The 72,089-nt window shown below is 35.8% G+C and overlaps 1 protein-coding gene and 4 long non-coding RNA genes across 7 annotated transcripts; 1 reads left to right on the forward strand and 4 right to left on the reverse strand.

Annotated features, from left to right (window-relative positions):
• Positions 1 to 5,458: 5,458 nt before the first annotated feature.
• Positions 5,459 to 11,026, reverse strand: LOC145802609 (uncharacterized). The gene is made up of 6 exons (XM_082895368.1): positions 10,573 to 11,026; positions 8,225 to 8,497; positions 7,924 to 8,107; positions 6,762 to 6,910; positions 5,770 to 6,392; positions 5,459 to 5,473 (listed from the first exon to the last, which is right to left on the reverse strand). The coding sequence occupies exons 1-6, from the start codon at positions 11,024 to 11,026 to the stop codon at positions 5,459 to 5,461; spliced, it is 1,698 nt and encodes a 565-aa protein (XP_082751494.1).
• An 895-nt stretch (positions 11,027 to 11,921) lies between these two features.
• On the reverse strand, positions 11,922 to 12,344 carry LOC145802120 (uncharacterized). The gene is made up of 2 exons (XR_014344483.1): positions 12,263 to 12,344; positions 11,922 to 12,174 (listed from the first exon to the last, which is right to left on the reverse strand). It is a non-coding gene; the product is annotated as an uncharacterized LOC145802120 (long non-coding RNA).
• A 1,111-nt stretch (positions 12,345 to 13,455) lies between these two features.
• Positions 13,456 to 47,054, reverse strand: LOC145802121 (uncharacterized). The gene is made up of 6 exons (XR_014344484.1): positions 46,900 to 47,054; positions 34,912 to 34,962; positions 13,942 to 13,985; positions 13,797 to 13,820; positions 13,638 to 13,715; positions 13,456 to 13,548 (listed from the first exon to the last, which is right to left on the reverse strand). It is a non-coding gene; the product is annotated as an uncharacterized LOC145802121 (long non-coding RNA).
• Positions 40,626 to 43,288, forward strand: LOC145803240 (uncharacterized). The gene is made up of 4 exons (XR_014345366.1): positions 40,626 to 40,996; positions 41,510 to 41,606; positions 41,774 to 41,855; positions 42,992 to 43,288. It is a non-coding gene; the product is annotated as an uncharacterized LOC145803240 (long non-coding RNA).
• Positions 47,055 to 52,127: 5,073 nt separating the features above from the next.
• LOC114322053 (uncharacterized) lies at positions 52,128 to 59,982 on the reverse strand. 3 transcript variants are annotated; one of them, XR_003650533.2, is made up of 4 exons: positions 59,203 to 59,342; positions 58,970 to 59,058; positions 58,715 to 58,853; positions 52,128 to 52,407 (listed from the first exon to the last, which is right to left on the reverse strand). It is a non-coding gene; the product is annotated as an uncharacterized LOC114322053 (long non-coding RNA). The 3 variants fall into 3 exon arrangements; XR_003650532.2 differs by having other exon boundaries at positions 58,650 to 58,853; XR_003650531.2 differs by lacking the exon at positions 52,128 to 52,407 and having other exon boundaries at positions 57,561 to 58,853; positions 59,203 to 59,982.
• Positions 59,983 to 72,089: the final 12,107 nt, after the last annotated feature.

Raw genomic sequence — 72,089 nt, forward strand, 5'->3', positions numbered from 1 at the left:
AAAATTCGTTAAATTTTTAAACGAAATATAAACAACTAAATACTCAGTTCAATAAGGACAACAACAAAACCAAGCTACACGAGGTTGGTATTGTTAAAACTCGTTTGAAATCACAAGTCAAATTTAAAATACATTTTAAAACTCATTAAGTTTTCGAGCCAAACTTGAATAATATGTTATTTAACTGAACTTAGGTTATTTACGGCTTAGTTAACTCACTATATATGTTCATTTTCCTTAATTAGACCCCTTGGGGTGAGCTAAATAAGCCAATTTGTTGGGTTATTTTTACACATTTTTTTTTACTTACAAAAAAAGTTTCTATACGCAACAGTTTTCTTAGATTAAAAAAAAAAAACCACTAAAAAAGTCAATACTAAACTCCATTATAAATGTAACAGCACAATAAGTAAAAATTAATTAATTTATTGATTAATTAATTAAGATCACCCTTGTTAATTAAGATATTTGTCAACAGTCGAGATTACCCTTGTCAATTAGTAATTATTTTCAACATTCACATGAGTAATTTTAATGTACTTCCGAGAAGAATAGACAAGAGAGGGTATACTAGGTTTTGTATTTTTGTGTTTTCGTCTTCACACATTGACCTGACGGAATTTTTCATGTGCAGGGTTTGAAGTGGACAACAGCAAAAGACATGTATGTATAATTCTATCAACTATTATACGAGGGAGCTGATGATCATTCTTTTGTTGCACATGAATACTTTTCTCCATAGTCTCCACCTAGACATTGAATAATTAATATTAGTTCCCAATTTTTATTTTTATTTTTATTTGCTCAACAACAAATGACCTAGCAAGAATAATTTTTCCATACCCTTTTTGGCAGAGTAATTATTTAGGTGCCGTTTGATAATACTTACGTTTTCAGTTTTCTGTTTATAGTTATAAAAATTTTAAAAATTCAAATAAAAACTTGTTTGATAAATTTTTGATTTATAAATCAGTGTCCTCAGTTTATAAATTTGGCCAAAAAATGTGAACTCAAAAAATGTGCTTCCGTTTTGAGTTTTTTTTTTTTACCCCCAACACTAGTCACCACCCGCCATCATTTTCCACCACCGTCTTCCGCCACCACCACCCACCCTCCACTACCACCTACCACCACTGCTCACCACCCACCTGCAACCACCACCCACCACCCACCCACTCGCCACCACCACCCATCCCTCGCCACCACCACCGCCACCACCCACCAGCCATCCAGCCGCCACCACCAACCACCAGCCACTACCATCCACTGCCCGCCACCTACCCGCCGCCACCACTCATCACCCACCTACCACCACCATCCACCACCCACCACCACCAGCCACTCGCCACCACCCGCCACCGTCACCCACCCACCCACCACCTACCTGCCACCACCCACCACCCACCACCACTCACCATTTGCCACCCACCCGCTACCACCACCCACCACCCGCCACCGTCACCCACCCACCATCACCACCCGCCACCTACCCGCCACCACCACCACCACCACCCATTCACTACCACCCACCACCCACCACCCGCCACCGTCACCCACCCACCCACCACTCGCCACCATCACCCACCCGCCACCACTCACCACCACCCGCCATCCGCCGCCCACCTGCCACCGCCACCCGCCACCACCACCCATTCGCTACCACCCGCCACCGTCACCCACCCACCCACCACCACCACCACCCACCACCGGCCATTCGCCACCCACCTACTACCACCACCTACCACCCGCCACCACCACCACCAATACCACCACCCACTCGCTACCACCCGCCACCGTTACCCATCCACCCACCACCCACCGCCCACCACCACCACCATCCGCCACCTACTTGCCACCACCACCCACCCGCCACCACCCACCACCACCAGCCATCCGCCACCCACCTGCCACCACCACCCGCTACCACAACCACCACCACCACCCGCCCCCTACCACTCCCGACCCGCCACCGTCACCACTGTCACCCACCCACCCACCCACCACCACCACTCGCCACCACCCACCACCACCAGCCATCCGCCACCCACTTGCCACCACCACCCGCTACCACAACCACCACCACCCGCCCGCTACCACTCTCGACCCGCCACCGTCACTACTGTCACCCACCCACCCGCCACCACCCGCCATCCGCCACCCACCTGCCACCTGCCACCTGCCACCATCACCACCCGCTGCCACCACCACCACCACCACCCACTCGCTACCACCCACCATCCGCCACCGTCACCGTCACTGTCACCCACCCATCCACCACCACCCGCTACCCACCACCCACCGTCACCACTTTCCACCACCGTCTTTCGCCGCCACTTTCCACCATTTGTCATTTCTCACTCTTTTTTATGTTTTTAAATTTTTTTAAACATTTTGTCAATTACCAAATGCGTTTGTAGTTTATGTTTTTCTAAAAATAAACAAAAATCAGTTTATAAAATTTTTGTAAATATAAACTGAAAACGTAAACGTTACCAAACAGACCCTAACATTCTGAAATTTTTTTACTATGGTGATGTTGTCCGTTCAACATCAAGGAGAAATGATAGTATGGGAAAATGACAAAATACCATTAGTTAGACATACAATCACGTGATATTCTCAAAACACCAGATAATTTCTGCAGCTTGATGAGTTTAGATTATGTTTAGTTCGTGAATTTTGGTAGGAATTTAAAAATAAAAAGAGAAAAATTAGGTAAAATGTGAATGAAATATAGCTATAATTCATCCACCTCTTTCATTTTTCTTTTCAAATTCTTACTTAAATTTATAAGCCGAACACAATCTTAGTGTGTTTGGGTGGGAGGTTGGTTTGATTAGGTGTTTTTTTGCCGAATAATGCTAGGTATTATAAAATGCATCAAGATTTTTCATCCTTTGATTAGTGCATGGTGTTTTGTTGTGTGTGTAATCCAAAAATAGAGAATTTTTCATGATCATTTTCATGATATTTTTTTCATGACCAAGTCTTTGTATAGGATTAGTTGGGAGTCATATTCCATCTTAGCTGAAATGTGTTTCCTTTTGCTTTGATGTTTTGTTCTTGGTATTTTTTATGTAATTTTGTTGTTGGTATATTGTACTCTTTTCTTTTTTTTTCATTTGCATCAATATATTCTTCTTTTGTTGATGAAAAAAAAAATTCAAGTCAATGACTATTCATTTTCCAATAACCCTTGCCTAAATTTAAGGGTAATTACAGTTTATTCTCTTAAACTATCCGTTAATATCACTTTCCTCACTCAAAAAAAAAAAAAAAAAAAAAAAAAAAAAAAAAAAAAAAAAAAAAAAAAAGCTATACTTTGTCATCTTAAACTATCAATTTATATCAGAACCGTACAGTAAAAATTTGTATATAAATTGATTAAAAAAAATAACATGTGATTTGCACATGACATCTCAAATATTGTATATTGTGAAATGCCTAAAATTTTCTGTTTCTTTATTTTTCTTTTCTTTTCTTTTTTTTTCCCCTTTTTTTGCCATAGTAGTCATAGCTGCTAACGTGGATCAAAAAAAGAATGGAAAAAGAAGTGAAAAAAAATGAGAAAGAGAATAATGACATTTTAAATATTTCTTTAAAAAATTTCATTCAATGGGATTAAATAAGGAATTTTATCAACTATGCTCGTCTATTGAATTTCATCAACAAAAAATATTTCGTTGAGAAAAGGATAAAAAAATCCAACACCTTTTTTAAGTGGAAATTGGAAATGCATTTAAAAGATATTTTCCTTTCCTGGAAAATATATAGTGCACACCTCTCTAAAAATAAATAAATAAATAAACAAAAAAGTACACAGTAAGAAATGTATATACACTGCACACCTCTTCTCTTCTCTCCTCTCCTCTCCTCTCTCTATCTCTCTCTCTCTTTGTTCTCTTATCATATATATATATATATATAGTAGCGTATGTCCGTGCCTAAAGGCACGGTATAAATAATTTTAAGATTAAAATGTAGTTATAATTTATACGTATTATGTTGAGATTTATAAAGTTTGTGTCATTTTTTGTTAAAGATACTGAAAAAATATATTGAAATATTTTTCTTCTTAAAGAACTTATAACAATTTTGCTTGTATTACACGCTTTACAAAACTCAAATAAAATAACAACTCTCCCTAATCTTAATGCAAATTAAGAAACTCACATATAAGATTTAAAGTTATATTGCATATCAAAATATAAAAGGCAGTAAAAAAAAGTGTAAACACTGAATAAAAAATAGAAATAAAGTTATACTGTCATACACCAAAAAGGTAGGTTAAAACTTTACAAAAAGTGGGTTAAAGCTTTACAAAAGATGTATGCTTTACAAAAGATGTGTCACTAACATGTCATACACCAAAAATATGTATGCTTTACAAAAGATGTGTCAATAACATGTCTTCAAATATGCGTTTGCCCAAACTTCCTCCACATTACTTTCCAAAAAGTCTTTATATCAACTTTTATGTATCCCCAATGAGGAATATGCACAACAATCTGGTAATTTGTGGAAACAAAAAAAAATATAAATTAGTACGTTTGTTGGAAATATACATGTAAAAATACTTTCAGATTGAAATTACCTTATTACATCCCCATCGAAGCAAGGTAGTCGTATTTCTCCTTTTAAGCTCCATGGATTTTTCGGTCCAATCCTACAAAAGTCCAAATTTCAAATTATTATTAAATTGAAATTTTTTAAAAAGTTATATAATTAACAGAAATAAATCTACGTGGTTACCTTCTAAAAAAACGTCATTTAATCTGCATAGAATACTACAGCAATACTTCAGGATAAACAATATTTGTAGTAGAATCCAAATTATCTTTAGGGAGGAGAATACTTATACGATCAAAGGATGTATATCTAGACAATGCCACATATAATTGCCCATGGCTAAACACTGGTATACGCAAATCAACCCCAACAAATTTCACAGATTGTCCTTGAGATTTATTAATGGTCAAGGCATATGCCAATCGGACTGGAAATTGACGTCTTGTCATTTGGAAAGACATTTCTGAAGAAGATGGTGTCAAAGATATCCTTGGTATAAATGCCAAATTGCCAAACTTTTCTCCAGTTAAAATTTGAGCTTCAATTATGCGAGTGCCGCACCTAGTAACCATCAATCTTGTACCATTACATAGTCCATCTTTCAGTGCAATGTTTCTCAACAATATTATAGGACAACCCACTTTCAACTCTAACTTAAAAGTTGGCAACCCAGGAGGATCCAATGAATTTAAATATTCATTAGGATATCTATTTGTAATGGTAGGATCAATTTCATTATCTTCGGACATTTTATCTGCTGCAAGATAAGTATATAATCTCCCTGGAAAGATATTCAACGCAGTAGTATTAATGTCACTAACATCATCGTTACGCGCAGACAGAATTGTGCGTTCAGTTAAAAATATTGGGGTTGAAGTCTCTATTATATTCAATTGTGGATAAACTGTAGAGAGTAATTCATTCAAATCTTGACATTTGTGTATTGTTGATGGAAGGTTAACGATTTCTTGAGGATTGGTCCCAATCTAAAAAAAAATGAAATCAATAAAAAAGTAAGTGTAAACACAATTTATTAATTTAAAATAATCTATATAATACAAGTTAAAGTAGTGTTACCTCCATCAAGAAATTTGCAAAATTAGCATTTTTATGGCCTTCATGATTCAAGCGCATATTCAAATCCAAAGTCAAGATATATATATGCTTCCATAGAACAGAGTGTCTTAATGATGCATTCACAATTTGCTCACGAACTCCTTTGGGTATAACTGGTAAGATTTGTCGAAAGTCTCCTCCAAGAACAACAGTAATACCCCTAAATGGCTTTTCACTATCACAAATATCCCTCAATGTACAATCAACTGCCTGAACACAATGTCTATGTTGCATAGGAACTTCATCCCAAATTATGAGTTTTGTTTCTCTAAATAACTCAGCTTGTAATGATTGTTTGCTAAACCCACAAAGTGAATTTTCCAATACATCTAACGGAATGGAAAATGTTGAATATGCAGTGCGACCTCCTACCAGTAACAGTGATGCAATTCCAGACAAAGCCACAGTAACAACGATATGCCCAAGTCTACGACATTTTAATGCAATCGTATTGTATAGAAATGTTTTCCCTGTTCCTGCACCCCCATTCAGAAAGAAAACAGTTCCTTTATTTTGGAAAACTGAAGAAGTGATTGTATTATAAGCATTCCGCTGTCCATTATTGAGACAATCAATAGTAATTTGTGGATCTTTATGTTGTGCCTTACTCTGCAGTTGTTGATGTTCAACTATCAATCGATTACCAACTACTGTACTCCAATTTGCGGTAGGTTGTGGCATGGGTGGGAAGTCAATTAAACTTTTGCCTGATTCATGAAGCATTTGATTCAAAAGATGGAGACCATAATCTTCAATTTGAGCCTCAGTTGGTTTAGAAATGACAAACAATGTACAAATCTTATGTGCAAGATCATCACATATATGCGTTGAAAATTGATTCCATAATGCACATGGATTTAGTGGAGAACACTGGGTGAGAATAATACTAAACAATCTCCTCAATTGATATCCAGTTTTTATGACTGTAGCCTCTTTCAAGCATTGTATCCATTCTTCATCATCTTCTAAAAGCCCCCTTGCAACACATGCTAATTTAAATGTATCATGCACAACATTATTGACCGTGCGTAAAGACTGAAACGACTTTGGTCCTTTGACAACGGTTAGTAACAAACGTAGATAAAATCTTTCGCCACAATTAGGGCTTGCAAAGTACATTCTACCAATTGCATATCCCCTTTCTCTTGATTTCCATCTCTTTTCTGACTTGAGCCAAACAAAATGTTGTGGAAATTCTTGATAAGTGAATGGACATTCATCTTCACTGGCAGCACAATATGCAAAGAAGCCAGTAAAAGTTGACATTTGTTGACCAGCTCTAGATTGAATCGTTTGTAATGACTCTTCTGGGTTAAAAACAACACAATGCATTCCAAGTAAATGAAGTGCCAATCGTACAACTGTTGGCATCTCTACATGCAAAGGATGACCAAATATTCGCCAAGCAGCTTCTGGAGGTCCAATATACCTTGCATTGAGATATTGTTGAATCTCATTTATCATTCCTAACACCATCGTTGTACGATCATAACCCTTATAAATGTACTTATGTATGTACTTGACACATCTCATTCCGGCACAAACTTCCACATTTATATGACAGTTGAAAAGTTTTGAAAGATATGCATTGTATGGTACGACATCCCTGTTATCAACTTCTTGCCCTCTCACCCTCTCACAATATGTACTTGACCATTATTGCGACGACGATAGATAGGGTATCCATCTTGATCCATAGTTGTTGTTTCTGTGAAAGCTCGAGCGTATCTCTTAGTGCATCTACCATTTTCCATACATGGTGCTTGCGGATTTCAAGCACCACATGGTCCATGTACCATACAACATTTGATAGTTTCAAAAAGCATAGGATCATCTTTTGGGTCTGGAAATTCTGCACAGACCAATTTGTCTACTTGAGCACATGTCCGAATTTTGTCTGGACTCTTAAGAAATAAAAGTGCATGCATATGAGGGAGGCCTCGTTTTTTAAATTCAATTGTAAAAACATGTGCAACTTTATTTCCAAACACTTTATTTGTTTCTATCTCCTTCATCAAACATTTTCTCTTCAACTCAAAAACACGGGCAATTAAATCAGGACGATCAATAGGTTTTTGATATGGTAATAATGCTGAAGTAATTTCTGGCCAATTGGGATTTGCAGTCATGGTAAGAAAAATATCTGGGTGTTGGTTGTATCTTGTGATAGCCATTGAATCTTGAAAGATTTCAAACATATGTCTAGGACTACCAGTAAATGAAGATGGCAAAACAAACCTTTGACCAATTTGTCCAGGTCGCACATAATCTGGATCCATATCTGACAACTCTTGGTAAAGCTCAGCTCGAAGTTTCTCTTGATTAAGCTTGTAGTATGTCAATCGATTTTGCTCAGTTGCAGCCCAAGCATCTACCAAAAACTCTTGAAATAGTTTCCCACCTCGCAAAATTGTTGAATACTCTGTGGGTCGTTCAAACAAACGATAACTATAAAAATTCATTTGAGTAAGTCGATCAGTTGAAGGTCGATCATACTGAACATTCCACAATTTCAACTCAGGTTCCCATCCAAGCTCACCATATGGAAATAATAGAACATAATGTAATGGCAAGTATGCTGGGTGACATTCATTAATTTGCATCAACTCATTATTTCCTCGGAAATGTAAAATAATATCTCTCATTCCATTTACCTCTGTTCCATCACCTCGTATTACAATTGCAATCTCATCTGTAGTTGGTAGGTTATACCGATGTCGATCAGTTGTTGAACTGTAATGAAGATGAGCAGGTAGATTGTGTCCTGCCGAGTCTAATTGATGTAAAATGGCATGAGCCTGGCGATATTTATCTACAAATGTAACGCCCTCAAAATTAACCCATTATATAACATTGACATGCATTATTTAAAGAAGACAATTTATTAATTCATTCATCAGAGTATTACTAAATAAATCATTACATGTAACATCGAATAAAATGCCCTACAGGCTTACATCTTTCCAAGCCAACACTTGGACTCAAAAAATATGAGTTCTAACCTCAATACAAGAAAAGCCCTAGGCTTGAATGTTTACATGTACTAATAAATAAAAACTATTAACTAAAGGTAGTCTTCTTCAATCCAGAAGCTAAACCCTCCCCAGCTAAGTCCTTGGAGGTAGCTTATCACCTGAACCTGAAAATGATGTTCCCATAAAGGGTGAGCCACAGCCCAGTAGAAACATACTAAACCATATATAAGCAATGAATAAAGCAATAGCATTCAACAGATGGTTAACCAAAATAATCAATTACTTCATTTTACAGTCTCATGACACTATTGCCAAAGATACGTTTTACTTTCCAATTTTATCAATATGGCTCAAAACCTGGCCAAACTTATAACAGTGAATCACATATATCATATTCACATCCTTCCAATATCAACAAACAAATGAGACTCAAGCTCAAATCAAACACTTCATACTTCCAAATTGATACACATTTTAGTGCTGTATCAATAAAACACTTCTATATAAATAAGCACACATAAAAGTGATGCTAATGGAGTCCATCCCCTATCTCCTCCCAAACAAAATCCGGTTTAGAGGTCCATCCCCTATCTTCCCCTAAACCGTGGAGTACATCCCCTATCTCCTCCCACACACAAAACAATGTATGCAAATGCAATGCTCAATCAATACACGTATTTTCTGTATCAATTCAATAGTCAAAATTAATGACTTAACCAATGTGATTAGTTTCAGTTATTCCTAATCCACATGCAATGTCTACAACAATCACGACTATCCTCCACCGATAGCCCAAAACAGTTATTTCTAAACTGAAAATAACTATGTCATCAATTCAATAAACAAATGATTCCAATTACCCAATTATGCTAATTAACCAATGAATTCCCCAATTCCATGAATTTAACCATCTTTTCCCAATTCCATGAATTACTTATACAAATTAATTCGATAATACAACTAGGGTCTTTCCCAAAATTACCAAAGTATCCCCAACATATCAAATTACCAAAGCTTAGAACAAAACCTATAAAATGGAGTAGGAAAATCCCTACCTCAAAGAAAATAACCCGAATGGAGAAGATAGAGATAAATGCCCAAATTCCAATGTGCTCCAAATCACCAAATGTTTAGATTAGAATGAAGCCCAATCCGTCCTCTATCTTTCTAATGAAGGATCTAGGGTAGAAACACACCCTAAGTGGATCAAATCTAAGAGAGAAGGTGAATAGGGAGAGAGAGAAGTCGGACCTAGGGTTTGGAATCAAAAAGAATATGAAAAAGACTGATCAAAACCCGCTGTTGCGTATATAAACTGGACAGGCTCGCTCGAGCGAAGACTTGGTCGCTCGAGCTACCAGACACAGAGAAACTACGCTCGAGCCAAGGAAGCCTTGCTCGAGCCAACAAGCCAAAAGCTCGCTCGAGCGAAAGAAAGCTCGATCGAGCGAAAGAAAGCTCGATCGAGCGAAGAACTCAAACCCTCAGGTCTGTAACCAGACACACGCTCGAGCGAAGGAACAATTGCTCGAGCGAAGAACGAACTAACTCGCTCGAGCGAAGAAAATCTCGCTCGAGCCAAGAATGCAAACCTACAGGTCCAAACCAGAAACAAACTCTCGCTCGAGCTACCAAACCCCGGCTCGAGCGAAGAACCAAAAACAACAGCTCGCTCGAGCGACAAACGCCTCGCTCGAGCGAAGATCCAAAATACTGGACAGCAACACTTGATTTCTAAACCCAACCAACCTGAAACAAACCTACCCAACACATCCTATAATTCCAAATGAGAAATAAGGGACAACAACAACCGTTATACAATGACAGAATCTACGGAACCTAAGTCCGGATACAATAATCAAATGGGAGAAGACCGGGGTCGCTATAACAAATGCATTGACTTGCAACAAACTATCCTGAATAGTTTTGAGAACATCCCTTCTCAAGTTAGGATTTCTACGATTACGAATTTCTAAAGCTGAATAAGGGTCATAGATATACAGCTGAGCATAACTCGCATCCTGCCCTGGTTGTGGTTGTAGTGATCCTGTTCGATGTCGCAATTCCCCATGAATTGTGAATGATGTAGGGCCCCTTCCACGGAGTACTCTAGGATCCAATGTAGCACCAAGACTCGTAAAAGCATTGGCTGCATTGTACACTCGAGTATAACTTTGAAAGGATTTTGATTGATCATTATTCCCATCATACAATGCCTGAAGTGGTGGAGGGGGTGTAATAAGTAAAGGTAGCCTAATCTTTCCTTCCAAACAGCAAGTTCCGAATAAGGGATGCTTTATAGATGATTTTGTCAATTTTTCATCCATCAAATGTAAGGCTGAACAATAAGGACATAATACATCCATCTTGCCAAGATATTGGCGGCAAGAATCTTTGTGTGCCCGGGCCTCAATTGATATACTCGTAGGCAAATCTTCTAATTCATCATCAGTATATAGATCTTGTTGAAAAAATCGATTTATAGGAGTAGACCTACGAATATTTGTGTATAAATAAGATTTTGTAAAACAAAACGGTATGAGTAAAAGTATGTATTTCAAGATTAGACATAGTAGTTTACCGATTCCTTTGTGAATTTGAAGATGTGCTTGGCATAGAAAACGAACATGTAGAATGATGGGTAACCATTGATCGTTTTTGTGCCGACTGAGAATCTTCAGTTATTGTTTCCCACTCCAAGTGAGTGCGATCGTGACGAATTGGTGTTAAAGAATGTTGTCTTAGTTGAACGCATTCTTCTAATCCCTCTTGCTCTCGTTGCAAGCATTGAAATTCAATTTTTTCACGCTTTCGCCGTGCCCGTTGGGCCAATGCAGCTTTTGATATTACATTATCATTTTGTGCCTAAAAAGAAAATATTTTATCATTGAAGCAAAAGATGTGAATATTTTGTGCTTAAAATGAAATTATCTTCTTATTTCTTCCCTTTCTCTTAATTTTGTTTTCTATTTTATTTGTTTTATACCTTTAATAGTGTTATCTTTATTTCTTTTTTTCTTATTTCTTCCCTTTCTATCTTCTTATTTCTCCCCTTTCCATTTTCCTTTTCCTTTCCCTTTCTTTGTTTTCTATTTTATATATTAAATAAGAATTAAAAACCTATCTTATTTAGTTTCTCCTTTCTTTATATATTTTTTCTTTATTTCTTCGTTTCTTTTTTCCTATTTTCTTTATATAAGTAGCAACTTATGGACGGTACATTATAAATGCACATGTATCCATGAAAAATAAGAATAAATAAATTTGAAAGACACATACAAATAATAGCAAGTTACGGGAAAACATATTACAATCATTCTACAAAAACAACATAATACAATAAATTCATTTTATACACTCATATATTTTAACTATTCAAAATTTTGATTAGTTTTGCATCATATTTTTAAAAAAGAATATATACCACGTGACATGCATTTGTCATTCTCTTGCCGGAAGGAGCCATCTTTTCTTTTCCTTTAGACATTGGGTTGACATTTTCTTTATCTTTTGCCTAACAAATATAAATAAAAAATTGAAAAGATTAAAAAAATCTTATATAAATAAAATACATATAATGTTTGACTTGATTTTGTACTTACCACACGAACACGGATAACATTAAGGTCGTGCTCATCACTGATGACCACACCAACATTTCTACATGGAGTTGTAGGAGGAGGCCTACAGAAATAGATTGTGAACAAATTAAAATCTATATAATAAAGTGGTAATAGTAAGAGTAAAAAATTCAAGATTGTCTTGGGTAAAAAATTCTTTTTATTTTTACCAATTTGGTGTTAAAGAAGGTTGTCTTGGGTTAATACATTCCTTCAATCTTTCTCTTTCTCGTTCTCGTCGCAGGCGTTGTCCCAATTGGTATGCAGAACATGGCTTTTGATTTTTTTCACGTTCTCGCCGTGCACGTTGGGCCAATGCAGCTTTTGATAACACATTATCATTGTGTACCTAAAATAAGAATATTATATAAGAAGGTGCATAAAATGTGAATATTAACTAACTTGCTTCCCTTTCATCATGTATTTTTTCTTCCTTTTAACTAACTTTTTCTCTTCACTCGGTTAAGTTGTTAGTCATATAAGAACCAATGCATGTATTTATGAAATTTAAAAAGGAAGGGAAAAATAATTTGAAAACACATTAAGCACACAAAACTGCAAACTCACTATGCACGCACTTATTGGTTTTAAGACACTACCCATCTCTTTACAAAATGTACGTTGAAAAGGTAAATATTAGATTATTGGGTACATAAAATGTGAATATTAGTGTGTAATGTCTTGTACTTTCCTTTTCTCTCTTCTTGTTGTTTCTGTTATATTAAAATACATTTTTGTCTTTTTCTTCTTTCCTTAAGAACTTCTTATAAGAAAAATAAAAATTAAAAAAATATATATATTATGTAGTTTCCTTTTCATCACATATTTGTTCTTTCTTCTTATTTTCCTTTTTCGTTTTCTTCTATTATATTTTTATTATGCTATGTTGTAGATGCAACATATTGTACAAATGCAACATATTTTTATCATACAAATAGACAAACATATTAAAAATTCAAATTAATGTTCATACAAATGCATTAGCATGTTGTACAAATGCTTACTTTAACATGCTTCAGAAAAACATTTCACATTCAATAAAAAGAATTGAATAAATTTTTGAAAAAGAAACTTTTGAAAAATGTACATAAAAAATAGTATATGACACTACGCAATTCCTAAAAAAATCTATATAATATTCGAAAAAGAAACTTTTAAAAATTGTTGAGAAACCATACCATGGGATGTGCATTTTCTTTTCCTTTGCCATACGGAATAGCTTTTTTTGTTTCCTTTAATATTGCTTTGTCTTTTTCCTTTGCCTTTGCCTGTAAAAAATAAGTAGAATATATTTATAAATTATTTTTAAAATGATAAAAAAATACATGTCCAATGTTCAACTGACTTTTATGCTTACCTCATGAATGCGAATAGTATTAAGGTCACGCTCATCGCGAATAACAACATTAACATTTCTTTCTTGAAGAAATCGAACCTATACATACAAAAACTTTAGAGTAATAAATAAAACTTCATACACATAAATAAGAAAATTAGTAAAGGGAGGAGATATTACGGTTCGGTGTAAGTCCCCATCCACCTATAAAGCATGAGGAAAAAAAATAATTAGAATAGTGATGTTGTCCATAACTGTTGTACTTAAATTTATTAGAGAGGTACTTAAATTTATATTAAGAGAAAAAAGAAGAAAAAAAACTTACTTGACCAAAAATAGTGATATTGTTCATAACTGTTGTACTTCAACCTAAAAATTTTAGACACAAAGAAACAAAAAATTAGCAATAATAAAAGTTAACATGGATTTCATTGGCAATGAAATGTTATTTCCAAATATGTTGCTACCAAATCGAATAATAAAATTCAAAATTTTATTTAAATAAATAACTGCCATGAATAGAAAATATTTAACGGGTTACAATCAAGAGGAAAAAAAAAATAAAAATAAGAGCAAAATTAGAAGGGTACAATTTAGAAAAAGGTACGTGCCTTCTCTATTTAGAAAAATAAAAATACTCGGTGAATTTAGAAGGGTACAATAAGAGCAAAAATAAAAATAAACTTCTAAGAAAAAGAAAAAGGTCAACAGATACCAGAGGCACGTGCCTTCTCTATTTAGAAGGGTACAATTTTTTTTAAAATTTTTTTTATAACAAAATGTTAATACATTTGTTTGGGTTAAGTTAAATACTCGGTGAATTTGATTCAAAACAAAAATCCTTATGATAAATACTTGCGTTAAGTTAAATACTTGTAAGTTTAATACATTTTTTTTTTATGAAGACAACTAAAGTAATACGCACACACATAAGGATTGACCAAAATTATATTCCCTTAAAAAGGTGCAAAAAAAAAAACATAGAATGTTAAATGAAAAATAGAATATTACACATAGAATATTCTATGTTGTGTTCATGAAGAATATTATGTTGAGTTTATACCAACATAGAATACTATACTCCCATAAAACGGTGCCAAAAAAAAAAAAAAAAAAAAACATAAACTCTCTCGCCATATTACACATAAATGTTAAAATGCCAAGTCTTTCAAATTTTTCTTTTAATTAGGAACTCTAGATATTCACAAAAAAATTAAATGAAAAATATTTATTATCTATACATTAGAATCACACAGCAAATAAATATTACATTTGAATGGTATAACTAAATAAATATATTACACAGCAAATAAAATGTTAAATAAAATTTTCTGAGTGTCAGTTTAATTTTTTTGTTGCAGGAAGATCAACTAAACAAATCACCCTTACTTTCTTTTTAAATAGCTCCAAACAAACAGTCCCTTCCCCCTCCCCCTCTCTCTCTCTACATTCTTTGCGAAACCCATAATCAAACTCACATTTTCTGAGTCAAACCAGCATTTAGAATAGATGTTTTTTAACAGTCACATTAAAATGATAAATTAAAAATGGAGCACAATAAAATGGTCTAAATTTGAACTTTTCTCTTTGTTAACTGACTTCAATTTTATAAAGATGAAATTAAAACCAAAATCACACAACAAATATATTACATTTGAATGGTATAACCAAATAAATATATTATACAGCAAATAAAATGTTAAATAATTTTTTTTGAGTGTGAGTTTAATTTTTTTGTTGCAGGAAGATCAACTAAATAAATCACCCTTAATTTTTTTTTAAATAGCTCCAAACAAATAGTTCCTTGCCGTAATAACCTATCTCTATATCTATCTCTCTCCCCCCCTCTCTCTCTCTCTCTCTCTCTCTCTCTCTCTCTCTCTCTCTCTCTCTCTCTCTCCCTACATTCTTTGAGAAACCCATAATCAAACTCACATTTTCTGAGTCAACCTAGAATTTAGAATAGATGTTTTTTAACAATCACATTAAAATGATAAATTAAAACTCGAGCACAATAATTGTCCGAATTTGAACTTTTATCTTTCTTAACTGACTTTAATTTTATAGAGATGAAATTAAAACCAAACTTAAAACCCATTATAATCATAATTATTTTGAAGTTCACCATTTATGACTTGGAAACTCCAAACATAAATTTATGCCAAAAAAAAAAAAAAAATCACCACATAAGAAAGCCATTTTATAAGCAATAAAGTAATACACACATATGCATTGACTAGAATTTTTGAAATGCAACATATTCAATTATACTCCCTTAAAAAGGTGGGAAAAAAAAAGAAAAAGGAACATCTACTCTCTTGCCATATTACACATAAATGCTAAAATGCCAAGTCTTTTTAGAATGGTACAATTTTTTTTTTTTTTTACATTTGAATGGTACAATTTTTTTTTATAACAAAATATTAAATGCTTGTGTTAAGTTAAATACTTGTAAGTTTAATACATTTTTCTTTTCATGAACACAACTAAAGTAATACACACATATATACATTTACCAAAATTTTTTGAAATACAACATAGAATACTATACTAAACATAAACTCTCTTGCCATATTACACATAAATATTAAAATGCCAAGTCTTTCAAATTTTTCTTTTAATTAGGAACTCTAGATATTAAAAAAAAATATATATGCAAAAAACAGTCTCTTTCTTTTTATAATCACACAACAAATATACTACATTTGAATGGTACAAATTTCTGCTTAATAGTTCAAATAATTGACAGTAATTCTTTGATGAAAAAATAATTTCTTCTTAATGTTTTTTTTTATTAAAAAAATTGGCAATAATTCTGATTAAAAATTGACAGAAATTTGGAGATGAGAGACATTTCCTCAATGTTTCATAGGTCTAAGAGAAATTTGGTTCACAATAATTATGCTCAATGTTTAATCAAAATTGACAGAAGGCACGATGTAAATAATTTTAAGATTAAAATGCAGTTATATAAAATATATTTATTTATTTTTTCTTAAAAAACTTGTAACATTTTTGCTTGTATTACATGCTGTACAAAACTCAAATAAAATAACAACTCTCCCTAATGTTAATGCAAATTAAGAAATAAACATATAAGATTTATAATGTTCACCAATATTGCAAATCAAAATATAAGAGCAAGTAAAAAAAAATTGTAAACACTGACAGAAACTAAAGTTATTGTATACTAAATCTATATACTAAAGCACATCAGTATAATGTAGGCATTCAACTCATCTTGGTAATGAAAAAAAGAAAAGAAGCAGAAATATGTGATATTCTACCAAATTGCTATCAAAATGCTAGCACATATTATGTCTATGATACCAAGAACCCTTTTATTTACTCTCCATTTGATACTGTCAAGTGTATTAAGGGCCTGAAATGCAGAAAAATTTGTAGAGTAATTCCAATTTCAAGTGTAAACATAACAAATTGGTTAGACCAACTCCCCGAAGCTATTTGAAATGAAAATCATCCAAAAGCACACAACACCTCAGAACTAAATACTGTCAAGAAAATGTAAATAAATTAAAATCCATTTAAAAAATAAAACCCATCAAGTATTAATTCAAATTCAAAACCTTTTAAAAAATTAAATCCATTTAAGAAACATAATGTTAAGATTAAATTGGATAAATTACGTTTTAATCTAGATTATAAATTACATTAAACTGGATAAATCTATTATTGCAGATTAATCTATTATTGCAGATTAATCTATCAATTATTGTAAAACATTTACAAATGATAATATTAAATTTTTTTAAAATAAATCGTAAACTAAAAGCAAATTGAATAATTTAATTGTAATAACCCACATTCATGTCTTAGTCATGTTCATGTACATTTGCATGATTTTGTCTTGTTAAGCTTGCATTTGTAGACTTGGACTTGTTTTGCCTAGGTAAAGGTTCTTGTCTTGTCTTGATGCTATCCTGTTTTCCCTAAGTGTTGTATGCATGCTTTGTTCCTTCCTTGTTATGCCAAGCCTAGGTTGTGTTAAGCCTAGATCATTCCAAGCCGAGGTCATCCTCAGTATAGAAGTATCTTGGAACCCCTTCGTTTGACCTCCACCTTTGCCTTGACATATTGGCCGGGATGTCATTATCTGGGCCGAGGTGTGAATCACCAAGGCCGAGATGTGTATCATCTAGGCCGAGATGTTACCCTTGCACCTGAGCGACCTTGTCCTGGAGTGGTATGACCTAGACCGAGGTGTGGCACATCTAGGCCAAGGTGTGGCACAGCTTAGTCAAGTGTTGTCCTTCCTAGCCGAGGTCATTGTCACCCTAGTTGCCGAAGTCTTGTGGTTAGCCGATGTCACCCCTTGCCGGAGTGCCATTCCGAGTAGCTTGCTAAATACGCCTTGTCAGGGCCTTGTCTTGTCAATCTATCACCTTTTTGAAGAGAACCAACCAACCGTTGCCACGTGTCCGAGCTGAGAGTTAAGTCAGCCGGCAGAGAGAGAAACCCATCATTTGTTGTATATTGTTTTGAAGAGTAGAGAGAGAAGCTCTAGAAGAGGGAGAAGAGTTCTTGAGAGAGAGTAGATTTCCAAGCTTGATTCCTAGAGATCCAACCGTTAGATCCGCGTTCTAAGGTTAGATTCTTGATCAGCTCATGATGTTCTTTATGTTTATGTTATTGCATTGCATGATTGAAAATGATTTGTAAGCCATGCATTGTTTTGAAGTTCGGTTTTAGAAAGAGAAAATAGCATTCATGTGTTCTTCAAGAAAAGTCATGTTTTGATCCGAAGACTCATGCCTAGATCCATGTTTTTGTGTTTGTTCTTGCATGATTTTCAAGTATGGGTACCCAGGTCCATGTTTTCGAACTCATGTCATGAAATCCCAGATCTCGTAATGACAAGTTATGATTTTAGCATTCATGTTCTTCATGATCTTCATGTTCATGTCCTTCCTGTTCTTCACGGGTGGAAACCCAGGTCTCCAGACTTCACTTTCCGGGGTGTAGTCGCCGAGACCACTCTCATCTAGACCTCACACTTAGGCCAAGCATCGTATCTCACCTTGGCCTATCTTGCATAATCACTTACACCTTTGGTTGTCTTGTGCGCACCTCGGCGTGCAGCCGCATGCCGAAGCCTAGGTAGCCGCACCTCGGCCAGGAGGTGTAGGGCCTCGGCTTAGACCTGGTTGGTACCCAGCATGTCTTCCTGACATGAAAAACAGTGTTTTGACTTCTAGCATGTGTTCCCGAGAATCATTGCATGCATGTGAGGCTTGTTTTGAGAAGTATGTTCAGTATGCTTTGCCATGTGTTTGTAGGACTTGGACCTTTGCCTTGACCCGACGTCCCAAGAACTAAGTGAGTGGTATTTTTAATAAAGTTATGTTATAAAGTTTTGACAAAGCCTTGCTTCGTTTTAGAAAAGTATTTGATCAAGCATGAATGATTATCTCTATTTTGTGTATCAAGTATAAGCTTTGTTTTGATGACATTCTTGGAAAGTCCTCCCATGCTAGGGGACTCTAAGCCCATGTAGCACCATGTTTGAGAGATCTCTGTCATCGACGGTCTATGAACGGATGGCCCCACCGACGGTCTATGAACGGGTGGATATGTCTAATCGATTCCGGGTCGATTATTCCCTTGTCTTGTCCGAAATGTCATCACCCCATGTATTATGTTGATGTTATTAACATCCCAAGCAAGATTTGAAAGACCAAGATTTGATTGATGAACTTGATTCATCCCATGTTTTGAACAAGCTATGATATATGTATTGTTTTGACAAGGACCTTGGAAATCATTCATTTACCCCTTTATTACTTATATCATTCACTGAGTATCCAAGCTCACCCTCCCTATGTATATATGTAGGTAACAAGTTAGAAGTCGGCTACGCCGAGATGTGTGTTTTGTATGCATGTTATGTCGGCAGTGAGGACGTCGGCAATCTTGAAGCTTTTGTATTTGAACATGTCGGCTTGAGAAGCTCTTTTGCTAAGATGTGATGTGTATTTTTGTACTTCATTTCTTTATCTATTCAAGTTGTAAAGCTATATAAAGATGTATGTCATTTCATTTGACTTATGCACTGCTCTTATGGACCACTTGTATTTTAGATTATTGCTTCCGCACTTGTGAGCCCCTATATCTATACTCTGATTGTGTGTGAATTTTGTAAGTTGGCCTTCGGTAATCACGGATTACTGGCCATCACGGCACCAAACTACTAGGGGCGGTTTGGGGGCGTGACAGAATGGTATCAGAGCACAAGATCCTTATAGTACGTTATTCACACACTTTGAGTCCTAAAGAGCATAGGATGTCCCTTAGAAGAATGTTAAGATTGCATCATGTTGCTTGCTACTTGACAAGGTGTGCATTATCTCGGCATGAGCATTTTGTTACATCGGCATGATCATGTTCACTTGCACACACGTTCATCTGTTCATTTTATTCTAAGAGTCACATCCTACATACCCCCAGCATCATGAGGAGAGGGAGGCCCCCAGTTAGCCGAGATCAATCCGAGGACAGAATAAACAGATTGGAAAGATTGGTTGAAAGTTTGGCCGATGAATTAAGGCAGGCAAGGCAGCAGAACACCGGTACTACCTCCACCCAGGCCGAGCAGACAGATGGCCGACATGTAGTTCCACCACCGCCAGTACCACAAGTGCCTCCACAGCCAGCTTTGTATGGAGATGACACATTGACCCTGATCAGAGAATTTAAGAAGATGAAACCGCCAAAGTTCCATGGAGGTATAGTGCCGATGAAGGCAGAAGCATGGATTCTTGAGATGGAGAAGTTGTTCGAGGTTTTTCCTAGCACCGACACTCAGAAAGTGTCATTAGCAGCATTCACTTTGGAAGACGACGCTCGAAGATGGTGGATGATGATCCGAGAAGGTAACCCAGACTTGACTTGGGCCAGATTTTTGGAGCTGTTCTATGACAAGCATTTCCCGCTCAGTGTCCGAGATCGCAAAACCACAGAATTTCAGATGTTGACCCAGGGTAGCAAAACAGTGGCGGAGTATGATCGTGCTTTCACCGAGTTGGCAAGGTATGCACCTCATATGGTCGACAACGAATACAGGAAAGCTCGCAAGTTTGAGAGTGGACTTCGAGGGCCAATTCAAGACCGGGTTAATTTGCTTAACATGCCGACGTATGCTGGAGTGTTAGATAAAGCCATCCTTGCAGAAGCCAACTTGAACAGAAGTCAGAGTTTAGGGGAGAATCAGAAAAAGAGGCAGACCTATGACAATCGCCAAGACCAGCATGATGCCAAGAAGAAGACAAATGTGGACAGTTCCAACAATACGAACCAGGAAGGTGGCACCAGGCCGACATGTACAAGTTGCGGGAGGCGACATTTTGGAGTTTGTCATCGGACATCTGGAGCATGTTTTGAATGCGGTGAGATGGGTCATCATATTAAGGATTGTCCCAAGGTAAAGGCTAGAGATGATAAGAAGAGCTGAGAATCCGACTTTCGGAATTATTTTGGGGACAAGGTAAGTTAAGTTTGGGGACCAAACTTCTTTAAGGAGGGTAGACTGTAATAACCCACATTCATGTCTTAGTCATGTTCATGTACATTTGCATGATTTTGTCTTGTTAAGCTTGCATTTGTAGACTTGGACTTGTTTTGCCTAGGTAAAGGTTCTTGTCTTGTCTTGATGCTATCCTGTTTTCCCTAAGTGTTGTATGCATGCTTTGTTCCTTCCTTGTTATGCCAAGCCTAGGTTGTGTTAAGCCTAGATCATTCCAAGCCGAGGTCATCCTCAGTATAGAAGTATCTTGGAACCCCTTCGTTTGACCTCCACCTTTGCTTTGACATATTGGCCGGGATGTCATTATCTGGGCCGAGGTGTGAATCACCAAGGCCGAGATGTGTATCATCTAGGCCGAGATGTTACCCTTGCACCTGAGCGACCTTGTCCTGGAGTGGTATGACCTAGACCGAGGTGTGGCACATCTAGGCCAAGGTGTGGCACAGCTTAGTCAAGTGTTGTCCTTCCTAGCCGAGGTCATTGTCACCCTAGTTGCCGAAGTCTTGTGGTTAGCCGATGTCACCCCTTGCCGGAGTGCCATTCCGAGTAGCTTGCTAAATACGCCTTGTCAGGGCCTTGTCTTGTCAATCTATCACCTTTTTGAAGAGAACCAACCAACCGTTGCCACGTGTCCGAGCTGAGAGTTAAGTCAGCCGGCAGAGAGAGAAACCCATCATTTGTTGTATATTGTTTTGAAGAGTAGAGAGAGAAGCTCTAGAAGAGGGAGAAGAGTTCTTGAGAGAGAGTAGATTTCCAAGCTTGATTCCTAGAGATCCAACCGTTAGATCCGCGTTCTAAGGTTAGATTCTTGATCAGCTCATGATGTTCTTTATGTTTATGTTATTGCATTGCATGATTGAAAATGATTTGTAAGCCATGCATTGTTTTGAAGTTCGGTTTTAGAAAGAGAAAATAGCATTCATGTGTTCTTCAAGAAAAGTCATGTTTTGATCCGAAGACTCATGCCTAGATCCATGTTTTTGTGTTTGTTCTTGCATGATTTTCAAGTATGGGTACCCAGGTCCATGTTTTCGAACTCATGTCATGAAATCCCAGATCTCGTAATGACAAGTTATGATTTTAGCATTCATGTTCTTCATGATCTTCATGTTCATGTCCTTCCTGTTCTTCACGGGTGGAAACCCAGGTCTCCAGACTTCACTTTCCGGGGTGTAGTCGCCGAGACCACTCTCATCTAGACCTCACACTTAGGCCAAGCATCGTATCTCACCTTGGCCTATCTTGCATAATCACTTACACCTTTGGTTGTCTTGTGCGCACCTCGGCGTGCAGCCGCATGCCGAAGCCTAGGTAGCCGCACCTCGGCCAGGAGGTGTAGGGCCTCGGCTTAGACCTGGTTGGTACCCAGCATGTCTTCCTGACATGAAAAACAGTGTTTTGACTTCTAGCATGTGTTCCCGAGAATCATTGCATGCATGTGAGGCTTGTTTTGAGAAGTATGTTCAGTATGCTTTGCCATGTGTTTGTAGGACTTGGACCTTTGCCTTGACCCGACGTCCCAAGAACTAAGTGAGTGGTATTTTTAATAAAGTTATGTTATAAAGTTTTGACAAAGCCTTGCTTCGTTTTAGAAAAGTATTTGATCAAGCATGAATGATTATCTCTATTTTGTGTATCAAGTATAAGCTTTGTTTTGATGACATTCTTGGAAAGTCCTCCCATGCTAGGGGACTCTAAGCCCATGTAGCACCATGTTTGAGAGATCTCTGTCATCGACGGTCTATGAACGGATGGCCCCACCGACGGTCTATGAACGGGTGGATATGTCTAATCGATTCCGGGTCGATTATTCCCTTGTCTTGTCCGAAATGTCATCACCCCATGTATTATGTTGATGTTATTAACATCCCAAGCAAGATTTGAAAGACCAAGATTTGATTGATGAACTTGATTCATCCCATGTTTTGAACAAGCTATGATATATGTATTGTTTTGACAAGGACCTTGGAAATCATTCATTTACCCCTTTATTACTTATATCATTCACTGAGTATCCAAGCTCACCCTCCCTATGTATATATGTAGGTAACAAGTTAGAAGTCGGCTACGCCGAGATGTGTGTTTTGTATGCATGTTATGTCGGCAGTGAGGACGTCGGCAATCTTGAAGCTTTTGTATTTGAACATGTCGGCTTGAGAAGCTCTTTTGCTAAGATGTGATGTGTATTTTTGTACTTCATTTCTTTATCTATTCAAGTTGTAAAGCTATATAAAGATGTATGCCATTTCATTTGACTTATGCACTGCTCTTATGGACCACTTGTATTTTAGATTATTGCTTCCGCACTTGTGAGCCCCTATATCTATACTCTGATTGTGTGTGAATTTTGTAAGTTGGCCTTCGGTAATCACGGATTACTGGCCATCACGGCACCAAACTACTAGGGGCGGTTTGGGGGCGTGACATTAATTCCCAATGGAAGCCAAACAACATATTAAAGAAGTAGGATACCTTTAAAGGTTTAGCCAATTTTCTATGAACAACAGCTGATTAAAAAAAAATAAATCAAATAGATCTTTGTGTAAGATCTATGTGTAAAATCAAATAGAGAGAGGAGCACTAAAGATCTTTGCAATTTTCTTATTTGTATAATCAATTTTACTCCCCAAAATTACTATATGTGAGAGAAAGATTTCAGTCAACACTATTACAATGAGCACACAACAGGTTCTAATTTCTTATTTGAAGTCCTTTGCTGTTCCAATTCTACGTGCACTGAACATATAAAGCTGATCAAGAAGGCTTATTCTTTCCAATTTTGGCTACTTGTATTTCAAGCATCTCCTTAAATATAGCTAGCTATGAGACCTAGGATGGTTTTGAGTGGATACTATCATGAGCTAAATTTATATTAAAGAACTGGTAGTTTTGGGTCCAAAATATAAAAATACCATATGGAGGTGGAGTGTGATCATAGAAAGGGAAAACATTATGGAGTAAACAAACAAATCAAATTAAGTAAACAAACAAATCAAATTTTTTAAAACTGAATTTATGCACAATTTGTATACAGATTCTTTTTATATAATACACCTAATATTTTCTTAGTTGATGATTCAAATTATTATAATTATTATTAGTGAATAAAGATCAAATACTATAGCGGTCCCGGGTTTACCCTTGTTGTACAGTGATCCGGACATGTGTCCGTGGATGATAGTAGTTGATTATTACCTGGTGTACATCCTTTCTTACTTTGTATTTGAGTTATAGGATGTGTTAGGCAGATTTGTTACAGGTCGGTTGAGATTAGAAACCAAAACTAGTTGCCCAGATTTTTGACCTGTCCGCTCGAGCGAGGGTTTTGGCGCTCGAGCGGGAGTTTCACCCATCCAGTATTTCCTGTGCTGTGTTCGATGCTCGAGCGTGGGATTGGCCGCTCGAGCGGGATTGTGTGAGTGCCGCTCGAGCGGGGAGTTGGAAGCTCGAGCGGGAGACCTGTCTGTAAAAGTTCAGAGAGTGTGTATCCGCCGTTCGAGCGGGATTGTTGACGCTCGAGCAGGAGTCTGTGAGTTACGCTCGAGCGGGGAGTTTGATGCTCGAGCGGGGCGACTTTTATATAAACCCGAGATCCGACTTTTGGATCACTTTTTCAAGATCTTTTCTCTCTCTTACTTTTCCAAAAAGCCATTTTCAGAGCTTCTCACTCTAAAATCGGCCCTTCTCTCTTAGATTTGATCTAGTAGGAATTGTTTGCTCACTTTTGGTCTTTACGAAAGTTGTGTTGATCATCGAGGGCTACATTTTAATCTGAAAATTTCGGAATTGGAAGCATTTTTGCTTTTGTCTTCATCTCCATTGGAACTCAAACTTTGAGGTAGGGATATCCTACTCCTCTTTATGAACTTTGTCTTTAAATTTTAGTATTTTGAGATGTTGGGGTTGGTTTAGTAATATGTGAAAGTTTGGGGGCTTTTGTGTAAATTTACAAGAGTTGGGGTTTTAACTATATCAAACCTAGATGCATGTTTGGCATGGAAAATGTGAAATTAATGTTAAGACATTAATGAAAATGGAACCTAAGGGTTGTAATGTAAATTATGGAAAATGCCTTAATTACATTGGTTAATTAATTTGCATAATTAATTATGAGAAATACGGAATTGATTTGGGAAGTCATGGGATAAAAAGGGTGTAGTTGGATTATTTATCACTCACCTAGTTGGAATGTTGATTTAATATCCATTTGTGCATTTATTTTCTGCTTAGAAATAACTGCTTTGGGCTATCGGTGGAGGATAGTCGTGATTGTTGTAGACAATGCATGATGATTAGACAAACTAAAACTAATCAATTGAATGTGTCATAGAGTATGACGATGGATGGAATACATTAATTTTATGTATTGATTGATTGTGTATAGAACCTTTGTGTTTATATGCATTGTGTATAGAGAAGAAGATGGGGGATGTACTCCGCAGTTTAGGGGAAGATGGGGGATGTACCTCTAAACCGGATAGGATTGGAGGAGATGGGGGATGAACTCCGTAGACACAGCTCATATGCTTGTCTAGAGAAGTGAAGATACAGCTCATAGGCTTATCTTTGAGAAGTGTAGATACAGCTCATATGCTTGTCTAGTGAAGTGTAGATACAGCTCATATGCTTGTCTAGTGAAGTGTGGATACAGCTTATATGCTTATCTGTTGATGCGTAAGATGTTTATCTGTTGATGTGTTGATATAGCTAGTATGCTTATCTATTAAATAAGGATGGAAAATGGAAAGTGACATAGACTCGTATGTTATGAAATTGTGACGTGATATATGCGGATGTATCGGTGTTGGCCATCTATCAATTGCTAATCTTTTAGTCATTGCTTATAGTTGGTTTAGTATATCTCTGCTGGGCTGTGGCTCACCCTATATGGGAACATCATTTTCAGGTACAGGTAGCATGCCACCTCCAAGGACGTAGCTTGGGAGGCTAGAGGCGGGCAGACTTTTGTTGTCTTTTCCCTTTTGATGTATTACATGTATATTCAAGCCAAGGGCTTAATATGTAAATGAGTTAGTACTCTTTTATTGTAATCAAGTGTTAGCTTGGAAAGCTGTAAGCCTTTAGGGCATTTGCTTTTGTTGTTAACATGTAATACTTTTTGTAATGAAACTCTGTTGAATAGAAGAATGTGGAGCTTTTATATATATCAATGTATGTCTATATTGATGGGTTTAATGTTATTTTTTTGAGGGCGTTTTAACTTGGTATCAGAGCGTACAGGGTTCGAATACTTTGGGTACGTGGGGAGTGATTAGTATCACAATGGGTTTGTCTCGCTTGATAGAGACTCGGAATAGTGTTGCATGGTATGTGTTTAATTGATAACATGCTTATATGACTATGTGGGTATGGGATTTAGTTTCTAGGATGTTGATTGGATCCTTGGGTTTCTGTGAGTCTTGTTGGAAAAGCACTTGATCAATGCTGTTTCTAACCGGAACTCTAGTAACGCCTCGGGACTATCATTATCCGGAAATGAAATTCGTAAGTGCTTATGTGTTTATGTGCTTACGTGGAGTGAATTACTGTTGTCCATGCATTAGGACGTGAGTGTTTAGTTTTGGCACATTGTGAATGTGCTAATGTTCTGTATTACCTTTATTAGGATGTCAGGACAAGGAAGAGGTGCTAGGCGTGGTAGGCCTACGAGGCAGGAAGTACCTCTACCGGATGATATTCCGGCAGTGCAGGAGGGAGTTGGCCAGGCCAATGTGGCCGAGCCAGCAGGTCAACATGCTATGAGTGCCTTGGCACGAGAGATAGCAGGGGCTTTGGGTATTCTCAGAGCAGGAAATCAGGCAGCTGAGGCAGGGCCTTCTTTCTTGAAGAGGGAGTTCTTCCGGTCTAACCGGATGAGTTTGTTGGGGATCCAAAGGAACCACTGAAGGCTGACGAGTGGTTAGAACAGATGAGTAAGACGTTCGAGATGCTGGGCATCGAGGACGGGGCTCTTAAGGTGACCTTGGCATCCTTCCAACTGAAGGGAGATGCGGGTCAATGGTGGAAGTTCGAGAAGGGCAGTGTTGGTGGTACATGGGAGGTGTTTGTAAATGTTTTCCGGAAAAGTTTTTATCTTCAGCTGCAAGGGAGAAGCTGAGGGAGCAGTTTTGCCAGCTTAAGCAGCAGAGCCTGTCAGTGGCCGAATTTGAGGCTACTTTTACTAGTCTATCCAGGTTTGCACCTGAACTAGTGGCGTCCGAGGAACGCCGTTGCTTTGAGTTTGAGCGGAAGCTGAGGCGAGGCCTCAAGATGAGGGTTGGTGGATCTTTCATCCGAGAGTATAGACGGTTGGTGGATGCTGCAGCTCATATGGAGCTCTTGATGCAGGAGGAGGATGAGGGGCAGAGAGGCTCCAAGAGGAGCCAAGATGGTCAGGGTGATGGCAGGAGACAGAGGGGTCCTAATCCTCAGCAGTCTCAAGGTGGTTTGGCTAGGTCGACCTTTCCAGTGCTAAGTGCAGGCTCCGGGAGAGGTAGTCAGGGGGATTTCACCTGTTACAAGTGTGGCCAGCTGGGTCACAAGGTTTCGGTTTGCCCGCAGAAGGGAGGGCGTCAGCGATCTGCTTCTTCTTCAGCTAGACCTCAGGGCCAGAGTCAGGGCAGGGGCCAGTCCTTGTCTTGTTATCAGTGTGGTCAGCCTGGGCACCTGAAGAGGTTTTGCCCGCAGTTGAGTGCCACTTCGGGAGCGTCTGGTTCCAGGCAGACGTAGAGTTTTCAGCCGACTCAGTCTGTGCAGGCCTCGAGGGCCAACCCGGGAACTTCGTCATCCCAGTCTGTGCAGCAGTCGTTTGCTCCTGGAGGTGAGCAGGTGGATCTAGGGCCTTCAGGGCGCGTGTATGCTGTTACCGCGCAGGATTTAGTACCGGCTCCATCGGTAGTGAGAGGTACTTTTCTGTTTTGCAACTCGGTTGCTAGTGTGTTGATTGACACGGGAGCATCTCATTCTTTTGTATCTGCTGCATTTGCATCTATTTTAGAATTGGAGTTGGCACAGTTAGCATCTCCTATTTGTATGGTATCGGCTTTGGGTGGTGAGTTGATCTTGAAACAAGGTGTTAGAGGTTGTGATATAGAGGTCGCCGACCATAGGCTTCCTTTTCCGTTTGTTATCATGCCCATGAAGGGCTTTGATGTCATTTTGGGTATGGACTGGCTATCGTCATACCAGGCTGTTATCGATTGCTACCGCCAGAGGGTCACATTATGCACCTTGAGCGGGGAGTGGTTCCATTTCTTGGGAGACCGGGTTGGTAGTGTTTTGCCACCGGGGTATGATTCGCGAGGGCGAAGTGAGCTTAGTGGTCTACTTGCTAGCTTTGAGAGTGGTGAGAGTGGTGAGACCCAGCTTGTATTGCCAAGGGTGGTTTGTGAGTATTCAGATGTCTTTCCCGAAGACCTTGTTAGTTTGCCACCTCATCGAGAGATAGAGTTCTCTATTGATCTAGTACCCGGCACGACGCCGATTTCTATGGCACCTTACCGTTTTGCTCCAGCAGAGTTGATTGAGTTGAAAGTTCAGCTCCAGGAATTGCTAGATAAGGGTTTTGTTCGCCCTAGTGTTTCACCGTGGGGAGCACCGGCCCTCTTTGCTAAAAAGAAAGATGGTGCCTTAAGATTGTGTATAGACTACCGGAAGTTGAATCGGGCTACGGTCAAGAATAAGTACCCTATGCCCCGTATAGATGATTTGTTTGACCAGTTGAAGGGTTCCCGTTGTTTCTCTAAGATAGACTTGAGATCGGGTTACCACCAGTTGAGGGTCAGGGAGGAGGATATTCGTAAGACGGCATTCCGTACGCGGTATGGCCATTATGAGTTTCTGGTGATGCCATTTGGGCTTACCAATGCACCGGCAGTCTTTATGGACTTGATGAACCGGATTTTCCGGGAATTCTTGGATCGATTTGTAGTCGTTTTCATGGACGACATCCTTATCTATTCGTCTTCAGAGGAGGGGCACGAGGGACACTTGAGAGTGGTGCTTGAGTTGCTTAGAGCCCATAGGCTGTATGCCAAGTTTGGGAAGTGTGAGTTCTGGCTAGGAGAGGTGAAATTCTTAGGCCACGTGGTATCCGGGGAAGGAGTGTCTGTTGATACATCCAAGGTAGAGGCAGTGCAAAATTGGGCACAGCCTAAGAGTGTGTTTGAGATCCGCAGTTTTCTAGGATTAGCTGGGTATTACCGTCAGTTTGTGAAGGATTTCTCCAGACTAGCTACACCTTTGACTAGATTGACGCGGAAAGGGGTCAAGTTTGTGTGGAGTGAGACTTGTGAAAAGTTGTTCCAAGAGTTGAAGGTTAGGCTAACCACCGCTCCGGTTTTGATTATTCCAAAGAGAGGGTTGGGTTATGCGGTTTATTGTGATGCCTCGCGAGAGGGTTTGGGTTGTGTGTTGATGCAAGGGGAAAAGTGGTAGCTTATGGCTCGCGTCAGTTAAAAATTCACGAGAAGAATTACCCTACACACGACCTAGAGTTAGCAGCAGTGATCTTTGCCTTGAAGATTTGGAGGCACTACCTTTATGGTGAGAAGTTCGAGGTGTTCTCGGACCACAAGAGTTTGAAGTATCTGTTTACACAGAGAGACTTGAATTTGAGGCAGAGGAGATGGATGGAGTTCATTGAGGACTACGACTTTGAGTTGCATTATCACCCGGGAAAGGCCAATGTTGTGGCCGATGCCCTTAGTAGGAAATCCATTAGTGATGTAGCTTGTATTGCCATCCGAGAATGGGAGATGTTGGGAGCACTTGGCGAGTTTGATTTGCTACTGGGCGAATCTGTTGAGGCTGCGGCCTTGTTTTCCGTTGTCGCGCAGCCTACACTTGTGACTAGGGTGTTGGAGGCACAGAGAGGTGACCTTGAGGTAGAATCCCTCCGAGAGAAGATCTCAGGTGGCAAGGTTGAGAAGGGTTTGACGGTGTATCCCGACCTGTGTGTGAGATGCCGAGACTGTTTGTTTGTGCCGGAGTCTTGCCGAGAGGAAGTACTCCGAGAGTTTCACCATTCACGTCTTGCGGTGTATCCGGGAGGCACTAAGATGTATCGGGATTTGGGTCGCCAGTTTTGGTGGTGGGGTATGAAGAGAGATGTGGCTGTTTTCGTATCAAAGTGTCTTACTTGCCAGCAAGTGAAGGCCGAGCATCAGAGGCCAGCGGGTTTGTTGCAACCCTTGCCTATTGTCGAGTGGAAGTGGGAGCATGTCACCATGGACTTCGTTGTAGGTCTTCCGAGGACTTAGCGGGGTAGTGATGCTATTTGGGTGGTTGTAGACCGGTTGACTAAGTCGGCGCACTTCATTCCTATGCGCGTGGGAGATTCGGTAGACCATCTTGCCGACTTGTATATTCGGGACATAGTGAGATTGCACGAAGTCCCAGTGACGATCGTCTCAGATAGAGATCCTCGTTTTACTGCTAGGTTGTGGCAGAGTTTGCAGAGTGCCTTGGGCACTAAGTTGACCTTTAGTACGGCTTATCATCCGCAGACTGACGGGCAGTCCGAGCGTACTATTCAGATCCTTGAGGATATGCTTCGGGGTTGTGTCCTTGACTTTAGTGGGACGTGGGAGAGGCACTTACCATTGGTGGAGTTTGCCTACAACAACAGCTTTCAGTCTAGTATCGGTATGGCACCGTTTGAGGCCTTCTATGGCCGACCGTGTAGGTCTCCAGTTTGTTGGGCCGAGGTGGGTGACGCACATTTGTTGGGTCTGGAGTTGGTTAGAGAGACGACGGAGAAAGTTGAACTTATCCGTAGGAGGCTGGTTACAGCCTAGAGTCGTCAGAAATCTTATGCCGACCGTAGGAGGAGGCCTTTGGCGTTTGAGGTAGGTGATCATGTTTTCTTGAAAATATCACCTAGGCGAGGTTTGATGAGGTTCGGGAAGAGTGGGAAGTTATCCCCTCGGTTTATTGGGCCTTTTGAGATCCTTGAGAGGATTGGGGAAGTCGCTTACCGATTGGCATTACCGCCGCAGTTGTCCGGGGTGCATGACGTCTTTCATGTTAGTATGCTTCAGAAGTATGAGCCGGATCCATCGCATGTATTAGATTGGACCGACTTAGAGGTAGATGAGGACGCCTCGTATGAGGAGAGACCGGTTCGGGTCTAGGATAGGCGGGATCAAGTCCTGCGTGGCAAGACCATCCCTTTAGTGAAGGTTTTGTGGAAACATCACGGAGTGGAGGAGGCCACTTGGGAACGTGAGTTGGAGGTCCGCGAGAAATATCCGGACATGTTTATTGATGTGTAATCTTATATTTAGACTTTGTAATATTGTTGGACTTAAGAGCTTTATATATGTCTTAAGTTATAAAACATTGGTAGTGTTTTGGTTTAATGGAAGTATGTTGTAGAATTTACCTTGATATGGGAAGTTGATTGTGATATTGCATATGTTGGCTATATTGTAGAATTGGAGTTGTATCATATATATTGATAATGATATGAAATGTGAACCATGCATGTTGAAAATGGTTGGAAATGGAAGGAAATTGCATGATAATAATGCACTTATAATATACATTGTGAAATACCTCTTGAAAGGGGATGGAATTGACTGGTAATGGGTCGAAATGTTTAAATATCATGTCATAATATTGTCGGACATGGGGAAAACCTATTTTTGAACTTGTGTTTAATTTCGGGGACGAAATTCTTTAAGGGGGGGAGGTTATAGCGGTCCCGGGTTTACTCTTGTTGTACAGTGATCCGGACATGTGTCCGTGGATGATAGTAGTTGATTATTACCTGGTGTACATCCTTTCTTACTTTGTATTTGAGTTATAGGATGTGTTGGGTAGATTTGTTACAGGTCGGTTGAGATTAGAAACCAAAACTAGTTGCCCAGATTTTTGACTTGTCCGCTCGAGCGGGGGTTTTGGCGCTCGGGCGGGAGTTTCACCCATCCAGTATTTCCTGTGCTGTGTTCGACGCTCGAGCGTGGGATTGGCCGCTCGAGCGGGATTGTGTGAGTGCCGCTCGAGCGGGGAGTTGGAAGCTCGAGCGGGAGACCTGTCTACAAAAGTTCTAGGAGTGTGTATCCGCCGCTCGAGCGGGATTGTTGACGCTCGAGCGGGAGTCTGTGAGTTACACTCGAGCGGGGAGTTTGACGCTCGAGCGGGGCGACTTTTATATAAACCCGAGATCCGACTTTTGGATCACTTTTTCAAGGTCTATTCTCTCTCTTACTTTTCCAAAAAGCCATTTTCAGAGCTTCTCACTCTAAAACCGGCCCTTCTCTCTTAGATTTGATCTAGTAGGAGTTGTTTGCTCACTTTTGGTCTTTACGAAAGTTGTGTTGATCGTCGAGGGCTACATTTTAATCTGAAAATTTCAGAATTTGAAGCATTTTGGTTTTTGTCTTCATCTCCATTGGAACTCAAACTTTGAGGTAGGGATATCCTACTCCTCTTTATGAACTTTGTCTTTAAATTTTAGTATTTTGAGATGTTGGGGTTGGTTTAGTAATATGTGAAAGTTTGGGGGCTTTTGTGTAAATTTACAAGAGTTGGGGTTTTAACTATATCAAACCTAGATGCATGTTTGGCATGGAAAATGTGAAATTAATGTTAAGACATTAATGAAAATGGAACCTAAGGGTTGTAATGTAAATTATGGAAAATGCCTTAATTACATTGGTTAATTAATTTGCATAATTAATTATGAGAAATACGGAATTGATTTGGGAAGTCATGGGATAAAAAGGGTGTAGTTGGATTATTTATCACTCACCTAGTTGGAATGTTGATTTAATATCCATTTGTGCATTTATTTTCTACTTAGAAATAACTGCTTTGGGCTATCGGTGGAGGATAGTCGTGATTGTTGTAGACAATGCATGATGATTAGACAAACTAAAACTAATCGATTGAATGTGTCATAGAGTATAACGACGGATGGAATACATTAATTTTATGTATTGATTGATTGTGTATAGAACCTTTGTGTTTATATGCATTGTGTATAGAGGAGGAGATGGGGGATGTACTCCGCGGTTTAGGGGAAGATGGGGGATGTACCTCTAAACCGGATAGGATTGGAGGAGATGGGGGATGAACTCCGTAGACACAGCTCATATGCTTGTCTAGAGAAGTGAAGATACAGCTCATAGGCTTATCTTTGAGAAGTGTAGATACAGCTCATATGCTTGTCTAGTGAAGTGTAGATACAGCTCATATGCTTGTCTAGTGAAGTGTGGATACAGCTTATATGCTTATCTGTTGATGCGTAAGATGTTTATCTGTTGATGTGTTGATATAGCTAGTATGCTTATCTATTAAATAAGGATGGAAAATGGAAAGTGACATAGACTCGTATGTTATGAAATTGTGACGTGATATATGCGGATGTATCGGTGTTGGCCATCTATCAATTGCTAATCTTTTAGTCATTGCTTATAGTTGGTTTAGTATATCTCTGTTGGGCTGTGGCTCACCCTATATGGGAACATCATTTTCAGGTACAGGTAGCATGCCACCTCCAAGGATGTAGCTTGGGAGGCTAGAGGCGGGCAGACTTTTGTTGTCTTTTCCCTTTTGATGTATTACATGTACATTCAAGCCAAGGGCTTAATGTGTAAATGAGTTAGTACTCTTTTGTTGTAACCAAGTGTTAGCTTGGAAAGCTGTAACCCTTTAGGGCATTTGCTTTTGTTGTTAACATGTAATACTTTTTGTAATGAAACTCTGTTGAATAGAACAATGTGGAGCTTTTATATATATCAATGTATGTCTATATTGATGGGTTTAATGTTATTTTTTTGAGGGCGTTACAAATACACCCATATTGTAATAAAGATCAAATCACATGGTGCATTGTAGCTAAGGGGCTGGGTGACTCATCATGTTTATTACCTACATGATTCTCTCGGTAAATTAACAAATCTTGGGAAATTAATAAAAAATAACACACATTAATGATTATTTTTTCTCTCTCTCAATTTACTTAACAATGGTGAGACCCTAGACTATTTTAAAAAGATAATTAAAAGTCATCTTTTAACTTTTAATGCATTTTGAATCATATAATCTCTCACAACATAAAAATAAAAAATATTGTCAAATGTCATAAAAAATGTCATATTTTTTCAAAAACAACATAAAAATAAAAAATAAAAAATGAAAATCTAACTTTTAATCATCTTCTCAAAAGAACTCTTTATTACTTGATTAAGAACTTTCCATAAATATTGTCAAATGTCATTTTGAAACCACTGAATAAGGGCCTTTGGGCTTTTCAAGCTCACTAAAAGAGTTGTCCTCCAACTTCTGAATCTTTTGGATGGTGAATATCAAAGTGAAAGGAAAGCATTTGAGTAACCAAAAAAAGGAAAAGCAAAGCAAAAACTTACCACTATTTGCAGTAACAAAAATAAGCAGGTGTAATGCTAGATAAATCTAACATACTTATTTCACTAATCCCTCAAACTTATTTCAAAATACATAAATATCAAAACCGAAATCATACAAACCCATTTCAAAATCAAAACCAAAATCATTCAAACCCATTTCAAAATCAAAATTAAAACTGAAACCATGTCATTGGTATTTATGGTGGATTGATCAGCCAAAATTCTGCAGAAATCATATGCAGAATTCATATGCAGAATTCTTCTTCAGTTTTATTCAATAGCAAAGCAATATATATCAGTTGGCTCAATATCAAAGCAAAAGCCAAACGTTACCAAAGCAATAACAAAAGAAAAACAAAAAGAACCAAAGTAATAAACTAACCGAGCAGCCGAAGTGAATAGCCGAGCAGCCAAAGTGATGAAGGCAAAAGCTCTGATGAAGGCAAAAAAAATTCAAGAAGAAGAACAATTACCCGAAGAAGAAAAATTCAAGAAGAATACTAAAGTCATGTTTTCAATAACTCTATTGATCCCAGCAATATCATGTTTTCAAATAGCATGTTTTCAACACTAAATAATATCATGTTTTCAAAACTCGATTAAAGTCATGTTTTCAAATATCATGTTTTCAAATAATATCATGTTATTGAAATTCTAAAATTAACATGAGATAACACATGAGTTATTGAAATTCTGAAATTAACATGAGTTATTAACATGATTTATTAATTGTCCATGAGTTATTGAAATTCTATTTCCTTTATTTTAGCATGAGTTATTAACATGAGTGATTTAACAGGAAATCAACACCTTACACACCATGTATCGAGCAACAATTGTATTTATACCCTTAACGCTAATTACACACCATCTTGAAGAGAAAAATCTACAGATGATGGTTAGTTTGTTACAAAACAATTACTTACCAAGTCAATGTGTATTGTTTTATTCATTGTTTAATTACTAATTTTATTATTGGTGCTTTTTTGCACTTGCATTGTGAAAGGAAAGCACAAAATAAACTCACTTGTAAAAATAATTGAACAATTTAGCAAATATAATAAACGTATGTTCATCCAACTTCAAAGTGGAAAAAAAAAGAACACTTTAAGGCAGACTATACAATAAGTGACACTTAAAAAAAAGAAACTCACTTGTTATATGCCAGCCCACCAAAGTGGCTCATACACTATACTTTTATATCTATACTTCTATCCTATCTATCTATCTATGGTATGAACACTTTTGTCACAATTTTTCTCATTTCTAAACTGTCGTTCTATAACTGTAATTGTCAAATTCAAACAAACCTATGAATTCTTTTAATATTTTATATATATGGGAAAACATCTAACCTAATACTGCACATTGAAGGCAAACTTTAATACCAGTGGTGATAGACTCAGATAACACACAATCAATCAGTAAAGAAACATAGATGGGTCATCAAAATCACCATTACACTTACAAAGTGGACAACACTTTCTTGACAGAACATAAATATAATACCATAGATAGATAGATATAATACCAGTGGTCAACACTTTCCTGTTTTTTTTTTCATGGCATGCTAAACAATAATGACTAATTAATCTATCTATGGAAAAGAATGGAAAAGAATAAGCAAAGTGATGATCAACACTTTCCAGAGCAAAGTGATGATCTAATATAAATATGACAGAACATAAATATGACAGAGCAAAGTGATGATCAACACTTTCCAGATTTTCAAATTATATATAAAATTGACAGAACATAAATATAATCTATATAAAATTACACACAATAATTACACACAATAATTACACACAAAATTGTTATATATAAAATTCTGAAACACAGATTTTCAAAAATAAACTCTGCATTTCCACACAAATAAACTCTGCATTTCCATACAAATTTTCCACACAAATAAACTCTGCATTTTAGTATATAAACACAAATTTTCCACTCAAATTGTTATTAAATAAACTCTGAGAATTTGACTACAGGAAGTCAAATTGTTTCAACAACACTTTCTTTTAAAAAACAGGAAACAGTGAGAGTGAACTAACCCAGCAGCCAATAAGAAAAGTGATGATCTAACCCAGTTGGCAAAGTGATGTCGAGCCGGAGTGATGAACTAACCCAGCAGCCGATAAACTAACCCAGTGCCAAAGTGATGAACTAACCCAGCAGCCGAAGTGATGTCGAGCTGGAGTGAACAATGGTGAGAGTGGAACGGTGTAAGCTCTGATGAAGGCTCTGTGTAAGCTCTGATGAAGACTCTAATGAAGGTTGTGTGTAAGCTCTGATTTGAACAACGGTGTAAGCTCTGATGAAGGCTGTGATGAAGGCAAAAGCTGAGATTTTCAAAAAAAATCAAGAAGAAGAACCAAGAGGAATAGAGAGATAGAGAGGGTAGGCAGAGAAATAGAGAGGGAAGGTGGGTAGACAGAGGGTAGATGGGGAGGCAAATCATTTGTGATGGGAAGACAGAGGTCAGATACAGAGGTTAGATACTGAGAGAGGAGTGGAGAAACAGCCATGTTGGACGGGAATTTCTGTTTTCTATATAACCTCAGCCATTGGATAGATATTACAATTGATCTAGACCATTGGATCAAATGTATCTCACACACATTTTTGACATAAATTCAAAATCCTTCTTGCCTTATTATATAGATATATATATGTATGTATATGTATGCATATTTCATTCGGTTTTCTCACCAACCAAACAGAAGTGTAGACAAATTGCAAATTAGATCAGTAAAATTGAAGAGTGATGCTCTGATCTTCGACTAAATCAGACAAAAGAGATACAGATCAAAAGACAACATGGGTGAACTCACAGAGGAGTGATACTCCAATCGTCATTGACTCCGATCAGACCGAAGAGTGATGCTCCGATCAGACAGAGGAGTGATGCTTCGATCGCCATTGAACCCGATCAGATAGAAGAGTAATGCTCCGATCGCCATTGACTCTCTCTCCCTCTCTCTCTCTATGTTGGCCTTACTTGGGTGAAACTCACAGAGTGAAAGGCAACACGTTTTGACAATGTTTTGAACACTTTGGTCAAAACCATGGGCTGGTTGTTAGAGAAACCATTGGTTGGTTTCTTTAATAATAATAATAATGATAATATTAAAAAATACAAATAGATTAATTATATGATTTTAATTATAATAATAAAAATGGTTTCTTTAATAATAATAATAATAATAATAATAATAAATAGATGGGTAAATTACATTGACACCCCGAAATTTATGTTTATTACAGTTTCTCCCCTTACCTTTTAAAAATTACATCTCTCTCCTTGAGATTTAAAGTTTCATTACAGATTGCCCCCTTCAGCAATTTAATTTTTAAAATACCAATTTTGACCTCACTGGGTAAATTACATTGACACCCCTCACATTTTAGAAATTACAATCTCCTCCCAAAGGTTTAAAGTAGCATTACCAATTGCCTTATCGGTTAGTATTAGTTGAAAAAAAAAACTCATTGAAAAAAAAAATTAATTGAAAAAAATTTTGTTAGTCAAAATTTTAAATTTCTGTTTAAAAACCAACATAAGATAAAAATTACACTGACACCCCTTGAGGTTTATATTTATTACACTCGAAAGATAAAAATTATATAAAAATGATAATTATTTTTTATTTTTTATTTCTTAACCAAATTAATTTTTAATTTACAAAAAAATCTAAAAATCAAACTATACATAGTCTAAAAATCTTTTGATAAATCATTTCTTACGTTAGTAACTTATTTAATTATTTGTTAATTTTACTACATTTTTACCATCTGAGACCTGTTTAGTAACTATTTCATTTTCAATTTTCAATTTATATTTACAAAAATTTTAAAAACAGTCATAAAAACTTGTTTGATAATTTTTTTGATTTATAAATGGTTGTCTCAGTTTGTAAATTTGAGAAAAAAAACGTAAATTCAAAAAATGAGTTTATGTTGGTTTTTAAACAGAAATTTTTAAATTTTTGTAAAAATAAATTAAAAATTGAAAAATAAATGGTTACCAAACAGGCCTTAGATGGTAAAAATGTCGTGAAATTAACAAATAATTAAATAAGTTACCAACGTAAGAAATGACTTATCAAAAGATTCTTAAGCTATGTATGGTTTGATTTTTAGATTTTTTTTAAAAAAAATTAAAAATTAATTTGGTTAAGAAATAAGAAATAAAAAATAATTATCATTTTTATATAATTTTTATCTTTCGAGTGTAATATATATAAACCTCAAGGGGTGTCAGTGTAATTTTTATTTTACGTTGGTTTTTAAATAGAAATTTAAAATTTTGACTAACAAAATTTTTTTTCAATTAATTTTTTTTTCAAATAATTTTTTTTTTCAATTAATTTTTCTTCAAATAAATTTTTTTCCAATTAATTTTTTTTCCCAACTAATACTAACCGACGATGCAATTGGTAATACTACTTTAAACCTTGGGAAGGGGATTATAATTTCTAAAATGTGAGGGGTGTCAATGTAATTTACCCAGTAAGGGCAAAATTGGTATTTAAAAAAATTAAATTGCTGCAGGGGCAATCTATAATGAAATTTTAAACCTCAGGGAGAGGGATGTAATTTCTAAAAGGTAAAGGGGGAACTATAATAAACATAAATTTCAGGAGGTGTCAATGTAATTTACCCTAAATAGATTAATAGTTGAATTTTTTATTATTTTTAATTATATGATTTTAATTATAATTTTTTAATAGTTTAATTGGGTAATGCATTTGTTAGTTGGTATAAGCTTAAATTTAATACTAATACAACAAGGGTATTTGTGTAATTTTACATGATTAATCCCATTCTTATCTCTCAAAACAAACATGAACTATTACTAATCCACTAATTATCAACAAACACATTTTTCTTAATCACCTCACTAATAGTCTATTTATTATTAATCCACTCACTATTAATCCTCTCTATTCTAATTCTGAAAACAAACGATGCCTAGGAATGTTATTATGATGACTTCGGGGTTGATACCGTGCTTTTTTTTTTTTTTTAATGATTCGAATTATCATATTTTAAGGTTTATCAAACATGTTATTTATGTAAATAATTAAAGTAATTGTGCATATGTAAGCTCATTATTAGGTCTTAATTATTTTTTAAAAAAATATTTAAATTATATTAATCGTTTATTTTTAAAAAATATAAATGTGCTATTGTTATGGGATTGTAAATGTCCAATCAACTTAATTTTTTGCATAAATAATTTACTCAATAAATTTTATAAAACAAACAGTTCAAATTATCGAAAGAAACTCAAGGCAAACTTTTCACTAGGACTTACATTAGCCAATTGTATCAGTAAACCCAATTCCCTAAAATATGTACTATTTTTAACAATATGTTAACACAACCCGAATTGTATATAGAGGTGTTTTAAGAAGATAGTTAAAAATTAAGGGGAAATTATTGGAAATTTCCATTTTGGAGAGTTGTAGTCTACCAAGTCCCATTTTAAAATTAATAGACGTCCAAGTCCTATTTTTTTGGTAACGTGATCCGAAGGATCCCATTATGTAATTATGAAATGGTTTTTCTGACTAATGTACCCTTTTTTTGTGGTTGAAACGGTTTTTAGAAGGGTTTTTGAATTATTTTGATTACACTCATTTCGGTGTCCACTATGGAAAGATCAAGTGTGGCCTTGCTTTTATGATGTGGGCCATCCAAATGTGGTTCACCAAAGTGGTTTTTCTGCAAAATAATGGGTTGTCTTCAAACGTGGGCTTCAAACAACGATGTGGGCCACAAACGTGACCAAAGTGGTTTTTCTGCAAATTAATGGGTTGTCTTCAACGTGTGGGTCACAGGATGGACTTGCACTACGATGTGGGCCACCAAAATGTGGTTCAGCAAATTGATGTGGACCATAAAAAGTGGTTCACCAAATTGATGTGGTCCACAATTTTGTGGGTATGAAAAATGATGTATGCTCCCCAAACGTGGGCTTCCAAAAAGTTTTGGCGCACCAACATGTGGGTCATAAAAAAATACTAAACCCATAAAGCTCTATAGTAAGCTTTTCCAAAATGTTACATACACCCACATCATTACAACATCTATATAATAAGGCAAGAGGCTTTTTGAAAATGTCTTAAAATGTATGTGAGATACATTTTAATCCAATGGTCTAAATTGTCTCATCTCAACTTCAATGGTTAAGATGTCTTTATTTCCCTCTCTCTCCATCAATGGTTGATGAGGAAGAGATTTAAGCATCAACGGCTTTATTTCCCTCTGATGGTCCGAAAATATCTCTCTCTCCCCTCTCCATCACAGGTATTCATCTCCTCTCTCTCTCTCATTTCAATTTTTGAACTTTCTCTCTCTACCTTCATCGGAGCCCATCCCGTGCGACGCCGACGACCACCGACACCACCGACCACCTCCTCTCCTCTCACCCTCCTCTTTCGTCTCTCTCTCCTTGCAAGGTAAACTAGAACTTCCAACTTGAATTCATGATATTTTTTGTGGGTTTGCTTGAATCTGAATCTGAATCTGAATGTAAAGTTGTGTTGAATCTGGGTGTTGAATCTGAATTTGAATCTAAATGTAAAGTTGTGTTGAATCTGGGATTTGGTTGTAAAGTTGAATCTGAATGTTTTGTGGGTTTGCTTGAATCTGAATTTTTTGTGGGTTTGTATAGTTAAATCTGGATATTTTTGATATGTGGGTGTTTGGTTGGGTTGATTTTGAAATGAGTTTTGAATCTGGATATTTTCATAGATTTTGAAACTGGATATTTTCATTTTTAAAAAGTTTTGGGTCTGAAATGGGTTTCACTTGAGCAACCTGATATGGGTATGTGTTTATTGTTTTTGTTTTTATAAAACATGTTTCTGTATACATTTTGGATACATACTTTGATGGTTGTCATGATCAGTATAAAAAATCAATTTCATAATTTATTTATTTATTTATTTATTTTTAAATTTTATTGACAGGTTCACAAGGGAAGGATAAGAGGGTTCTTTTTGATAACAATGACTTGGTTTTGCATGAAGGATTTCTAGAGATCAATTCATTTGGCCACTCATTTAGGTCAGTTTTATTTTGTTTTTTTTTTTCCTTTTTTTACCCTTTTTTTTTTATATTTATAATCGGTATGAGCAAAAATGGAAGTTGCATCATGTAGCAATTAGGGCTATAAATCAATCAAGTTTGAACGGAATTGACGAGATGAATTCTAACATGAAAAAACTTGACAGGGACTATGATGCGAAGAGTGAAAGACAACAAACTGTTGAGGAATTCTATCGAGTAAACCACATTAACCAAACATATGATTTTGTAAGTTCACTATTGTTTTCAAATTTTTTTTTTCATTATTGTTTTTGTTTTTATATGGGTTTTTGAAAACAATGACAAATTCATAAACACACATCTTTTCCATTTTGGTGTGAAAACATTCTTGAAAAATTAAAAAAAAAAAAGTTTAGAACTGTTTCTTAAGAACAATATTTTCAAAAATAGTTTGTCACACAAATTTTTTTCATTTTTCATAGATTTTGAATATATTTTCATAGACTTTGGATATATAAACCCAGTTTATGCACTCTATATTTTCATAGATTTTGAATCTAGATATTTTCATTTTTAAAAAGTTTTGGGTCTAAAATGAGTTTCACTTGATATATATACATGTATAGTCCAGTGTATAAAATTGATGAAGGGTTGGAGATGTTCTTAGTAAAATGTTTAAGGCCCTAAAATATTTTCTCTAAATTTACTACATAGCAGGTGTTAGGTCTTGGAGAAGTTCTTGGTCTTGGTTGATTCCAAAACTAATCAACTTCCAACTTGAATTCATGATATTTTTTGCTTGAATTCATGATATAATAAGTCGACCTACACTAAATTGTGTCCATTTCAACTATGAACCAAATGACAATTATGTTGTAATCAGGCATAAATGACAAATATACACTAAACGATATCAATTTCAACTCTTAACCAAACAAATAATGATACATTACATGCAATTATATGCAATTCTATGAGATAACAAAGGTTCAAATCAGGACATAAATGCCAAATAACTATACTCCCTATGAGAATAATATAAACTGGACTATAACTATACTCCCTATGCCAAATAACAAAGGTTCAAATCAAGACATAAATGCCAAATAACATAAATGCCAATTATATGCAATTCTATGACAATGTTTTGTTGGTTTGCTTGAATATGAATGTTTTGTAAAGTTGAATATGAATGTTTGTATAGAATAAGGCAAAGGGTGAGTCGAGAGATGAACACACATAGATGGACATGAGTGATGACCCATCACTATTGATTGGCCTATATAAAATGCAAAGGACTCCCAGATTGGGGGCACACTAATAGACCTTCTTGAGGCTCCTTTAGCTTTACCATTCTATGTCAATAACTTAAATTTTTTTAATGTTTTTTAATTTCCCAACAGTGGCTTCAAGACCCATCGTTCAACACCAAAACAGAGGTATTTTACATTGTCTCTTGAATTTTCCTTTCTCTGCTCTTGATCACTGTTGTTGGTTAATTATGTTTTTTGAATTCTGAATCCTGACGGATTTGTTGTTTGGATTTGTTGGTTGATAATATTTTGTATTACTTCTAAGATTTCATGTACAGCACACAATGCTTCCCTTTCTATTTGACATGTAACTTTATAGAGATATGTCCAATTTTGGAGTTAATAATAATGTATTTTGGAGTTGAGCCCATCTCAATCTCAATTAAACAGTGGATGTTTTATTTTTAGGCTTTTAAGTCTGTAGAAAATTTGTCAAAAATTTACCAAATAGGTTTTTGTTTTCAAGCTTCTTTTTTTCTCCTTCCTTGAAAATTCAAACATTGAGTTTGCATTTGCTTTGATTGTTGAAAAACTTTGTTCTTTATTTGCTCGCAAAACTTTTTACTTTATTGTTGACTGTAAAAGAAATAATATAACAATAACTTAAAGATCGCATAAACACGTAATTAAACTAAAATAAAACTATTTGGGCGTTAATTGAATTTTATTTGAAAACTTGCCTATGTTCTTATAAAGTTTAATTTCAAATCCCTTCATTTGATTGGAAACTCCCACAACTTCTGTGAACTTAGATAGATATTTTTGAGTTTGTTTTGTGGTGGGTCACCAAAGCTCAACAATGGTTGTTTGCCTATGCCATTTTCTTGGTATAGAAACAGGAATTTTCAGGTTGAAGGCATAATTTCATTTTTGTAATTGATAATTTATTTTTAAGACAAGAAGGGTTGGGATTACAATTATATTAAATTAATAATTGATAATTATTAAATAGTATTGGGATTACAATTATATTCTAATCCCAACATTATTTACACCGTGCCTTCAGGCACGGGTATACGCTAGTAATATCACAAATCAAAAAACATTACATACATCCACAATTTTGTGGGAACATTACATACACCCACATCATTACAACATAATATCACAAATCAAAAAACATTACATGCGTCCACAATTTTGTGGGTATGAAAAATGATGTGTGCTCCCCAAACATGGGCTTCCAAAAAATTTTGGCGCACCAACGTGTGGGTCATAAAAAAATACTAAACCCATAAAACTCTATAGTAAGTTTTTCCAAAACGTTACATACACCTACATCATTATAACATAATATCACAAATCAAAAAATATTACATACATGGGCAAAACAGTCCACCCTCAATTAATGGGACCTTTGGGTGTAACAAATTAAATATGGGACTGATTAGATTACAATTCCACCTTTTAGGATTTATGAGCCAATTCTCCAAAAATTAATTTTTAAACTTTTTAAACTTTTTTTACCATTTCATATGAGAGATAATGTGACTCAAAATGGATTAAAAAATTGACTTTTGGCTTTTTAGCTTATTGCCAAAACACCTCATAAAGTTAGCATAGAGCTTTTTGGTTAAAACAATCACAAAAAGGCAAAATAAACTTTTTAGTTTAATAAGATAAAATATTACATCTAAACTATAATTATTTTATTTTTTCTCTTACAAAAATTAAAAAAAGCCAAAAAATCTTATCATAAACGAAATTTTTTAACCCAAACTAAAATAATTAAAAAAACTAACTCACATCCCAAACTATTTTTTGATTTGACTTGTTTATGACAAAATGCAATAACATGACACATAAACAAATTAGATTAACGTCAAGTAGCACAACAATTGATATGAATGACATATTTAGTGAATAATTAATTACATATTTTGATATTATTTTTCATATAAGGGTACCATAACATGTTTAAATTCCTTATTTAATCCCATTGAATAAAAATTTTAAAGAAATGAAATTAAGTTGAAATTCAACATCTTAAAGAGTAATTTTATATAGTAGAAGGAAAAAAAAAAAACACTAGATTTTGGCTTTTGCAACAAAATAAATCTTAAATTTTTAATTTTGTCAATTTAAATCCTAAAATTTTGATTTATTTTCAATCTAAATCATTATTTTATTTATTCTTCTTGAAACTTTTTATCTTCTCTTTTGGGTCAATTCTCCATACTTTCTGATTTTGTGATCAATTATTAGATTGTTGAACGGATTTCTTAATAGCCATTCTACATAAACAACGTTCAAAATGTACTTGCCTGTTAAACTTTTTGAACCCTGCAACAGCTCTTTATGTTGCCATACATTATCATAATTTATTTATTTATTATTATTGTTGTGGCAGAAGACCAATTCCACTACAAGTAAACCAACACAAATGAACTTGGAGAGGCTAATAGACTAATCCTTGTCCTCTTGCTTCTAATCTTTATTCCTCCTTGCTTGGTTCACCCATGCATGCATATGTTACATTCACTCTTCTATTTCTTTTAAAGTGTCCGTGTCCACCAAAAATGACAAGAGAATAATAGACTAATGAACTTGGAGAGCCTAATAGACTAATTTTAACAATGTTTGAAAAAAAAGAAACTCACATTCTCTAGTAAAGAAACATTTATAACCTTTTACGTGGATGATGACAGATAGAAATTACATATTCCTAAATCTTATTTAATTTCAAGTATATTTATACATAATTTACAACATCTTTTCTAAGAATATTATACAATATGTAATATTTTAATGTTGATGACATTGTCCCCATATCCATATCCAAGTTTTAAATACATACCCTAATATCCTAAGATTTAAGTTAATGAAGGTCTGATATTTGAATACACACCTGCCTCTCTGATACTTGTCCTTGAGTCCATCTAATATAATAGCGGGATAATGTTTGAGAGCTCGAAAAATGTCCCCCCTAATCCCCCTAATGCCCAAAACGACATCGTTTTGGGCATTATTTTTTGTAATTTTTATTTTCTTCTTCTTCTTCTTCACGCAGCTCTGAGACAGAGGGAGAGGGAGAGAAAGAGAAAGAGGGAGAGGGAGAGAAGAGCTCGTCGCAGGGAAGAGCTTCTCGCCATCACAGGGAAAAGCTCGTCGCCCGCCGTCGCAGCCACTGCCTCTGCCTCCTTCTCCACCCCCCGCCTCCGCCTCCACACCCCGATTTATTTGGCCCCCTCCAGTCCTTCGGCTTCCTCCTCCTCCTCCTTCCTTCTCTTCTTCTTCTTCCCCCTCCTCCTCCTCCTTCCTTCTCCTTCTTCTATTTTCTGCAAATTCGGGGGATTCGGGACGTAGCTCTTTCGAGCTACCAAGCATGACCCTATAATAGCGCATACATGCTCATCAGTTCTCCATCACTTGCCCCGGTAAGTGCTTCCTAGATTCTCTAGTAATTGTTATAACCATTCGTTTATGCACAGTGAGTTTATGTATTACGCCAAATTAACGTCATAAATTCCTTAAGCTTTCTAATAAAGTAAATTTTCATTGTTCACCATGCACCCAGCTCCTTCCCCAATTCTACTTAACCCTAACATCATATCCTGCCTCGCCTTTTCTCTTCACCTCCTACAATAACTTTTTTTCTTGGCCAGTCACCAGTCTCTTACCACCTGAAGGAATGATTAGCCGCACCATCCCCTTCAAAATCCCAAAACTTTTGTGCCACTTCCATCCCTCCCTAAATCCCTGCCACCTCAGCACCTCCCAACCACCACCACATTCAAGCATAACCAAGTTCAGATACTCCAATAAATTTCTGCTAAATTACAACTAAACAAATATGCTAATGATCACAAATTTAACAATGGTCACAGCCTTAAAGCTAATTAAGTAATTCAATTTGTAAAGAGAGAACAAATATTCAGAATGAATCCCTAATATATTACAATACAAATGAAAGCTTTTACAAGAACTAAATCAGAGACAACAAGGAGTCAATCAAAACATACCACATCAAGGGCACAGAAATGCTAGTATTTGAGTACCTTGGAAGTGCCGGAGGAAGCAGAACATGGGTACAAGTTCAATCTTGAAATTTCCCCATTGGCAGAAAAATTAAAGCTTGAGAAGTCCACTTTGGGATGCAAAACCCTAGAATTTCCATGGAATGGGCACTGAGCAGCAGCAGTACGCCCATCAAGAAAAATTGGGCCGGGTTTAATACCCCAATGGGCTGGAAAAATTATTGGTTACGTGGCCTTTTTTGGGTGGATAATTGATTACGTGGCCATGTCTCACACTAATATGATTGGTATATTTTTTAGTTATTCAACACAAATTTATAGGATCCACTATCCTCTATTACTCACAATACTATTAAACACCACATGACAGTGGCCCAAACTAGCCAATAACTTCCCCAATGGGCTGACCAATATGTGAATGATCTTTGGACTCACATACTAGTCCATACGAAAAATTTTGGGATTCTATTTGCACTTAAATAATACTTCAGTATGTTTAACTAAAATTTAAAATCTTAATTTCTATTATATTCTAATTTAAATTTATTAATAAGGATAATACAAATTAAATCTTCAAAATAAAATAATTTTTTTCTCATGGTATACTCAAATCATTCATACGTATTTTTCATATACGACTTTTTTTTTTATCTTCTCTTAGGTTTCAATTATTTTCTTTTTATCTTCTTATTTCCTCTAAAACTTCAATTCACCCCACCAAAAATCTTCGAGGTCACAATCTTCTTCGACCTATTTCTACTTTAACAACAATACAAAAAATTTATATATATATATATATATATCATATATTACTGTTTTTTTAATGTATATAAAAATTATATATAATCAATTGACGACCTAACGGTTTACTCAAATCCTTTACCAGAATTGCTTGATTTTCCTAGATAACGGACATTGATAAACACAAAAATATACATATAAAGGGAGAGAAAGAGAGTGAGAGAGACCCTGTTATTTGATCAATTCCTCTTGCTTATCAAATCCGTTATTCCCCTATTTATTCTTCCTCTCACACACACGATTCTCTAGAGGGAATTTTGACGATCAATTATATTTAGAAATTTTGTTTATTGTTTTGCAAGTATCAAAGAACTTCATAGATCTGGTGTGGCTACATGCAATTTTATTTTCTGAATGATTACGTTGGGTTTGATTGGAAGATTTAAGAAAGGATTTAAAAAGGAAAAAGAAAATGATAAGTAAAATATAAATAAAATATATTTATATTTAGTTTCACATACTTTTTCTTTTTCTTTTTTCAAATCTTTTTTCAAAATTTTCAACCAAATACAGTGAGTTTTAAATATCAACAATGATAGAGAGTTTTAATTATGGAGCTCTAAAGAGAGCTTTAATGATGTGATAAGAGAAAAAAATTAAAATAAAAACAAAAACATAGACACATATTACACCACATATGAGCTCCACTCTTTGTTACAGACCTCTCTTTAAAACTCTAAAATTAAAACTCTCAATCTTTATTATTTAAATATATATAATGGATGCCCACGATCTTCCGTCGTTGTAGGAAGGAATTGAAATGAAGCCGGCAACAAGAGTTGAAACCACTAGTGAATCAAAGATAAACAAGTGAACTCATGTGAATGTGAAAGAGGTTTTGAATTTTTGATTTATTTATTATTTGGGTGTATTTTGAAAGATAATTTGGAAAAATAAAATAAAATTAAGGTGTATTGAGAATAAATTATAATTCTAAATAATTGAATAAAATGTATTGAGAAATTAAGTATATTATTTTTTGAATGCAAATAAAATTCTTTAGAAATTTTAGTTATTATTACATCATGTAAAGACAAAACTTAGAATATTCAAATAATTTATAAGGTATGTAAATGTGTAAATTAGGAGTTATTTGAGGGTAATTTAAATAAGTGTATTTATTTAGGTTATATTATTTCTTTATTTTTTTATACATCTTTTCATAAAAAATTAAAAAATATACTAAATAAACAAACTCCAAACAATCCCTAAGCTCTCACTTGGAAGGCATGCTCCATGTTGACTAAAGTTGTAACGTCTTGTTAGTTGTTTGCATAAAAGTAAAGCTATGTGACTGTATTTAGTGACTGTATTTACGTATTATATTTAGGGGACTTTCTTATGTAACAGGACCCTTTATGCTGTGTTTGGTTGAGGAATTTGAGGAGGGATTTGGAAAGGGAAATGGAAAAGGTAGGTGAAATGTGAAAAAAATATACCTACATTTCACATAGTTTCACACACCTTTTCCCTTTCCCTTTCCAAATCCCTCCCCAAATCCCCCAACCAAACACAGCATTAGGAGACCCTTATTTGATGTCACCTCTTATATAGCATAATAAAAATATTAAATATATAGTAGGTAACTATTAGGATTTGGCAAAATATCACTCAATCGGTTAAAATTGTACCGATTTGTATTAATTCGCACCACTTTATCCGCTAATCGCGGTTTAAATTTTAAAATTTATAATCTCCTTTCGAAACCGCTTTGCTCTCTTGTAGTTAATACCTATATATATATATATATATATATATTTAATTTATAACGAAATATCAAAGTAAAAATGAATGTGAGAGAAATTTAACATGTGAAATTTATTACAAATTAGTAATTATATATACAAAAAAAATTACGTAAAATTAGTTTGTGTTATGTATAGGAAAAATATTATGCAAGTTAGTGTTATATGTTATGTAAAAATTTGAAAATTGATTAGAATATTCTTTAATCCAGCAATCCGCTCAAATCGCAATTTGTCAATTTGACAATCTGTTAATCCGTCATTCAATTTATAATTTTACTCTTAAACCATCCAAACTACACCGCATACACCGCTAATAACTACTATTCGCTTTTCTTGTCGTTTATTATCGACAGTGATTATGGAAGCTCAAAATTTACTCACTTGAGCCCAATCTAAATAAAGACTAAACAATATGTCAAGCCCAAGTAAAGAAGTCCATTAGACAACACAACTAGGGCAGGATCACTATCTCTATAAAAAGAAGACCACCTCTTGAAAGAGAGGTATGCCTTAATCCCTACCCACACTGAAAGTTATCTACTCTTTTCTGTTTCATAACAACAGCTCTAACCTCATCCTCAGAGTGTTTTCGGCCAGAAACCACCAATGGGTCGGCATCAACAATGTTCTATTTTGCAGTTTATTGGGATAAAACTCATCTTTTTATTAACTATTCAAACAATTTATATGAGAAGATTTTAGAGTCTCACAATGATAATACAACTTGAATTACATATGAAGCAAGAACTCATCTTTTTATTGAACTATTCAAACAATTAATTTATATGAGAAAATTTTAGAGTCTCACAATGATAATACAATTTGAATTGCATATGAACGGATTAAGGTTAACCATTTTTTGAGACGAACACCCAATATTACACAACTTGATAATACGAATATTGAATAGGCCAAGTTAGGATCAAACATGCAATAGGAAGTTGGTCCTAGTACTTCACTTTAATATTATTTCCATATTTAAGTCCCCATGTAATTCTATGTAGGTGATCAAAAAAGTATCTAAAATAGGATTTTATGGCTAATATAATTTTTTTAATTGAAGATAATTTTTTTTTTATTGTTTACGATTTAGATTTTATGTATCTACCTATTTATCAATCTATCTATTGTATAAGTAAAAGGGGGTTTTTAATTTTGAGAGCTCTAGAAGCTTCAAAACTCCAATCCAATTATGTTGATTTTTTGTTATTTTTTAAAAAGAGAAAAATATCATTGGCTATTAAAAATTGAAATTTAAAGTTTAAAATTTAAATATCATTGGCTATTGAATTCACTTATGATTTAGGAATTTAAATTTGATACCTAACAATATAATATACGCATACTTTAAGGAATTGATTTTCATAATAAAATATAATCTAACTAATTAATCTTTTTTTTCCAGTAGGAATTACTAAACCCCTTCCTTACAAAAAAAAAAAAAAAAGGCTTCTATTTCACTGCATTCACGTAAAATATTATTATCTACAAGAAATATTCTTTACATATCTCTCTCTCTCTCTCTCTCTCTCAAATGGTGATTATTAAAATTTCATTTGGTGTTTAAAACTTTTTTTTTTTTTTTTTTGCCTTTTATTCAAACTTAATCTCTATGTCCATTCGGCCTTTGTTAACAATAGATCAGGCCCATATATGACAATAACCATGGATGCCTCCTTCAATTTCTAAGGTAACTACAAATACTTGTTGGCCTCAATGCTAGGTTTGAGATTTTTTGCATATTTGTTATTTCTAAGATATATAATACGTCATTGTGCCATATATTATTAAAAGTTTGTGATTGATTATAACTCTATCAAATAGATTATAAATAAAATTTTTTAAAAAAAGAATTGTATCATTTATTCATTTTATATATGTAGTTTTTAAAAATCAATAATTATATTTTTCATAATTTTCATTTTCAATTTGATTTAGTAACTGTTTAATATATCAATTAGTGTGTTTCTTAGGTGTAATGTATACAAGTGACATAAAATTAGTGTGTTTTCGAGAGAAAAAAAAAAATGATCTAAGAGACTTTAAGAATTTCTAAACATTAATATAAATTTTTTAATTTTAATAGTTAAGAAAAACAAGTGATATAAAATTACTAGCATATTTAATTGTATCAATAATTTCAGGACTAATTACAATAACAGTTCCTATAGTTTGGGACTTGTATCACTTTGGTTCCACTACAAAAAATTCAGGTTTTTGCGACGGTAAAATGTCGTCGCTAATACTCTTAATGCCGTCTCAAAAAACTTTTAACGACAACAAATGACTTTTAGTGAAGGCAAAGGGAGGGGTCATAACAGAGGGCGTTGCAAAAAAAATTTAGCGACGACATCATGCCGTTATCTTCTTTTTGCGACGGCAATTGTTCCTTTTTGCAACGGCACTTTACTGTCACCAACAATATGTAAAAAAGTGAGAACTTTTGCGACGACACTGTTTTATCGTCACTAAAAGTCTTATTTGAGACGGCAAGTAATGCAATCGCGAATTGTGTTTTTTTTTTTTTTTGCGATGGTGAGGTGCCGTCACCAAAAAAAAAACCTGCAATATAATTATTAAAAATATTAAAATTACCTTCTTTTTTTTGTGACGGTGTGGTGCCGTCGCACAAAAAAAAAATTATTAAAAATATTAAACTACCTGTATTAAATGAAAAATAATTGAAAAAGAAATCAATAATTGCATAATAATATAAAAATTTCTGTATAGAAATAACAATTTCTCCATAATAAAAACATTCTTTCATCCATAACTACACATCAACAAAATTGCCCCACTACATAATATTTCATAATACATATATAATGTTTAAATACATAAAGTTGTTCATAATTCAAAATAACGTAAACCAAAATTAAAAGTTTTCCTCATCATTTTCTGTGGGTAACAAAAACAAAAGTTAGTCGCCTTTTTCACAAGCATGTATTCTACAAGAAGCAAACTCCTACTCAGGAAATATCTGAAAACAAAAAATAAAAATAATTAGTAACAATATAATTATGTGTTAATATGTTAATTACAAAAAAATATAAAAATTTAACTACTATACAATTATAAAGATAATTAAGTAAATAATTTTGCCTAGACTGAAATCCGACTTTAACTCCTAAGCCGAGAACGCGATTCGAATCTCGTCCTCTCCCACAAGTCTCTTGTGCCTAGACGGTAATGTGTGTAAAGTTTCGTGCTAATCCAACGCCATTTGGTGATTTTGGGGCGTCAACACCTCAAATTCTAAGTTTCTTAAGGAACTATTTTGTCTAGCGTAAAATCCGGCTCGAACTCCCAAACCGAAAACCCGATTCGAGTCCCGTCTTCTCCCACAAGTCTCTTGTGCCTAGGCGGTCGTGTGTGCCAAGTTTCATGCTATTCCGATGCCGTTTGGTGATTTTGGGCCGTCAACACCTCGAATTCTAAGTTTCTTAAGGAATTGGTATGCCTAGAGTGAAATCCGACTCTAACTCCCAAACTAGGAACCCGATTCGAGTCCCATCTTCTCCTACAAGTCTCTCGTTCCTAGGTGGTCATGTGTGCCAAGTTTCGTGCTACTCAAACGCCGTTTGGTGATTTTGGGGCGTTAACACCTCGAATTCTAAATTTTTTAAGAAATTAACTTGTCTAGAATGAAATCCGACTCTAACTCTCAAACCGGGAATCCAATTCGAGTCCTGCCTTCTCCTACAAGTCTCTCGTGCCTAGGCGGTCATGTATGCCAAGTTTTGTGCTAATCCGACTTCGTTTGGTGATTTTGAGGCGTTAACACCTCGAATTCTAAGTTTCTTAAGAAACTAGTTTGTCTAGAGTGAAATCTGGCTCTAACTCCCAAACCGGGAATCCGATTCAAGTCTCGTATTCTCCCACAAGTCTCTCGTGCCTAGGGCTGCAAATGAACAGAGCCGTTCATGAACAAGCTCGAGCTCGGCTCGGTAAGAGCTCGTTCGAACTCGGTTCGTTAATTTTTTTTGCCGTTCAAGCTCGAGCTCGAGCTCGTTAAATTTTTAATAAAGAAGCCCAAACAGTCTAAAGCTCGGCTCATTAGCTGGCTCGTTTAATATTTATTATTTATATATTAAATAATATAAAATTATGTATAAAAAGTAAGAGAAATATGCTATTTATATATTTAAAAAATATAAATGTAAATAATACTTAACTATAGATAGTATATTTATATAATAGTGGTAGTAGATATTATTATTTTAGTAAAATATGGACTTTTTTTTAGTATGTTTATATATACTGTATATACAATTGTATAATCAAAGTTTTAATTGTAACTTTAGTCTCACATGCAAGTATGAATTTATAAATTTTTTGGCTCGTTAAGGTTCGTGAACAGGCTCGAGCTCGAGTCGAGCCTAAGCCAACTCGGCTCGAGCTCGGTTCGTTAAATTTTTATTCAGCTCGAGCTCAAGAGCTCGTTAAAATCCTAATAAACAAGCCCAAACACACTAAAGCTCGGCTCAGCTCGGCTCGTTTGCAGCCCTACTAGGCAGTCGTGTGTGCCAAGTTTTGTGCTACTCCGACGCCGTTTGGTGATTTTAGGGCGTTAACACCTCGAATTCTAAGTTTCTTTAGAAACTAGTTTGTTTAGAGTAAAATCCAGCTCTAACTCCCAAACCGAGAACCCGATTCGAGTCCCGTCTTCTCCTAGAAGTCTCTCATGCCTAGGTGGCCATATGTACCAAGTTTTGTGCTAATCCGACGCCGTTTGCTGATTTTGGGGCGTCAATACTTCGAATTTTAAGTTTCTTAATAAACTAATTTGCCTAGAGTAAAATCTGACTCTAACTCCCAAACCGGGAACCCGATTCGAGTCCTGTCTTCTCCCACAAGTCTCTCGTGCCTAGGTGGTCATGTGTGCCAAGTTTCGTGCTATTTCAACGCTGTTTGGTGATTTTGGGACGTTAACACCTTGAATTCTAAGTTTCTTAAGAAAAAACTTGGAACCCGATTCGAGTCCCGTCTTCTCCCACAAGTCTCTCTTGCCTAGGCTGTCGTTGTGAAAAGGTTCGTGCTATTCTGACGCCGTTTGGTGATTTTGGGGCGTTAACACCTCGAATTCTAAGTTTTTTAAGCAACTAGTTTGTCTAGAGTGAAATCTAGCTCTAACTCCCAAACCAGGAACCCGATTCGAGTCCCGTCTTCTCCCACAAGTCTCTCATGCCAAGACAGTCGTGTGTGCCAAGACAGTTGTGTGTGCCAAGTTTCGTGCTAATCCGACGCTGTTTGGTGATTTTGGAGCATCAACGCCTTGAATTCTATGCCTAGAGTGAAATCCGACTCTAACTCCCAAACCGGGAACTCGATTCGAGTACCATCTTCTCCGACAAGTCTCTCGTGCCTAGGCGGTCGTGTGTGCCAAGTTTCGTGTTACTCCAACACCATTTGGTGATTTTGGGACGTTAACCCCTCGAATTTTAAGTTTCTTAAGAAACTAGTTTGTCTAGTGTGAAATCCGCCTCTAACTCCCAAACCGGAAACCCAATTCGAGTCTCGTCTTCTCCCACAAGTCTCTCGTGCCTAGACGGTCGTGTGTGCCATGTTTTGTGCTAATCCAACGCCGTTTGATGATTTTAAAGCGTCAATACCTCGAATTCCAAGTTTACTCATATCATGTCTAGAACAAAATCAACTTGTTGGTACCTTTTTCCTTCCATAGTTTACTTTTTCTTTATGCTTACTGTGACAACCCTCACCACTGATTACTGTTAAACTCTGACTAAACATAATAAGCAACTGATTAGGATGAAATCCTAAACTGATTGCATGAATGTGTTATGTTAAATGCATTTCTATCTGTTTGTCATTGATTTATCTGTTCATGTTTTAAGTTTCGCACTGTAAATTGAAGGCCTTATCGGCGGCCGAATCTGAAACTGATTAGTGTTTTGTGTTAATTAGAATAAATGTGATTTTATGGTATGTTTAATTGAAATTTGAATTGGAATGATTAACTTGGATTAATTAGTGTTGAACTACATTAGTTGCGTTAATTACCCTTTTGTCATATTAGTGGGCCACCTTGTCAATACTTGTTTGGACTTGATTAATACACATTTGGCATTGTATCTTCTGCCATTTCTTGAGCCCGACCGACTAGAGAGAGAGAGAGTTAGGAGAGCTTTGGTTTCTTAAAATAATTTCTTGAAAATTTAGAGGAATTGAAGGAAGATTGCATAATTGAGCTTCCCTTTTTGAACTTGAGGACATAAGGTAGGATATTTATCTTCTTGATTATGAATTCTAGTTGTACCTTGCATGGTTATTGAGTCTTTAGTGATCTAAGTCTAGAATTAGTTCTAACATGTTGAATTGAAGCTTAAATTATGCATGCATGTATACATTGTTGAATTTTGAGGTTGTTTTCTTAGAATCATCACATACATGTCCATATTTGGGTTATAGTCCATGAATTCATCATGTTTTGGAGCGAATTGACTCATTTGATCATGCATTGGAAGCTTTGAAGTTGATTAAATTCGTGCATGTTGCATGTTCATCATGTTCATGAATGTTTATTTGAAAATGGGTTCAATTGAACTACCTTTGGGCTTTGATTTTGCAAATTGATCTTTGAAACATGTCATATTATGAGTTTTAAAGTGTTTTCCAGAAAATTAGCCCAAAAGGATCGAATTTGATGCTTTAAATGTTGAGTTTCATGCTTGGAGACAAATCTGGAAATTTCAGATTTTGGATCCACGCTCGAGCATACACTCTGAGATCATGCAGTCCGCTCGAGCGAGTAAAGTGACGCTCGAGCGTGAAATGCGTGTATCCAGCACTTTGCATGTGTTTACAATCCGCTCGAGCGAGGGAATACACGCTCGAGCGAGGACTCGTGTCTCACGCTCGAGCGGGGGTTGAGCGCCCGTCGAGCGTGAATTTCATGCATCCAGTACTTTTGCAGTCCGCTCGAGTGAGGAAAGTCACGCTCGAGCGGAGATCCTTTGTCTGCATGTCCGCTCGAGCGTAGAAGCCACGCTCGAGCGAGACCCTTATTTTCTGAAAATTCTGAAAAGTGTTTTAAAGTGCATTTTTGCATCCTCATTCCATCCTAGGCATTCCTAGGCCTAGTTTAAGGCATCTTAATGAGGATAATGCTATAGAACCACACCGAGTCAAGATAGGGACTAAGTTATTGTTTCCCAAACGTGCAACTTAGTGTGTGTTCATCCTGTAACTGTGTAGGGTTGGCATCCGATGACGCTCACTAGCCTATCTATAGCCCAGAACTCTGTGAGTAACAATGTTGTAAAGATATATTCAATCATGAATGATTTCTGAATGATCAACTGTACTGTTTTCTGAAATGATATTTCTTACTAAATGAATGATTATCCTATTTGTGAACTGTATTCGTGGCATTCATAGCAATTTACTGTTACTGTATTGTACTGCTACTGTCACAGAGATCTCTGTCGGTTCCCATGTTTGGAACCACTATTGTTTACTGATATGATGGCCATCAACTGACTGTTCGGTCTGTTAAAACCTACTGTACTGTTTTGCTATTGAATGTACCACTTATGACTGCTATGATCGAATAACTGATATACTGTTCAAATGACTATTTTAAATACTAAAATGATATTCATTCCTAACCCCTTTACTCATATGTTATTCACTGGGCTTTAACTTACTGTTTATATATATATATATAGGTGACCAGGCACCGGATCAGAGCTAGGAGCGTTGGGTTTAACTCCCTTTTGTCAAGCCAACCACTGTGCCTCACTGAGAGGTTCCAAGTCCTTCAAGCTAGGGCTTTTTGGGGTGTTTTAGATTTTCCCCTTTCTGTTTCTGTTTTGTATAGATTGTATGAAATTTGTATTGTACTGTTATGGTAGGGATTTGGTCCCTAACCTGAATACCTATATATGATGTATGTATATACTGTTATGGTTCCAATGTGAATGTGTTATGAAAAGTTTTTTTGCATACAGACTGTCACAGCTCATTGGACATCTTTTATTACTGTTTTGGCTTCCACCAGCCCCTGTACTCTATATTACTGTCTTTACTGTTAAGCAGGCCTTCGATAATCACAGATTACTAGCCGGTTACGGTGCTAAACCCATAGGGGCGGATTTGAGCCGTGACACTCACCTTTTTCTTTACTCATATCATGCTTACCTTTTTCTTTATTTTCTTGTTGGTACCTTTCTTTTGGTTGGTGGCAGGGATTGTCGAAGTGGGGTTCTTAACAAAATAAAATGCTATACATTACTCTAACTAATACATATATTCAAATTCCTAAGAGGCCATAGCCTGCCTATTCTATCTATATGGAGTGTTTAGAGATCGTCTATGCTTACACCCAACTTCCAATTTGTTTAGGGCATTTCAAGATAACCATTAACACTTCTTTTCTAATATACAGGATAGGGGAAAAATCTCTCTAATTGTTTTTATATAATAAAATGTATATATATAACAAATAAATGTTGTTATTATTATTATTATTATTATTATTATTATTATTATTATTATGTATCTAAAACATATATTTTGTCTATTGTTGTGTCTTTATTTTTTGAATATATATCTGTGTCTTGTGTCCGCATCTATGCTTCTTAAGTCCTAGAAAATGGGTTTCCAAAGTTGTAGGAGTTTCCCATCATATAAATAAGCTTTAAAAGAAGCAGGTTTTCTGTCAAAATTAGATTTAACCTTAAACAAAATAGAAAAAAGATCCAACTATGTGATAGTTAATTGGAAACAATCAGTTTATAATCTTTCACTCATTCATCAAGTTGCACTGCCAATGTTAAATACATCCACTATATAACTCACTGCTATATGCTTAACATTACCACAACTTTTAACAATTTACAGCTCAACAAACTCTTGGGCACTTGACTATTTGACCACTTAATCAAACTAAGTAAAAACTATTAAAACTTACAACAGAATTAGACTTCCACCTTGTACAAAATACATTCGTTGTTGGCATCAACTCTAATGCCAGTAAATGTTAAATAAGCAAGAAGGTTCAAAGTAACATGGCTTAAAGTCTCCATAAACTTCCGTAAACACATTTTATTTCAAGAAACAGCCAAGTGTAAAAGAGACAATGTTTAAAATCTTGTTCTATATTGCAACTTTCCAAGTAGAATTAAAGTAGCAAAAGATGATATAGTATAGACAATTGTAACAGGCTAAAGAATAGAGGACCAAATATGAATTAACACTAACATCACAATGCAGGCAAAGAATGACCAGAATTGGTAAAGTTATTGGTTTAAGTAATATGCACTGACTTCGCTGCTTGCTTACAGTAGCACTGGCTCTCAAGCCCCTCAACCTTCCAACGATCTCATCCGTTATCTTTTGTTTCAAGTGCTGCGGCAATTCGACGGGGCTTTGTTCACTTAAAAATTCCTTCTTGATTTCTTTTACCTTTTATCACAACAAAATGTTCCTCATTACACTATATTTTATCAATCTAATTAAACTTATCAAAAAAATTGGAAAACATGGTACACAGATTCGCTGAAACCTAAAATGGGTCTTACCAATTTAATTAGCTCTACAGGTTCGGATGCTTTTCGTATTCAAATTGAATCTTCCATTTTCCTAATCTGATCTGGGGTGTACTTGACAACTGTATACAAGAAACTCCTTTTAGAAAAAAAAAATTAATAATAATAATAAATAGGGAATTGGGTATATGAAAAAGCCCCGATTAGAAAATGGGTTGGAGAAATCCAAATAAAAACTAGGCGTATGGAGCTGCAAGAACACATACCGTTTTATGAATCATTATGAGAATAGATGTAAAGCAAAGTGTACAAAGAGTGAAGAACATAGAGAGCAACGCCAATGTTGATTGAGCATACGATGAGAGTGGTTCACTCGTACGAACACCACTTCCCTCTCCCATTATATCCCCACTCACTCCCACCCCTCGCTATCTTCCTTCGTTAACTTCGTCTCCAACCAAGAAATTATTCCAACAAACACACCATTCAGTCAATTAAACAAACACATAAAGTGCATAGTTAAGACTAGTACCAGTAACCCAAAAAACCTACATTGAAGACGACTATATCATACTTACATTTGAACAGAAATGGAGAGAAAAATTAGGGCAAAGATGAACTGTCCATTTTTTGATTTTGTTTCTGACGCATTAATGTGCCTCGCCGCCTGATCTCGCTCATTGCAATCAACCCGTTCAAGATCGCCGTTCTGATGAGTCCGACAGTAGTCTTTTGTAGACAAAGGTTCTGAAACAGTCGAAGGGAGTGTAGGGTCTGGATTTGAACATATGGCTTGTGGAGGGATTGGAGAAAATCGAAGGTAGGGTTAGGGTTTTGGAACCAATGACGAGATTGGAGAAGATGAAGTAGATGACCGGTGAAGAGAATAGGAGAAGAGAGAGATAGTGGTGAGGGAGGAGGTGTGGCGGCGGCAGTGGTGGTCGCCGGTGACGGCATCAAAGGCGACGATGTAGGCTAAAGAGATAAAAAGAGAGGAGAGTGAGAGGGAGTGTTAGGTTAAGGATTGGAGATTTGAGATCGTGAGCAACAAAAATAGGGAAAGAATGGGGGAATTCAGATAGAAATTGCGGGAAAACGAAAAGAAGTTCATTTTTTTTTTTTTGTTAATATATATATATATATATATATTTGGTAGTTAATGAATTTATTTATTTTTTATTTTTCATTTTTTTTAGTTAATGAATTTTTATTTTGATTTTTGATTTTTCATTAAAAATTTATTTGTTTTATTTTTATTTTAATGAAAAAAAAATTATTATTATTTTTTAATTTTTAGAAGTAGGGGTAATATTTTAATGAAAAATATTTTCTATTAAAATAAAGTTAATTTTTTGTGGTCAATAAAAAATATTTTTTTGCGGCCCATTTTTTTTGGTTACTATAAATCAAGAACTAATTTTTTGAGGTAGAGGAGAGGAAACGGCAGTAGTGGTAAAGGTGGTGGATAAGAGGTGATGGTGGTGGTGGTGATGGCGAAAGAGATTAGTGGTGAAGTTGTGGTAGTGGTAGAGGAGATGGAGTGGCGGTGGTGGAGAAGAAGTAATGGTAGTAGTAGTGGCAGTAGTGGTAGTGGTGTGGTAGTGATGGTGGTGGTGGTGATGGCGAAGGAGATTAGTGGTGAAGTTGTGGTAGTGATAGAGGAGATGGACTGGCAGTGGTGGAGAAGAAGTAATGGTAGTAGTAGTAGCAGTAGTGGTGGTGGTGGTAGTGGAGTGGTAGTAATGGAAGTTGTAAAGGTGGAGTGGCAACAATGGTAGCAGTGGTGGTAATGGAATGACATTTACAGTAGTGGTGAAGGTGGTAGAAGAGATGAGTGGTGAGAGAGAGAGATAGAGACAGAGACAGAGTAATGAGTGAGAGAGAGACAAAGTGGTAGCTAAAAGTGCATTTTCTTGTAATGGATCGATAAATTGACAGGGAGCTCAGTAAATAGAGAAGAGGGGAGGGAAAAAGTAAGCAAAGCGAACACAGTGGAGGAGAGCGATAGACAGACAGACAAACAAACCAATAGACAGAGAGAGAAAGATAGAAAGAAACAAAAGATAAGCGAGAGAGAAAAAGAGAGCGAAAAAAGATAAACGAGAGAGGGACAGAGAGAGATGAACGAGAGAGATAGAGAGAAGAAAGATGAGCAAGACAGACAGAGAGAGAAGAGAGAAGAGACATAAACGAGAGATACAGAGGGAAAGACAGACAGATAGAGAAGAGTGATGAGTGAGAGAGAGAAAGAGAAGAGATACAGAGACAGAGATAGAAAGACAAGAAGATGAAAAAATGAGTAAAAAGAGAAATGTTATATCAAAAGAGTAAGACAATATCGTTTTTTAATTTTTTTTTTGTGACAGAAAAATACCATCGCATTTATTTAATCTATTTTGTGACTATATATATATATATGAAGCCGTCTCAAAACCACAATATTTTTTTTTTGCAACGATACCTATTACAGTCGCAAAAAACTTATTTCTTTTTTTTTTTTTTTTTTTGCGACTGCAGTTGGTGTCATCGCAAAAACTTTATTTTTTTGAGACAACAATCTTTGCCGTTGCAAATGCTCTCCTTTTTTTTGCAACAGCAATTTCTACCGTCGCAAATACTTTCCTTTTTCATGACAGCATTTTTTGCCGTCGCAAATACTTTCATTTTTCGCGATAGCATTTTTTGCCGTCGCAAATACTCTATTTTTTCGCGACAGCAAGTTGTGCCATCGCAAAAAATCACATAAAAAAATTCCATCTTTTAAGCGCACTTTTCTTGTAGTGTCCCTAACTTTTCAATTGTGACACAGTTGACCCTGAATTTTGAATCTTGTTTTAATAAGGACAATTGAAGATATCATTGTTTAATTTTAAGGGTTAAATCGTCAATTTAATAAAATATAAACTAATTTGACAAAAATAAATGTCAAAAAAATATTTTAAAATTTTAAAAATTATTTATACCCACCAAAGATAAAATTATTTAAAATTGATAAATCTTTTATACATATTTATTTTACCAAATTAATTTTTATTATGAGTTTGGCTGATGATCATGTAATAGGTAGTTGTTAGGCTTTTAATGTGTAATCAATATATTTAATATATGAAATTTTTTAGTTTTGGATTTTTTAATTTAATGAAATTAGTTTAATAATGATATCAAAGTTGCCATCATATTTAACTTTTAAAAAAATAGAAACTAATTTAATGAAAATAAAAACAACCACCCATTACATGATCATCACCCAAACACATGATAAAAATTAATTTGGTAATAAATAAATAAATAAATGTGTAAAAGATTTATCAATTTTACATAATTTTATCTTTAATGAATAGAAATAATTTTTAAAAATTCAAAAATATTTTTTTGACATTTATTTTTGTCAAATTAGTTTATATTTTATCAAATTGACGGTCATACCTTTGAAATTGAGTAATGGTATCTTCAATTGTCTTTATTTAGAACAAGATTCATAATTCAGAGTCAAATGTATCACAATTGAAAATTCGGAGACCAAAGTGACATGAGCCCCAAACTATAGGGACTGTTAGTGTAATTCACCCATAATTTTAAATTTTAAGAAAAAATATTTATATATAGAATGTCAAATAAATAAATTTAACCATATCTAAGCCAAATCTAATTTGATATTTGAAAATCCTTAAAATGAAATTCTAAATTTAATTTTAGTATTATATAATTTAAAATTATAAAAATATATATTTCCAAAATATTATTCATTTTTTAAAATATTTGAAACAAAAAAATAAACATAATTTAAGACTATTGACTTATCTAAATTCAAAAAAAAAAAATGTACAGATACTGTCAAAAAAATAAATTTAGCTATATCTTTTTGGTTAGATGGTAATTTTTTTTAGCTATGTCCAAGCAATATTTAATTTTAAATTTAAAAATAAAGTCCAAAAAAATTGAATCAAATATAATTTTAAATTATTTTTTAGCTGTAAATCATAATTTATCAAACGGTAAAAATCATAATTTATCAAATGGAAAAAAATTTCAAGTACACATGTCAGAATCTTATTGAAAAAATAAAAAAGTTCAAAATTTTGAAGTACAGTCACACCACTCACACCATTTACACCGAATTTTTTAACTAATAGGGAGGCTTTGTACGGCTGGTGTGAGTTCATTGTTTACCATTACAAAATGCCTCGCCAAGCCTCTTTCCGTTTCTATACCAAGAATGTTTTCCTCACCTACCCACAATGCCCTTGTCCAAAAGAATAACTCTTGGAACTCCTCCAATCCCTTTTCTAACTAGCCTGTCAGCCATACCACATACTTGTCACAAGGGAGCTCCACGAAGATAGAAACCCTTACCTTCATGCCATGGTTCAATGCACGAAGAAAATTCAAACCTCCAACCCGAGATTTTTCTATCTCACTGGAACCAACGGGAGCATCTATCATCCAAATATAGAAAAACTCCATTCTCCAACAGCAAGTCGACAGTATCTATAGAAAGGGGGCGACTTCAAAAAATGAGGAGAATTTTCATCTAAGGGGAAAGTCCTTCGAAGAATAGAGATGAACTCTGGCGGGGAATACTTGCAGAAGCAGAAATGGAGGAACAATTCTTTGCACTCTGTAAAGAAAGATGTCCAGCTGATTGCGTCACAAAATACCCACAATTAAAAACATTTTGGAGAGATCATTACAAACCAGAGCGGCTCCCATATACTAGCCCATTTAATTTATTTCTTTTTTTAAATGAAGAAGTAAAAAAATGGGCAGAAAATAATATTTTGTTTGTAAGTCAGAATTTTGTAAAATACAAACTATGTCAAAATTGTTGTTTCTCTGTTTACAGTGAAAACGACAACATTAGATTAGGGATACACAGGATTAATACACGACTTATAAACTGACAAAGAACTTTCCTCCTCCTCTGATAACAGGATCTAGAATAGCGGCCTATCCGCTCAATCTCCCTCTACCTCGAAAGACCCTCAAGAACAGGAAAAACCACCTGGGCCAGAAGTCTCAGACGACACAATTACTTCTTCGGCAGAATAAGCTTCAAGGACTACTATCAAGAAGCCGTCTACAATGTCATAGACGACATCAAATACTCGATAGTCCCTACCAAATTAATGAAGAATTTAGTAGGTTGCTAGAAAGACTTCCATGTATATGTTAAATTCTAACCAGATCTCACTATTAGAGGAAGAATTCCATGTATTATATTAACTAATAGGGGACAGTAGTTGGTTAGATCCAATGTCCCCAAAAATGAGAGAATGGTTTGATATCAATGTAACAACTTCATGATTAATGAAAAATTTTATTAATTTTATTTATGAAACAACTCAAACTTTTATTTCCTTACTACATTTTCCTTATCATCAACTATTACATCTTGAGTCACATCACTATTTTTTACACTCACTATTACATTTCGTAAAACATCAAAAAATTCTGCTAGATCCATAACAATTGATCCTCTCCGATCAACTTCTTCTTTTCTAACACCAACCTCCGAAATCGACAGACCAAGATCAACATCACTAGTTCCATCACCACCTCTGCGTACATCAATCTCAGACAAGCTCAGATAACCTCGGCGTTCATGAATAACTTAACCACTTTTCCCAAAACCTCCTAACAACAAATCTCTTCGCCTCTCTGGTAAACCCACAGACATAGTCCGTGTCAGAATCGAAATAGTCTTGGTTGGAGCGCAATGCCAAACATCAACATTATCATTAGTATATTTTTTAAATAACACAACAATAGATGGGGCCTTCATTTGCAAATATTTTGGCATGTCACTCGTAGAATACTTTAAATATCCCTTCATTTTACAATACGTAATACCCCTTTGAATATTCGAATTTTCAAGTTGATACTTCACCATCCATGGTATCTGTTTGTCCTTAATTGAATAATAACCATTCCCATAATAAACTAATTCGCACTAGCAATCCACGGGGAAAATAAAGTACGCCTACAAACTGTCCTTACCATCTAACATCCTGTCATATACATTTACTCTAACCAACCCACTGGCATCGGGTGCGCAAAGTGGAAAATATTTTATCAACCTTAATACTATTTTGTTTGTATCTCAACCTCCACTGAGAAAATAAATTAGGCAAAGCAAGTTCAATACAACTGAAATCACTTGCTGAAACACCTTTACCAACACCAGTTTTTATATCTTTCACCTCCATTCACCTGAACATTACAAATAAAAATACATAAATTCATAATTCTACATAGTTTTAAAGTACATTTGATTCTTTAACGTAATTTTGCATTAACTTCAAATTAATAATTACAAATATTTTTAAAAATTGACATAAAATTTTCGCTTGAATAAGTTCTATGGTAAAATAGGCAAATCCATAAAATCTACTAGACAAATTATTCAAAAAATAAAAAACAATGGTCTACATCTATTGTGAGTGCGGCTCACATCTCACTAATTTTAAACCTATATTATACACCCACTTTCAGGATAAATTTTTATGATTCATTGTATTTATGTAATAGATATTAGTCGATTTAAATTGATTATTATAAACTATTTCTACTAACTGACCAATCAATTTTTCTTGGTCAAGTCTAGGGTTAGAGATAGAACATGACCTATCATATGGCTTGACCAACTTTGGATAATCTATATTTATCTATATCTATATTAAGTAAAATGGGGTTTTCAATCACAGGTTGCTCTTTGGCTTATCTATTCTAAAAAAAAAATTAAAAAAATTACAAGTTGCTCAAGCCCTCACCAAATTAAAAAACTATGTTACTCAATTCTTAAAAAAATTTGAGTTAGGCTCAAGTTGCTCTGGTTGAACTTACCAAAGTTTACTACTAGCAAAGGGAGAGGAAGTCACATAGTTTAGTTAGTGACAATTTAAAAATTGACACGTAAAATGCATGCCATTATGGTAAAATTGTGAGCCATGTTTGGAAAGAGTGACATTTTGTCAAAAAGTCATTGCAAATTGTCAATTGATTATCTTTACTTTTCTACGTGACTTTTCAAAATAAATTTAAAAATTATTAAAAAGGCCAATTTCCAAACAAATCCAATTGTGAGTTTTAATATTTTTCATTTTTGTATTTTGCATACAAAAGTCTAATTATTTATATTATTTATGTAAAACTTATGTTATTAATTTTTTTCATATTCCGTGTATAGCACAGGCTTACTACTAGTAGAAAATATATAACAATTGGATAGTTTTGGACACTTGGGCCATTAATCTAATTTTATAACTTTTTAGCCAACAACCCCGAAACTTTAATATTTTGAGACCATACGGATAAGAATAATAACAAAAATTTAGATTTAGGGTGCTTGCTGCTGTTATGCGGTTCTATGGTCTTATTTTGGGGTCCGTTTTGACAATCCGAACCGTTCACATTTTAGAGTATATCAAATAAAACATACCTATAAAAAATTAAATTAATTGGATATCGTTAACCCTTTCATCCAATCATATTTGTATCTTAAAAAATAAATGACATTGTAATTTAAAGTATTAAAATGAATATAAATGTGAGTAGATGAAAGAATTAACGATATCCGATTAACTTAATTTTTTAAAGGTATGTTCTACTCGATGTACTCTAAAATGTGAACGGTTCGGATTATCAAAACAGATCTCGAAATAAGCCTATAAAGCCGCATAGTAGTGCCTGCTGTGCATAGCAGACATCCGAACTCCTAACAATTTAAAAGATGATATGATCTCTTCCAATTTGTCCACTATTTCAGTTATCAATTATTTGTTCACCTACTTGTCCAATCTGACTTATCTATTTACGTGTCGCCTATCTATTTACATATTTGTCCACCTAATATACCTATTTGTTTATATCACTACCACCAGCCGCAGCTGGCTACTAGGAATGGCAACGGGGCGGGGCGGGGTCAGGGATCACACTTCCCATCCCCGATCCCCGATGGTGGAAATCCCCCCGTTCCCGGCCCCGATTCCCGACGAGGAACCTATATCCGCCCTCGTCCCCGCCCCCCAATGGGGATCGGGTTTCCCCAACCCCGAACAACCCCCGACCCTTTTTTTTTCTTTTCTTTTTGGAAAACTGCTTTGAAGCTGAAGGATCAAAAAAAAAAGATCAACATGGAGAAATAGAGAGATCAACACCAACAAATCATCATCATGTATCATCATCAACAACAGATAAAAAAAAAAAAAGAACAGAACAGATCAAAAAACACCAACAGATCCAAAAAAAAAAAAAAAAGAAATCAACAACATATTATCATCATCATAGAATAGATCTCAAGATCTAAGCTTCAATCTATAATATATATACATATATACATATATATGTGTGTATAACACAGAGAAAGAGAGAGGGATAGAGATCGACGCTGTGAAGAGGAGATCGGCGAAGGAGTCAGCGGAGGAGGGTCTCTTCTCTCGGCGGAAGAGATCGGCGACGGCGAAGGATCGGCTCTCTCTCTCTCTCTCACTCCATTTTTCTCACGCAGCTCCCTCTCACTCCATTTTTCTCACGCAATAGCGAAGTGATTATGTGTGGTGGATCGTTCACTCAAGACTTGATAAAGTTCAGTGAGAGAGAAAAGAGTGGAGAGTTCAGTGAGAGAGTTGAGAGAGAAAGAGAGTGGAGGGTCAGCGTGAAAGACAGATCTGAGATAAAGTTTAACATATATATAATATATAATATAATAAAGCTGAGATCTGAGAGTGGAGAGTCAGCCTAGCCTAAACACATATATATAATATATAATATAATAAAACTTAGCATATGTACATATCTATATAAAGATGGTTCGGGGATGTTCGGGGCAGGGCCGGGCCGGGGTCGGGTCTGGAGAAGCTATCACCGTCCCCGGCCCGAAAATTATCGGGGATTTAATTTTTAATACCATCCCCAACCTGTCAGAGGTATTTTTCGGGGAAAAACCGTCCCCATCGAGGTCGGGGGGTCGAGTCCCTGTCGGGCCGATTTTAAATTGCCGTCTCTACTGGCTACCTCCAGTGACTTTTGTTGTCCAAATTGTGAAATTAAATAAATAGATTTATGAAAAAATCAAAATTATATACCAAGAACATATGTTGATAATTACAACTAAATTACAACAGAAATACACAATACAATAAAATGGTAAAGAAACCAAACCGAAGCATGCACGGTAGCAGTTTCCTTAAAACAGATTTTACCGCCTCACGAGTCGAGTGCTTGAGGAATTCCGGCGTCTGTCTCCCAGGATACGACGGTTAAAAACTAGCTACGGTAGAAGCACTCTCTGTCTTGCTTAGCGAACAAAAACTGTGGCAGCACTCTCTCACTGTAGAAACTTTCTGGCAAACTGACTTGTAAAATTGAAGCAAAAGTTTCTATATTGAGACTTGACAGGAGGGTCTCAATTTATACATGTATAGGGGAGAGAAGAAGAGCCTACAGCCTTTAAGGCTGGTCATTAAAACACCAATAACCAGCATCCATAGCCCCTTTTTAAAAAGTTGAAAAGTTTGAATGTCCAAAGGATTTACACCCTTTAGCCAAGAAAAATGATTTAAATACCCTTTAAAATCACATTCATGAATCTAATATCATGAGGCAATTTCTTGGCAATTTGTTATTCAATTCTCAATGGTTTTTGGCCCACTTGGACCTAACACAATAGATGGTTGGGACCTACTTTAATATTTAATTAAAGTTACCACACTTTAATATTAAATTAAAGTCACCAAAAAACCATTTTTTCCAACAATCCCCCACATGAATAAAAATTGACCAAATGACTCAACAAACGGACACTGTTCAACAATAATGACTCGAAGAGAGAGTACAACGAACTAACCCCGACATTAGAGAAGGTAGCTTTAGCTTTGAACCTCTCCCAGTGAAAACCTATCGAGTTTACTGGCTGATCAGTGAATATGACATCTTGAACTGCTCTGTCGTTTATGTAAATTGAGACAATAGATCTCACACGGGAATTACTCCTACCACCATTATGTTCTCACTGGTGTGCCCTGTATGGCCCTGGGCACTAGCCTAGTTCAGCGAGTGGTTTCAAAGAATCTTGGTGTCACGACCCAAACCCGCCCCTATGAGTTTAGCACCGTAACCGGCTAGTAAAGACTGTAATGCAGAGTACAGGGGCTAGCGAAAGCCAAAATAGTAATAAAAAATGTCCAATGAGCTGTGACAGTCTGTATGCAAAAAGACTTTTTCGAACATAATCACATTCATAAGCAAAACATATATACACCATATGTACAAACATTCAGGTTAAGGACCAAATCCCTAATTAGCACAGTACAGTACAAGTCTTAAACAGTATTACAAAATAGAGACGAAAGGGTGAAACTAAGACACCCTAAAACAGCCTTAGCTCGGTCAGACTTGGAACCTCGAGGTGAGGCACAATGGTTGGCTTGACAAAAAGGGAGTTAACCCGACGCTCCTAGCTCCGGTCCGGTGCTTGGACACCTACATATAAATATAAACAGTGAGCTAAAGTCCAGTGAATAACATATGCGTAAAGGGGTTAAGAATAAATGCCCTTTTAGTATTTAAAACAGTCATTTAGAAACCATAATGATCATATGTAGTACATCCCATAGCAAAATAATATAGTAGGTCTTAACAAACCGAACAGTCAGTTGATGGCCATCATAACAGTAAACAGTAATGGTTCTAAACATGGGAACCAACAGAGATCTCTGTAACAGTAGCAGTAACAGTACAGTAAAAGTAGATTGCTATGGATGCCACGAATTCAGTGCACAAATAGGACAAACATTCATTCAGTAAGAAATATTATTTCAGAAAACAGTACAGTAGATCATTCAGAAAATATTCATGATTGAACATATCTTTACAACATTATTACTCACAGAGCACTGGGCTATAGATAGCTAATGAGCGTCCTCGGATGCCAACCCTATACAGTTACAGAACGAACACACACTAAGTTACACACTTGGGAATCAACAACTTAGTCCCTATCTTGACTCGGTGTGGTTCTACATCAATAACCTCATTAAGATGCCTTAAGCTAGGCCTAGGAATGCCTAGGATGAAATGAGGATGCAAAGATGTACTTTAAAACACTTTTCAAAATTTTCAGAAAACAAGGGTCTCGCTCGAGCGTGACTTTCTTCGCTCGAGCGAGCTTGTCAAAACAGTGGGGTTGCTCGAGCATAGACTTCCTTGCTCGAGCGGTCTGTAAAAATGAAAAAAGTGCTGGATGTTGAAAATCTCTGCTCGACGCTCGCTCAAGTGTGAGACACGGTCCTCGCTCGAGCGTAGCTCGGGCGTAGGTTCTCTCGCTCGAGCGTGCGTCTGCGTGCACCAAAAACCTGAGAGCTTGCAATTCACGCTCGAGCCAACATTCCGTCGCTCGAGCGGACCTCTGAATACACAGGGGCTCGCTCGAGCGTAGAAGCCAAAATTTGAAATTTCCAGATTTTGCCTCCCAAGCTGAAACCAAGCATTCAATACCTCAAAACTCAACCTTTTGGGCCAATTTTCTGGAAAACACTTGAAAACTAACAATATAACATGTCTTTAAAGATCAATTTGTAAAATCAAGCCCAAAGGTAAGCCAATTGAACACAATTTCAACCCAAATTTCAAGAACAAAACAAAAACACAACATGCATGATCTCCTTTAAATTCCAACACCTCAAATCAAGATTAAATTGTCAATTTGATGGAAAAACATGGTGAATTCATGGACTACAATCAAAACATGAACTTGCATGTAAGATTTCATGAAAAACAACTTCGAAATGTCATAATATGAACATTCATGCATGAATTCACTCTCAAATTCAACTCTTAAATTAATTCTTGACATTAGATCACCAATTTACCATAAACCATGCAAGATACAACTTAAACTCACAATTAAGAGGATGAATTTCTTACCTAGGTCTTGAATCTCAAGTGTGCTAGTTCAATTTTGCAAAATCCCTTCAATTCTTCTAAAATTCAAGTCAATTCTTGTTGAAGAACTCAATTTCTCTCACTCTGTCTTTCTCACTTGGTTGGCCTAAGGGAATGGCTGAAGGAATGTTGCCTCAATTACATAAATTAAGTCCCAAACAAATTTTATAGGAAATGGCCACTCAATGGCAAAATTGTAATAAACTTGAACTAATGTAATTTAACTTTATTTAATCTAATTTAATTATACCAAATCGCATTTCGATTAAATCTACCATAAAATCACATAAATTCTAATTAGCATAAAATACCAATCAATTTCAGATTCGGCCTCCGATAAAGCCTTCAATTTACAGTTCGAAACTTTAAACATGAACAGATCAATCAAATGACAAACAGATAGAAATGCAATTAAGGTAATACACTTATGCAATCAATTCTGAATTTCAGTCCGATCAATTACTTATCATGCTTAAGCACAGTTTAGCATTAATCAAATGTGAGGGTTGTCACACTTGGCCTGCCCAATTCTTCTAGAAGTGGCCCCACTTCAAACTCACATAGGTGACTCTACTTTAGTATCCTGCTATCCTTAGCTCAACAGCTAACACATTAGAGTCATTAAAAGCTCTGCTTAATCTCGACACTTGCAGGTATCACTGATAAAAAGAATGGCTGGAAGTTTAACCTCCTCATTGGCATACCACCGTTGCACACAATTAGGTTGTCCCATTAAACTTAGATCTTGGGATCTCCAGTCAACTAGATTGGGTTTCCATTCCGGTAACTTCCAAAGGCCTCAACCTCATTCCTTTTGCCAACGTTTCGACTAACACTCGATTTAACCCTTTGGTTAGCGGATCCGCAATGTTGTCCTCAGACTTTACATAGTTGTAGACGTCCCCAAACGCCCCGGGAGGATGGGTCCCGTTCTGTTCGTTTTGGGTTCACTATAGTTCAAGACTCTCAAATTGTCACGGTTCTTAATCTGAACCAAAGAGTCTAAATCTGGCAAATCGTTTTGAGAAAAAACAGATTTTTAGAAAAGAAGTGCCAAACATGGACTGCTTTGCCAGATACAGAGTCGCCACCTAAATATTTTTATGGGGGAATTTAGGAAACCCTGACTCGTTTGCCTAAGGTCACGTGTCCGTCATCACCAAAGTTGCCTCGGCTCGGGAACTTGGGTATGATTAGAGAAGGTCAGCTATGA

This window comes from Camellia sinensis, chromosome 11, assembly GCF_055761805.1.
Source record: "Camellia sinensis isolate YWXY chromosome 11, ASM5576180v1, whole genome shotgun sequence".
NCBI lineage: Eukaryota > Viridiplantae > Streptophyta > Magnoliopsida > Ericales > Theaceae > Camellia > Camellia sinensis.

What these genes read in the sequence shown, in the direction of transcription:
- LOC145802609 (XM_082895368.1), bottom strand. Translation starts at nt 11,026, where the DNA reads ATGGATGTATTATGTCCTTATTGTTCAGCCTTACATTTGATGGATGAA. An exon ending in TGTTCTATTATTTCCATATG is followed by an intron (nt 8,108 to 8,224) that starts GTGAGCTTGGAT and finishes AACGACCCACAG; the next exon opens with AGTATTCAACAATTTTGCGA. An exon ending in TGGCGAAAGATTTTATCTAC is followed by an intron (nt 6,393 to 6,761) that starts GTTTGTTACTAA and finishes TTCATGAATCAG; the next exon opens with GCAAAAGTTTAATTGACTTC.